This window comes from Pristis pectinata, chromosome 25 (assembly GCF_009764475.1).
Source record: "Pristis pectinata isolate sPriPec2 chromosome 25, sPriPec2.1.pri, whole genome shotgun sequence".
NCBI lineage: Eukaryota > Metazoa > Chordata > Chondrichthyes > Rhinopristiformes > Pristidae > Pristis > Pristis pectinata.
In genome coordinates, this window is record NC_067429.1 from 17,586,873 (window position 1) to 17,647,222 (window position 60,350).

Sequence of the window (60,350 nt, forward strand, 5' to 3'; positions counted from 1 at the left end):
TCTTTCTTGGGTTCAGAAGCAGTTACATGCAGTAGGTAAAATGAATGAGCACTTACCCTCAGACCATACTAAATGAAGCACTTATGTAAAAATATGTTTAATACAAGATAAGATATGTTTAGTTATTAGTCATATGTGCATTGAAACACACAGTGAAATGAGTGTTTTTGCATTACTGAGAATGTGCTGGGGGCAGCCCACAAGTGTCGCCACTCCTCTGGCACAACATAGCATGCCCACAGCTCCTAACCTATATGTCTTTGGAATGTGGGAGGAAACCGGAGCACCCAGAGGAAACCCACACAGACACGGGAAGAACATACAAATTCCTTACAGACAGCGCCGGAGTTGAACCTAGGTCGCTGGCACTGTAATAGTGTTACGCTAACCGCTGCACTACCGTGCCACCGTAATGAGTTTTGAAACATTACTTGATGTTAACATTAATATTTACAAACACTTCATCCTTTCAAGATCCATTGCTTTAATATTGTTAACAATCTCATGCCTTCATTACTTGAACACCAAGCTATGCCAGCACCATTCCTCACACTCAGGAACAACTCTCCACGCTTATCAACACCATCCCAGGCTCCATAACACCCATCAACAACCACCCCCTATTCACTCATCAAACAAAATTTGAACAACAGTGTACAGGCAAAACTAGCAGAAAGTAATTGGGTGACACTCATGGTGTTGGTCCCTAAGGCCAATAAGACTATCCATCTTTGATGAGGTTATAATGTGCCGTAAATGATAAACAATATCACTTACCCATATCTCAACATTTATTTAGAGCCCAGACAGTAGTGCAGTTTGTAGCTCTGCAGCCTCACAGTGCCAGAGACCCAAGTTTGATTCTGACCTCAGGTGCTGACTGTGTGGAGTTTGCAAAATCTCCCTGGGTGGGTTCTTTCTGGGTGCTCCAGTTTCCTCCCACATCCCAAGGATTAACAAAATGTGAGGCTTAAAAAAAAGTAAAATCAGGTTGTTTTCTCTGGAGTGGCAGAGGCTGAGGGGAGACCTGATAGAAGTTTATAAAATTATGAAAGGCAGAGATGGAGAAAGACAGCCGGTATCTTTTACCCAGGGTTGAAATGTCTAATACTAGAGGGCGTCCATTTAAGGTGAGAGGGGAAAGTTCAAAGGAGATGTGCAGGGCAAGTTGTTTTTTTTTTACACAGAGAGTGGTGGGTGCCTGGAATGCGCTGCCTGGGGTGGTGGTGGAGGCAGATATGATCCAGGTGTTTAAGAGGTTCTTAGATAGGCATGAATATGCAGAGAATGGAGGGAGATGGACCATGTGCAGGCAGAAGGGATTAGTTCAATTTGGCATCATTAGTTTAATTAGCTTGCACAACATCTTGGACCAAAAGGCCTGTTGCTGTGCTGTGCAGTTCTATGTTCTGTGCAAGGAAGTATATTATTTACATCTGTATGTTATTTACAGCATAAAAATATGCTGCAGATATTTAACGAGGAAGCTGAGACCACTACCAGAGCCAGAAAACTCCAGTCATTTCTAGAGATGATCCAATACTGAAATCAATGGCCATCAAGGTGTGAACACTCTACACTCAGTGCTGTGTCCTAGACTCAACTAACTTCAGCTGCTTCATCAGTGACCTCCTTTCCATGATTTTCTGATACCATAGCATTCAGTTCCATTTGAATCCCTTAACAAATGAAGCACTCTGTACTGAGTGCTGCTAGGCCTCGACAACATTCAGGCACGGGCTAATGTGTGGCAAGTAACATTTATGCCAAAAATGTCCCAGGCAGTGAGAAGAAGAGAGAGTCTAATGACTTACCCGTGATTAAATGACATTACTGTCTCTGTGTTCCCACCATCAGTATTTTCAAGGTCACAAAAAACTCACCTTGACCAACCACATTAATAGTGTGGCTGCAAGAGCAGGTCAGAGGCTTGGTATCCTGCAATGAGTGACTCAACTCCTGACACCCCAAGGACATTGCACCATGTACAAGGTACAAGCCAAGACAGCAATGGCTGAATAAGAGTAGCTCCAACAACATTCAAGAAGCTTAACACCCATCCAGGCTTCAAAACCTGGGCCTCTGTGCCTCCCTCTGCAGCTGGATCCTTGACTTCCTTATCAGGAGACCACAGTTAGTGCGGATCAGTAGTAACATCTCCTCCATGCTGAAAATCAACACAGGTCCACCTCAAGGATGCGTGCTTAACCCATTGCTCTACTCTCTCTACACTCATGACTGTATGGCTAGGCACAGTAAAACACCATCTATAAATTTGCCAATGACACCGCTGTTGTTGGTAGAATCTCAGATGGTGATGAGGAGGCATACTTGAGTTAGATGGATTGGCTGGTTGAGTGGTGTCGTAACAACAACCTCGCACTCAGTGCCAGCAAGACCAAGAAATTGATTGTGGACCTCAGGAAGGGGAGGTCGAGAGAACACACACCAGTATTCATTGAGGGGTCAAAGGTGGAAAGGGTGAGCAGCTTCACTTCCTGGGCGTCAACATCTCAGAGGATCTATCTTGGGCCCAACACATTGATGCAATCACGAAGAAGGCATGCCAGTGACTCTACTTCATTAAGAATTTGAAGAGATTTGGTATGTCACCAAAGACTCTTGCAAATTTCTACAGATGTACTGTGGAGAGCATTCTGACTGGTTGCATCACCACCAGGTATGGAGGCTGCAATGCGCATAAAGGAGGCTGCAGAGGGTTGTAGACTCAGCCAGCTCCATGCCGGGCACAACCCTCTTCACCAGAGGACAACTTCAAGAGGTGGTGTCTCAAGAAGGTGGCCTATATCATTAAGGACCCTCACCACCTGGGACATGGCCTCTTCATGTTACTACCATTGAGGAAGAGGTATAGGAGCCTGAAGACCCACACTCAATGTTTCAGGAACAGTTCCTTCCCCTCTGCCATCAGATTTCTGAATGGTCCATGAACCCATGAACACCACCTCATTATTCCTCTTTTGTACTATTTATTTATTTGTAACTTACAGTAATTTTTATATCTTTGTCTTGCACTGTACTGCTGCCACAAAACAACAAATTTCATGACATATGTCAGTGATAATAAACTTGATTCTGACTCTGACAAAGCAACCTACTTATTGGTACCCTATCCACCACATTAAACAGTTATTTCCTCCATCATCTATCCAGTGTGTACCACCTACAATAGCCTCGACAGTTACTCCTCAGGTGTCTCCAAAGCACCTTCCAAACAGATAAATTCGGATGCAGATCTGAATAAAGACATGAAACCATTTCATAATAGACACTATAAACTATTTGCCAATAAAGCAGGGACACAGGATGGTGATACTGAAGAAATTGCAAAAGAAAATTATGGAAAAGCTTCCATGCAGAACATTTGGGTATGGTAAGTAGGAGGACATAGCTAGGGGAGTTATCTATTGTCTAAAGTCTTTGAAATTATAGAAGACCTGGCCTGAAGATATACAGCGTATCAGGATTGGGAAGTGCAAACTCCGAAAGAACCATTCAATGCATGGAGATGGCCTTCAAGACTTTTCCTGCAGATCTATGTTAATTTTTACAACAAGAGATTTTTACAACTTTCTGGTATTAATCACAGACATTCCAAATGCCCAGAAATAAAGCATGTGGGATTGTGTGCTACCAGAACACATGATAAAGGGATTAATATCTACTGTTACCACACCTGAACATGCTGAAAAAAGCATATCAGGTAATGGTCCACAGCTTTGATCAATTCCGTTTAAACAATTTATGAAAAACAGTGAAGTCAATTGGGAATGCGGAAAGATTAGTTTGCAATGAGGAAACAGTTACAGAAGGCTGGTTGAAAATCATTATGAAAGATCAACTTATACTATTTCTCCTAAAATGTCAGGCAATGCCTCACTCCACAGTAGGCTTTATTCCTGCTGAAGTGTTAGACAGAGGGAGATAGAAGTAGACAGGGAGCCTAGTGACATGGTGTCATGACTACAACCTTTCTCTCAATGTCAGCAAAACAAAAGAGCTGGTCATTGACGTCAGAAAGGAGGGCAGTGCACGTCAACGGTGCTGAGGTCGAGAGGGTTGAAAGCTTCAAGGTCCTAGGAGTGAACATCACCAATAGCCTGTCCTGGTCCAACTATGTAGACACCACAGCCAAGAAAGCTCATCAGTATCTCTACTTCCTCAGGAGGTTAAAGAAACTTGGCATGTCCCCGGTGACCCTCACCAATTTTTATCAATGCACCACAGAAAGCATCCTATCCAGGTGCATCACGGCTTGGTATGGAAACTGCTCTGCCCATGACTGCAAGAAACTGCAGAAAGTTGTGGATACAGCTCAGCACATCATGGAAACCAGCCTCCTCTCCATGGACCCTGTCTATACTTCTCGCTGCCTGAGTAAAGCAGCCAACATAATCAAAGACCCCACCCACCCCAGACATTCCCTCTTCTCCCCCCTCCCATCAGGCAGAAGATACAAAAGCCTGAAAGCACATAGCACCAGGCTCAGGGACAGCTCCTATCCCGTTGTTGTAAGACTATTGAACTGTCCCCTATTGGTATTGGTTTATTATTGTCATTTGTACCAAGGTGCAGTGAAAAGCTTGTCTTACAAACCGATCATACAGGTCAATTCATTACAGTGCAGTTACATTGAGTCAATACAGAGTGCATTGATGTAGTACAGGTAAAAACAATAACAGTACAGAGTAAAGTGTCACAGCTACAGAGAAAGTGCAGTGCAATAAGGTGCGAGGTCACAACAAGGTAGATCGTGATGTCATAGTCCATCTCACTGTATAAGGGAACTGTTCAATAGTCTTATCACAGTGGGGTAGAAGCTGTCCTTAAGTCTGGTGGTACGTGCCTTCGGGCACCTGTATCTTCTACCTGATGGAAGAGGAGAGAAGAGAGAATGACCTGTATGACTCTTGACCTCACAATCTACTTCTTTATGGCCTTGCACCTTATTGTCTGCCTGCACTGCACATTCTCTGTACCTGTAACACTTTATTCTGCGTTCTGTTATTGTTTTCCCTTGTATTACTTCAATGCACTGTTGTAATGAAATAATATGTATGGATGGCACGCAAAACAAAGTTTTTCACTTTTGCTTGGTACATGTGACAATAATAAACCAATTTACTAATTTAATGAAAGGAAAACACAGAACTTATCCAACCCAGTTGGAAAGGGGAAGTGGAGGAGAAACAATTAAATGGGGAAAGCATCACAGCACAAGATGTAATGGGAAGAGTGTCAGCCTGCATGATGAAGCTCTTGTACTAAGATGGATGATACTCTAACATTGCTGGTTATGTAAAGTAATTTATATGACTCAACACATCAGCACCACTATGCAGGAATTGCAGAAGCCTGGAACTCAGTTACATTTATAGAGTCTATAAATATGTTAAATCAATTTATTTTTAAGATAAAGAAGTGTATTTAATATTGGCTGTGATTAATGATTTTACCTTAGTGCTCTTAGCTTTTTAAAGATTGGATCATGTGTCTCACTGCTCTTTGAGTTGCAATAAAGTATACAGGAATTTCCACAAAGGCTTTGAAGAGTCCTTGAATAAACACACACATTTTATTTGAGCACCTCATGTTTCATAAGGCTGCACTCTTCAATGGACCTGGTAAGAGGTTAAGGATCCATTGAACACTTATATTTTGCAATTATCAACCTGAAACTCCTTTCAATTTATTCTTACTTCCAGGTGTCAGGGATTCCCAATTTCAGACCTCCATTCTACACATACCTATGTTATTATTTCCCACATCAATAATATTGTTCAATCCTGATTCCTGAAAAGCTGGTTAGGGCTTCCAGTCATGCTTGAAGATAATTTCATTAGTCCCTTTATCTTTAATCTTTTCTGTTCCCTGTACCCCTTGCATTATGTCTCAATGTCCTCCGGTCCTTGCTTGCCTGGTCCTTGCTTTCTTGCTCCTTGTTAGCCTCATCAATGGATTTGATCTTCATCTGTTTTCTATATAAATTACTTTATATAAATTTGTTTTTATTTATTCATTGGATGTGGGTAATGAAAGCCAGCATTTATTGACCATTCCTAATTAACCATGAATAGCCTATCTAATAGATAGCTGGCATGATCATTTCAGAGGGTAGTTACAAGTCAATCCCATTACTGTGGATCTGTGGTCTCAAAGGCCAGACAAGGTAATGACGACAGATTTTCTTCCTTTAAGGGCACAATAAGCCAGTTAGATTTTTATAGCAATTTATTGGCATCATCAGCATGACTTTTTTTAATTCCAGATTTATCCGGTTAACTGAATCTGAATGCCACAGGCGCTTTAATGGGAATTGAATTCATGTCTGGATCAATCTATGACTAGATATGAAATACATAGAGTCATAGAGTTTCCAGACTCTGGGTGCTAATTCAATAATTTAAGAATATAATCTGGTAGTTGAAGTAAATAAGATCATTTGCTCCTCACAGACTTAAAAGTATCCCATATAATAACAGAAAATGTTGGAAGCAATCAGTAGGTCAGGTGATATCTGTGGAGGAATAAACAAGTTAATTTTTCAGGTTGGTGACTAATCAGCAACAGGAAAGGTTAGAAGTCAAGCATCTTTTAAGTTATAGAGAAGGGTGAGTGGTAAAGAGAACAAATGCAATATCTGGGATAGAGTGAAAACCAAGACAATATGAATGGCAGTGTCAGCAGTGAGAGGGAGATCAAGGCTTGTTATGTTCTTTCATCTCGAGTCATAGAGTTTCCATACAGCATAGAAACAGGCCCTTCGGCCCAACGTCCATACTGACCAAGTTACTTACCTGAGCTAGTCCCATTTGCCTTCATTTGGCCTTTCCGATCCATGAACCTGTCCAAATGCCTCTTAACTGTTGTAATTGTACCCACCTCTACCACTTCCTCTGGCGGCTCATTCCACACATCCACCACCCTCTGTGTGGAAAAAGTTGCCCCTCAGATCCCCTTTAAATCTTTCCCCTTTCACCTTCAACCTATGCGCTCTAGTTTAGAATCCCCTACCCTGTAAAAAAGACTGTGACCACTCATCTTACCTATGCCCCTCATTACTTTATATACCTATAGAAGGTCACTTCTGGTCTCCTATGGTCCAGGGTAAAAGGCCCGAGCCTATCCAGTCTCTCACCATAACTCAAGCCCTCCAGTCCCGGCAGCATTTTTGCGAATCTCTTCTGCACCCTTTCCGGCTGAACGGCATGCTTCCTATCCAGGTGACCAGAACTGTGCACAGTATTCCAAGTGTGGTCTTGCCAACATCCTGTACAGTTGTAACATGATGTCCCGATTTTTGTATTCAATGCCCCGACCGATGAAGGCAAGTGTGCCAAATGCCTTCTTCACCACTCTTCTACCTGCATTGTCACTTTCAGGGAACTATGTACTTGTACTTGGCCTACTCCTGTTCCTATTTCTTATGTTCTTATGTGCCCCTAGGTCTCTCTGTTCTACGATGCTCTCCAGGGCCCTGCCATTCACTGTGTATGTACTGCCTGGTTTAACTTCCCAACATGTAACACTTTGCACTTGTCCGAGTTAAATTCCATCTGCCATTTCTTGGCCCACTTGTTCTCAATCCTGTGGTAATCTTAAGTAACCTTCACTGTCCACAGCACCACTAATTTTGGTGTCATCCACAAACTTACTAACCATATCAATTACATTCTCATCTAAATCATTGATAGAGATGACAAACATCACTGATTCCTGTAGCTTCCAGTCTGAAGAAACAACCCTCCATTACCACCCTTGGACTCCTAACACCAAGGCAATTTTATACCCAAATGTCTAGCTCACAACTTTCCAGACCAGCCTTCCATGCAAGGTTTAGTCAATGGCCTTGCTAAAGTCCATTTAGACAATATCCTCCACCCTGCGCTCATCAGTCCTCTTGGTCAGCGCTTCAAAAAACTCAATCAAATTCGTGAGACACAATTTCCCATGGTGACTATCCCTAATCAGTCCCTGTCTTTCCAAATGCAGGTAGATCCTGTCTCTCAGAATCCCCACAAGTATCTTTCCCACCAATGACATTAGGCTCACTGGTCCGTAGTTCCCTGGTTTGCTCCTTCAGCCCTTTTTAAATAAAAGTATAATATTAGCCACCTTCCAGTGTACCGGCACCTCACTCATGAGTAATGATGATAAAATTATCTCTGCCAGGGCCCCAGCAATTGCATTGCTACCTTCCCACATATCCTAGGATACACTTAATTTGGCCCTGGGATTTATTCACTGTCATGCTCTTTAAGATCATCAGCACTTCCGCTTTAGTAGTGTGGATATGTTTCAAGATATCAGTATTTTCTTCCCTGAATTCCCTAGCTTCCATGACCTTCTCCGCAGTAAATACAGATGAGAACTACTCATTCAAGACCTCACCCATTTCCTGTAGCTCCACATATAGATGAATACATTGATCCTTCAGGAGCCCTATTCTCTCCCTGGCTACTCTTTTGCTCTTAATATTCATAGAATCTCTTAGGATTTTCCTTTACCTTTTCTGCCAAAGCTCTTCCATGTCCTTTTTTGCCCTCCTAATTTCCTTCCTAGGTGCAATCCCCCATCCCTTATACACCTCAAGGGATTTGCTTGATCCCAGCCGTCCATGCCTGACATAAGACTCCTTTCTTAAGATAAGATATCTTTATTAGTCACATGTACATCAAAACACATAGTGAAATGGATCTTTGCGTAGAATGTTCTGGGGCAGCCTGTAAGTGTTGCAATGCTTCCGGCGCTAACATAGCATGCCCACAGCTCCTAATCTGTAGGTCTTTGGAATGTGGGAGGAAACTGGAGCACCCAGAGGAAACCCACGCAAATATGGGGAGAACATACAAATTCCTTACAAACAGTGGCCGGAATTGAACCCAGGTCACTGGCACTGTAATAGCATTATGCTAACCACTACACTACATGTCTTTTCATCAATATCCCTTGTGAACCAGTCCTGCCAGCCTTCCCTTCACTCTAACAGGAAAACGCTGGCTCTAAGCTCTCCCTAGCTCACTTTTAAAAGCCTCCCAGTTGCCAGACATCCCTTTACCTACAAACAGACTCTCCCAATCTATGACAGAGAAGGAGTTCATTCTCCGGAGCCTCTTGCAGACTGATTGGAGATGTTATGCAAAGCAGTTACCCTTGGTTTCTTCAATGTAGAGGAAATCACACCATGACCCCTGAATGCAGTGGATGAAGTGTCTGGGTGTTCATTTCAGGTTTCCAGCATCTGCTGTTTGCTTTGCCTTTCAACAGATTCCCAGCCTATACCAGACATATTTTCATGGAGATATTAGTCAACATTTAATTCTATTGAAGAGAAAGGATCATTCCTGCAGGCAACAATATTAACAAATGTTCCACTTTTTTATTTGCTGAAAACAGTTGTATGAATATAGTGTCTACTGAATACATGTAGCTTCCCATGTTTTTATTAAGAGCAATCAAGATGAAGGGTATTGGGGACTGAATATTTTTGGACAAAATTAGCATGAAGTTCTACAAATAACAGTAAGTAGCTCTTTGCAGATTAATGAGTGACCCAAACCCTGTTGAGGTTGTATTACCCGGCAAAAATTGGAGAATCCATGGCTTGACATGATATCTGTTCATATAGAGGCTTTATGTGGGTAGGGTCAGGTGGTGTGCAGGGTGAGCCTATGACTCAACAAAATCGGAAAAGTGATCCCATCAATCTTACTGATAGTGTGCTACTGAATTATTTCCAGAAATTCTCCACCACCCAGCCAAGTTGGCAAGCAGAAATGATAGGCTCAAACTGATGGGTGGATGCCGAAGACTTTCTTTAGAGGTCAGGGAATTGCTCCACTGCTTCTGATCCAATGGGAAACACTACATAAAATGTTGAAACTTACCTTCTCGGTGTCTTCTGATCCATTTCCCAAAAGATTTGCCTGTCTGTTTGCCTTTCACTCTAAAGTCTATGCAGCAGCCACACCACACAGTTAAACAGTTCAACTGAAAATACAGGTCAAGTTCTTGATGATGTCTTTGGATCTGAATCACAGTTTTCAAATGATGATCTTCCCTGCTGATTATCTTGTTCACCTGCTTAAAAAAAAATGGTTAACAGAAATTTCCACCAAGTAACAGCTAGTACTTTTTTTACAATAATCTGACTGGTGAAAGGTGGAAAAACCAAGTGAATATTTATGTGAATAAAAATAATTACTGTCATGGTTCTGAGTGCTGGTCCTCGTTTCGGCCCCACTGATGGTGCCTTGTTGTGCAGCACATGATTTCCATGCACTACTAATTGCATAATAACACACACCTGAGTTCCATCAGGAGACTAGTATTAGAACCCTGGTTCCACTAGTACTGGTTGCCAGAGTATTGGTCTATCTTTGGGTATACTTTGTCTCCCAGCTGCTACCTCTTGACGTTTTGCTATTCTCCTTGGAACCCCTGTTTTTTGTGTTGGGACTCTGTTTCAGAGCCCTGAGGCAAGATTCCTTCTGGTCACTGTCTGTGTTTAGTTCTGGAGGAAGGAGGAAGCATCCTGTCTCCATTGTTCTGCATTTGGGTTCTCTGCAATCTTGCTCCTTGTGTGACATTCTGACAACTACTGATTAAGTTTTCTCAGCTGCTTATCCACAGGTTTTCCTTGTCTTGTTCAAAAATTCTTCACTCCTTGTGGTTGAGATGGAGATATAAAAGAAATCAGTGGCAGTTCTTGTGCTGTATGGAAGGTGTGAAGGGATTGGCCCAGCAAGTTGGAAGGTTTAACCAGGCATTTGGGCAAGGGGAAAGGCTTGCACTTCCATTTGAGAAGGTGGAGAATGGGGGGGATTGACCTGCCCTTTGAGAGAAGGGGCAAGATTGGATCAGCAGCTGGAAATGTGGAGGACTGGGCTAGCATTTGGGAAGGTGAGAGGATTGATCTAATATTTGGAACTGGATCTAGATTTGAGGCTGGAATGTTCTGATGGGAATTGGGAGCAGGTTCATGGTGCAGATGTTGGTGGCAGAAGTGGCAGCAAAGGTAGGAGGGAGCATGGCAGCCACTGTGTAGACCCAGCCTGTTGGTGTCCAGTCATGTGAGGATCTTGTACTGTGGTCTCTCACCATAAAGCCTGTGTAGCAACCATGCCAAAATTCAGTGTGTTCCTCAGCATGTAGTCCTGTACCTTGAAATGTTCCAGCCTGCAGCAATCAGTTGCAGACTGGATCACCAGTAAGCTTCAGGCAGATCAAAATTTATCCTTCAGAGTTGTTGATCTTCTACTAACAGTCGAGGTTTATCTCAACTCAGACAACAGTCCTGTGTTATGCAGCTGGTTGGGATGAACTCAACCAATAGCATTGCATACCTTTCCAGAGCTTCAGAAAGAGTTCATTTGCATAACAGCCACTCAAGGACTTTAAGTATCTGGGTGTGCATTTAAGGATCTAATAGGGAGGACCTTTCTCAACATTAGCCAATCACTCTTGGTGCTGTTGTATAAGTGTTGGTGTGTAGGCATTCTACCAACTGACTTTGACTGTCTACCCTGGGAACCATCAAATAGGGTCCCACTCCCAGGGCCTTGGACATTCTGTGCCGGCCACAGCCTGATTGACTGCTGCACAAATTTATCTACAAGGGATGGTGGTGTGGTACAGTTCATTGCAATGTCAGGGACAGTAGAACTTCAGCACTTAATGACACTTGGTGTTTGCATACCCAGGGTCTGTGCACAACTTGATGCAGCCACACACAGGTGGTGAGCAGGATGAGGGCCAGGTTGGATATATTCTCCCCCTTTTTCTCTAGATTTGTGCCACTGTGTCCTTGGGGACACAACCCATTTTGGGTCTCCAGGAGAAATGGAAATTAGCAATGCAAGAGCAGGATAGGGGCCACACCTGCACCAAGTGCAGCAATACCTCCTCTCCCAGTGTAGTCCCTCCCTCCAGAGAGACAAAGGTTCAAGCAGATGCTGCAGGAACACCATCTTCCTGTGCTTGATGAGCTTAGATGGAGTGGCATCATCGGCTGGGGCCTTAATATTAGCAAGAGAGTCTATAGTTATACCCAACTCCTCCAGGGTGTGTTCAGTATCTAGCTCTTCATCAACAGCAGGAATTTCGTAGTGTCGGCAGCTTCCTTGCTGCTGATGATATCTCAGATTTATAATTCAAGGCAATATTTAGCCCATCTCATCATTTGTTTTTTTACAATCAGTGGTGATCCTAATGGAGCAGTTCTCTTTGCCACTGGATCTGCAAGCAAATCACTTCCTGATATCCCGAAGTCTTTCTGCCATCTAGAAGTCAGAAGTATGTTGGAATACTCTCAATTGCCTGGATGAGTGCAATTCCAAAAACTGGAGTTACTCACTTTGGTTACTCTGACAGGATCTCCCAAACATGCCACCTCTTCCACTGAGAAGGGCAAGCCATGTCCTTCAAGTCACATCATGCTGACCTAGAAATATAATGCTGTTCCTTCATCGGCAATGGGTCAAAACCCTGTAACTCCCTCCCCACCAGGACTGTTGGAATATCTTCAAAGGAAGGTTTGCTAGAGTTCAATAAGGCAGCTCATCACTGCCTTCCCAAGGGAAATTTGGATAGGCAATAAATGCTTGCCTTGACAATGATGCCTGATTTCCAAAATATTAATTAATAGAAGAAAGGCAGTGAGTTCCTTACAGTGAAGCTTACATATTGGTTGCAAATTTTCTCTGAACTCCTTCCCTGCAAGAGGAATATGTCATTTTTTTTATTGATCCACTCTCAGCAACTTTTGCCTCTTGTAAGAGGTATGTTGAGGCTCAGCCTATCAGATTCATGCCAATCACAGCTCTCTTGTGGGCACTGTTGATCAGCCATGCACATGGTCCTTGAGTTCCAGTTTGCCTATCAAGAAGCTCACGTCTTTTTTTTCTTTTCATTTGTTCTCATTGTGTCCACTTATTGAATAAAGACTCGAACCTCCAAGCACCCAATGAAACAGATGGACTGTGATGAGTCAGCACCTTACCAGCCAGGAGCTCGCCACTTCATTTGCTGAGACTGTGCCTAATGTATTAAGCATAGCTTTGGTTTCTTGTTAAAGAAAGGATATATTTTGGAAGGAATGCAACAGAGATTCAATAGATTAATTCCTGAAAGTAGAGATTGAATAAATGGTCCTATAATCCATTTGGAGTTTAGAAAGTTGAGAGGTGATCACATGTAAATATAATGGATGAGAATTTACAACTAGCAGTAATGCAGTGATATAAAACGTCCCTGGCAAAATCTTCCCTTTTTCTAGGTATCAGGTGGGAATCCCTGGTATCCAACAGCTGAGCAGCCAATTACATTAAAAATTCACACTGACAATATACAAGGAAATGGAAAGCAAGGTTTAACTAATTTTAAACATTATGTAGCATTCTATATAAAGGTTGGAACATGTACATGTGATTATGGTAGAAGTTGAAATGTTAAAATAGAATTTTAAAATAAACACCTTAGTGTACCACAAAAAATTCAATTAGATCTCACTTAAAAAAGCATAATATTTTCAGGATGTTTTATACCAGATCCACTTCATAAGTAAGTTAGTTTCACAAAGATTCCATTTCTCTTGATTCAGTTGGAGAAGTTGCAAACAGAGGTCAATGGAAGTGTGCTGAATCACTAATAATGGCTGCCAGGTTAAACTATGCATGTGCAAAAAATCCAAAAGCTACTGTCAGTTTCATCGAATAATGACAACAAATGCAGATAGTTTCCCCATCATTACTACCTCAAAATCCAGATTATAAAATTTTTAAGCGGCTTAATAATGCAGAGATGGAGAAGTTTTGTCTCTTGGTAGGACAGTCTTGGACCAGGAGACAAAGAATAAGGAATTGTCCATTTAGGACTGAGATAAGGAGAATTTCTTCACACAGGGGCCTAAGGATGTTCATCAACTGAGTACATGCACACATTAGATTGATAATTTTTTTGCAGCATGAATGGACATGAAGACAAGGCAGGAAAATAGGATTATTATAGAAATCCAGCCAAGATCTTGAATGGTGAAGTGGTTCAAGGGCTGTGTGGCCTCTGCAGGCTCCTATTTATAATGCACTTCCACTGTTAAATGGAGCTGAGCTTCAGAACAACCCTGGTGTAACTGAATAGTGGGACATTGCTGAAGAAGTGGCTTACCCCTGTTCCTACCATTTCCCTTCCTACATTTTAATGAGGAGTTAACCAGCCAAGTCCAACAGAAAGCGGCAGACATTTTATTCACAAATAGGATTGTGATCTGTCAGTCCAACCAACTTTGAAAACAGCCCCCATGGATTTTTCAGGTAAAATGTTGCTGTAAATGCAAATGTGATTCTTTGTGTCACCAACAGATCAACGCATAATCAATGCACCACGCGGGTTATGAAGTTTCTTTTTTCAAAACATTGAGGAAGTTACAGTGTTAGTAACTATTTCTGGCGAATTTTTGTTTTGGAGTTGTACTGAAGAGCTGAGAAGGAGCGACACCTGAAACCATTGTAACCTCCGGCAAGGGACGCGGCCTCTCACTAGCATCTGAATGTGTCAGAGGGCCATGGACCAACCGACCTCCCGGCCAGCTTTGTTGGTCCCCTTTGATGCCCAATAGCATCAGCGCGAAACAAAATAAAATCTTCATTTAATTTGTACTAATCAACCCGGTGTAAGAAAATACACAATTTAAACAACTGATTTTCTTGCCAATCATTCGTGAACGACAAAATGCCAACCCATCTAGTTTGACATTCTTTCCCCATTCTGAAAATCCAAAAAAATTTTAACTAATTCGTCCCATCTGCAGCTGGAAGAGTGTTGATGTAAGCGAGTTTAACGCATCCCAGATGTTGTACTGTCTGCTCGTTATCAGAAACTTCATTCTGCAATTTGATGGAATGGCTACGACGGTCATTTTTGTTTCTTGACAGTAAGATATCTTAAAGCTACAAAGAAAAAGTCTACAGTTTTTTTCGCTATATTTATGGGTGCATGACTAGGATTTAAACTAATTATGGAAGTTTCCCTTGCAATCAGTGTTTTTTTCCCTGTTTTTCTTTCTCCCCTAATTACTTTGAACAAAATTTCGACCAAAAACATACACACTTGAGTAGATCAAACCTTCCTCGCGTCGGTTCGAATGAATAAAATGCTCAGCCTGGTACTAATAATTCTTCAGTATTCCGTAAGGGGAGCTGGCAGGATCGGAGCACTTGAGGTCGAGATCAGAGGCACTGGGGAGTCGAGGACTGTGTGGGTTATCTGTTTTAACTGTCCGGGCGGAGGGAGAGAGAGAGAGAGAGAAGGGCTAGGAGAGAAGCGACCCTGGGCTCTGAATGTGGAGTCTGGCGTTCTGTTTTAATGACCAAGTGCGTGTGAATCAGAAGCATCGTCAAGGGGCAAGGGGCTTTAAAAAGTTTCAACCCGCAAAACTTACAGATCAATGCTGGGGACTGACGTAGAAAGATTAACGAGATATTCGTGTGTTTCAAAGTTTTGCCTTCGAATCATTTTCAAATATTACACCATAATCTAGTTAAACTTCTCTCATGCTCCTTCACGGCCCCACAGACCTCTGTGATTCTGTTTCCATTCTGGGGGTTATGACAGCTTGCAGCCCGCAAGTCTCCGTCTCTCCAAAGACTGATATACCTCTTCGAGGTCTGCACTGAGTCGCATTGCATCCACTGAAGGATTTGAATTACTTTCAGACGCAGGATCATATACTGTCTCGGTTAAATGACCAAACTGCCAACTCAAGAGCGCCGAAGCCAACACCTTAAGAAACCCACTCTGGACTTGTTTTGTAATGTTGTTGGACAGGCACTTAACTACCAGTTCATCGCCTGGCAGAAAATTAAGGCAGTCTGTGAGAAGTAATAATGTTCTTTGAGATTTTGTGCAGACCGTCTAATCAAGCAATTGGAGTTTTCCCCGTTGACCACCTCATTTGGGGAAGTGACACAGACATTTAATATTGAAAGGATTATTAGGAACTGCTATTATTCTGGTAACTTCCCCTCTGACATTTGCCTACATCAGGGAGATTGCGGGTCTTTTTTTCAGATATTATTTTAAAATGAAGAACTCCTTCCCCACCACAGCCCCTCCCCTCCCAACAGATCATCTTCGTGGAGTTTTGAGTGTTGACCACCAGGGAAAGCGATAATTATTCTAGCAGGTGTACTCAACTCAGGTTGTTGCAAACAATATGTGCAATGCAACCTCACCGGGTGCAGGTCTGGTGGTATCCGATTGCACGCCAGTAAATTAAATTCAAAACGATTTCCGATTGCAGTATTATTTTTCCACCGACCTCTATGCATTGTTTGACCCTTCGGTGTCTGTCCGAAATTTGCTTTGTCGAATGGAGAGGGAACAACTATCTCCGCTTCAGTAATTACAGTCACACCAACTGCGACCCATTGGTACCAATTCCGCCACTCTGGGATATTAACAGCTTGTAAATTAATATTCGATAATGGGACATAACATCCATACAATGGTCACTAAAAAACCTGGAATGGGTGATTTCTTTATGAGAAATTTAGCAGGAAGCTATTCAACTGTTAGTTTATAATTCAACGAATAATTTATTTTATTTAGTTTCTTGGGGGATTTTTTCGATCAGTTTTTTCAGTGAAGTGCTTCATCTTTATATTAAAGTTGCTGCTGCTAAGCTTTATAAAAAAACTGATGAGTTGGCATATCAATAAAATGATTACGTGTGTGCCGGGTTAGTTAAATCGAATCCATTCCCACACTTGAACACTTTCCAGCCTCTCTTCCCCCCTCTGTGACCCAGTCAGGCTTCGACGTGTCTCACTGCTCCTCGGTACCCCGCTGAAATGAAGCCAAAAAAATCGCTGCGATGAGCCTTTCCTTCAGTAAGAATAGGTTTCAACTTTTTTTTAATGTATGTAATTATGGTCCATCAAATTGGATTCATGGGGAGGGTGTGGGGTGTGGGGAGACCATGTGCTGGTCCAATAGCCACATGGCGGCTGAGTACGACCATCCAGAATTCCCTCTTCACCCCCTGATTGGAGGAAGGCTTCCATGTAAATTTCAGTGGATGGGATCGAACCCCTGGACCCTCCCGCGGGCGGGGACTCCGCTTGTTTTCAGCCGGTGAAATAGACCAGGCTGTCTGCAGGTGGGCGGCACCCGTTGACACCTCCGAAGCCAAGACACACATAAAAGGACCGTCGATCTGCGAACGGAACAGTAGGAAGTTTCTGCTGGGGCACGGTGCTGAAGCTTGGAATTACACAACATCAGAAATTGCATGTCCGGCCGCTAAAGACAGAACCCCTTTTACCCCAAAGAGTCTACATGTCTGATTATTAGACATGTTCAGCTTTGTGGATACTCGGACTTTGCTGTTGCTTGCAGCAACGTTAGTAGTGGGAAGATGTCAAGCCGAAGATGATGGTGAGTGTTGCTTTCGGTCTGTTTTCTGTTGTTGTTGCTTCCCGAGAATTGTCTGCCTTCGCGTGCTGAGAATTCACTGAGAGTTTGAAACATTTGGATAAAGTTTCGTGGCGTTATTTGCGATTGATTCTGACTGGGGGTAAGGGTTAGAGAGTGAAGTTGACCTATGGTTGGAAGCGAAGTTTCAGTATCTTCTGACACCAGTGTCAGATGGTAAGACGTTGTTAGTTACCGATAATAATTCCAAGAGCACTCGTGATACTGGTTTGGAAATTGCTTACTATAACGCATTTCCTTTTATGGAATCGTTTTATGGTCCCCAGGGAATAGTTTTGTAAAACAAAATTTGTGTCAGTTCGTGATTATCAGGTTTTCCAAATCATTGCCGTCAACACACTGATGTTGGGCATTTGCCCTAACATCCGCGCTGAGACGGGCGAAGGACTGAGGGACGTTCTAGACAATTGGCCGAGACAGTTGCCCGTTCGGAGTGGGTGTGTCGCTACAGAGCATGGAGGACAAATCCTTTGTGGCGAAGCTGGCACAAGTTGGGTTCTTCTAAACGTATAGAAAATAGCAACTTCAGGGCAAGGAAGTAGATCATAACGTGATTGAGAAGATGTTTACATGCAAAGCTCAAAGGGAAAACAGAACTGATTTTAAAAGGCAGAACATCCGGATTTGATCGTTAAGTTGTTCTAAATTCAACCATAAATGCCCGATATAACCTGTTTGAAATAACAATGTTTAAAATATACGTATCAAACATTCAAGCCAATAAAGTAAGTGTGTAAGGGAAAAGATTACAATCTCCGGTCCAGAAGTAATCCAGATGTTCGCGTGCAATGTCCAGGATTCCTCAGCTGGGAGGTTGGTTCTGTACCGCGGTTCAACACCGCCCCCTGCAGTCAATGTAAACCTGTGCTCGTTCGAAACCACTGCAGCCTCTCCCCCACCCAACCCATGAAACCAACGTCTAATAATTCCCAAAGCATCTGACAATTTAAGATGAAAAAGTTCTAAACTAAATCACATTTCATTGGTTGGGACACTTCGAGATTTGGGTCACACTGTTGTGTGCCATTTACTGCTGGGAGGGATGCAATTTGGTACGAATGGCAAAACATGAATGGAGCTAAAGCGCCATCTGACGAATCTCAATAGCCTTGACTTGAATGCTTCATTAACGAGCGTATCGAACGTTTACGTCAGAAGGAAAAAGGACTATCTAAAACTACAAATACCAGAATTTTGTTATAACCTGCATCTGAAAACAGTAAACATTGAGACGTGTTGCTTGAAAAACTTGATTCACAAATATCCCTGAGACACATTGTCAAATGGAAGCTTCATTGCCGTTTTTTGTTGCATTATTTCCTCTTTGAATCGGGGACGTATTTATTATGCACAAAATGTCATCCCTTTATTAAATGGTTTGGCTGTTAGGAGATATGCAACTGCAGGTGATGAGGTCCAGGTTTGTGTTCTTGCATTTTCTGTGCATCAGAGGGCGCACGGTGCAGTGTTAGTTAGATTCCCTGTTTATTTCGCAGCTGATACAGGGGGCTGCATGAAGGATGGACAAACGTACCAAAATAACGATATCTGGAAACCCGAGCCTTGCCAGATCTGCGTCTGCGACAGTGGCCAGGTCCTGTGCGATGACATAATCTGCGAGGAAAAGACCAACTGCCCCAATGCTGAAATCCCCTTCGGAGAGTGCTGTCCTATCTGTCCCGATCAAGGACGTAAGTGACCTCTTTGCCTTTGGTTGTTTGACAAGTGTAAGAAGCTCCGGTCAATTGGTTTAAGGCACTTAGTGCCAACTATTTGCCGACTCTTTTCGACCAACGCATACACTTACAAGATTTAATGTTATCATTAGAGGGGTAAAACAGATTAGAGGTGACCGGTAATGGTGGGAAATGAAGCAAATAAACGAAAATTAATCCATCAAAGTTGGCATCTTTCGAAGTCCACAATTTTCGACTTCGTAAATAATGAGCGAAGAATTAACACAATGCTAGCGTAGCGAACCATCACAACCAATGATCATTTACGGTTTTTTGGGAAACATTTACAAGTAGTATTGAATGTTTTCTGATTAATTCAGAAATGTAGCACTTTAACTCGCATGCAAAAGGACAGCAAACAAGAAGCTTAATTTTGCTAAATTTGCATCTTTTTCGCAACAAATCGTAAGAACGTCAAGTTTCTTTTTTCGACCATGATTTAGAAGGAGTATTTGTTTCAATCAGGTTAGGGGTGTTGATATTTTAATTTGCATGTATAAAATTACATCACTGAATGATTCAATGATGATGTCAGGCTAAACAAACCAGGAAGGAATTTCAAAACCAATCAAGTTCCAATTCTCCTTACAAGCCCATCCATCCTCTTTCTTTTACTGCAAAACAAATAATCTGTTAATCCTTATGTAATTGAAATGTTATCAATAATCAATGAAGAGTTTATTAATTAAATTCTTCTTTCTTTTATAGCAGAAGATGGAGTAACAGTAAGTACACTACAATTCCTTTCTAGATTATATGAAAATAATTTACTTAAATTCACTTTTACTACATTTCCACACACTGACTAACTCATTGTTATTTTTCAGTATCCTTCCGGCCCAAGGGTTCAGGTGAAGATAAACTTTGTTTATTTTTGCACAGGCCTCAAAATAAAAATTAATTAAGAAAGTAGAATGTAATCACTTAATATTTATTAAATTATTTGCAAATTTTAATGATTATTGCACTTTTTTTTCTAGGGACCTCCTGGCCCCAAGGGAGAGCCTGGTCCAAAGGGTGAGAGAGTAAGTAGGCTGTTATTAATGTTTTTTCAGAAATGTGTCATTTTTGCTGCATTTGGATGTTTAAAGGCACTGATGCTATACTTGGAGGGAAGATTCTAGTGGAGGGAGTCAAGGAAAAGAAAGCAGAATTTTAAAATTAGAGCCAAAATATTTGGGGTGTGATCAGGAAGCACTTCTTCACACAAATATTAGTGGTGACAGGTAAAATGCTGTCGAGGTTAGGAGAATAAAATGATTAAAAACTGCACATGATAGATATTTGCTATGCATGGCATAGAGGGATACAGAACCAATGCAGGTAGATAGATTTAAGATATCAATCATCAATGATCTAATTGAATTGTAGCACAGGCTTGAATGGCCTCTCCCTGTTCCTACATTCCTCCTTCCTAAGTCGTGAAGTCTTTAATTATATCTATCATGTAGACAATGCTACAAATATGGCCACCTAACAGACTGGAAACTTGTTGATAATGGGCAGCTATACTAGACACCAGATGTTAAAATAGGTGGAAACCTTATGTACCATATTCCATCCATCCACAGTCAAGGAATTATGGATTTAGCCTCTTAATGTTTCAATAAAATTAATAAAAATCCATTGAAAAGGATGGCATGGATTTAAAAGCTGGGAATACACAAAAAGTAAAATGAACAGCAAGTGACAAACAGTGTTGCTTAACCAATAAATGCACCAAAGATGAATTAATGTACATGACATTTTGATCTTTAACAATAAGCATAATATTTACCTTTGTATTTTTAGGGACTTCCAGGATTACCAGGAAGAGATGGAATTCCAGGAACTCCCGGCAGAGATGGTCCTCCTGGTCCCCCTGGCCCACCTGGAACATCTGGCCTTGGCGGAGTAAGTGACCCTCACTTTGGTGATTTTCTGTTTAAAAAGAGTGCAACACTTTGAATTATTCTCAATGCATTTTACAGGTGTCAAGCAGCTAAACTAGCTTTGCTCTCTTACAGAACTTCCTCCCTCAAATGGTTAGTAGCTATGATGTTGGCTACAGTGAGAAAACATCTGGTGGTATTCCAATGCCTGGACCTATGGTATGAGACTTTGCTACTTATTCCATCCAATGTAGTTAAGACTAAATGCAATATTCCATTTATTAAGTAAATGGGGAAGATATTTCCATACATGTTTGCTACAGTTTAACTAGTGGTTAACAGTTATACACACTTGCATTCACTTCTATTGACTTCATTGGACTTGAATGGAGGAAGCTGACTAGAATTGGTGACTGATATTCACGTGTGTATTTAGTGTAAGAGATCAAACTCAACATTCTCCCACATAATGCTGTATGTGGTAAGATACATAGAACTATCTTTGAAATGGAAGAAAGAAAATATAAAATAATAGTAATAGAGCCAATAGCAAGATCTGTTGATACTCAAATGCTTTGACTCTTGATTAAACTAAAGGGGATTATTGAATTATTTCTTCAGTAAATGTGATTCTGGTTACAATAGAATGTAAAATATGTGATTGTCATGCATGACGCCATGTCTCTTTTATTGCCATAGGGTCCCATGGGTCCCAGAGGAGCTCCTGGCCCACCTGGTGCACCTGTAAGTACACAAAATAGTAATCTTTTTAAAATATTGATTGGTATGTAGCTGCCAAGATGCCTTTAACACTTAGGTGAATGGATGTTTATCCAAAGTATAAAACATTAAAAACGTTGCTATCTACATATATGCTATATTAAAAGAAACTACCATTTATCCTTGGTGGTAGCATTAGGCTTCTTGCATTGTGGCAACCTGCATTGCGGTCTTCTTATGAAGTTCAGTTGCATGGATGTCTATACAACTGAATTTTGGAAATGGAGTGTAAAACTCGGCCACGACTAAATTAAGCATTACCAACTGAGGGAACATATTGGGTGTAGAACATTATTGAAAATAGCACTGATTTGGGGTACATCAAAAGGGAAATAATTAATAATGTATTTCTTCTATGGTTACTCTTTAGGGCCCTCAAGGTTTCCAGGGACACCAAGGCGAGCCTGGTGAACCAGGTGCACCTGTAAGTAGTCAATAAAATAGTTCTCTGTATGAACTTAATTTTCATTCACATTCGTGCTGCAATTGTTTAGAAACATAGTTACTATTTTACCTCATGTTTAATCATTATCAATGCTACCTAACAAATGTATGCATAGTGACAGCATTACCTGATGCAGGGTCTTGACCCGAAACTTCAGCTTATGTCTTTTGCCCCCACAGATGCTGCTTGACCTGCTGAGTTTTTCCAGTGTTCTGTTTTTGTTCTAGATTCCAGCATCTGAAGTCTTTTTTTCTCTTTATTACCTAATAAATTATTCAAGGTGTTGCGATTTCCTCTGGCTAACACACAACTTCACTTTAATTTCTGTGTTTCATTATTCTTAATTAAATATTTTTAACCTTTTAGGGTCCAATGGGTCCACGTGGTCCTCCTGGCCCCCCTGGCAAGAATGGTGATGATGTAAGTAGCCCAAGATGTCTGCGAAAGTACATGTGCACATGGACTGCTCTTCCTGTGTTAGACAAATCACATAAATAAGCAATATTTTTAGTAACAATATGTTTCAGTAATATGTTTTGAACATTGAATAAAATCTAAAAATCTTTTGTTGCTAAGCTATATTTTTGAATTGATTCATTATTAATTACACAAAAGAATTTAACTCCAATGATTGTACATACTAGATAACACTAAAGCTACATCCATATCTATCAAATGCTTGTCTTTGGATCATTCAGAATATTCAGCTTTAATCTCTACTGCCTTTTAACATTGGCTGTACTGGTTTCTTTCCTATATAGGGTGAACATGGCAAAGCTGGTCGCCCCGGTGAACGTGGTCCTCCTGGTCCTCAGGTAATGCATTTTCTCTTGATAGTCATTGAACATAATGCAACCTCTTTGTAATGCAATTCCACTTACTGTCTCATGGTTAGTTTTATGCACAAGTAATGCATAATTTGCAAGCTTTATTTTCATTGTAAACACTTGCATTGAAAAGTATTACCTGAACATTAAAATGCATTAGCTGATACTTTTTTTAAAAATAAAAGGTTTAGCAGATTCTTCCCTGACTTTACCAAATGTTTGTTATGTCCTTAGGGTGCTCGTGGTTTCCCCGGAACTCCTGGACTGCCAGGAATCAAAGGACACAGAGTAAGTCCATCTTTACAGCTTGATCATTTTTGGTATTTAACAAACAATACAGAGGAGTGTGCTTGTTTTAGTAAAGCATGCAAAATGCATCTATATAAGAATTTGAATTCAGAATGATGAGACATTAAGAGCATTGTTTCTCATTACTTTTCCCTTTGTCCACAGGGTTTCAATGGTTTGGATGGTGCTAAGGGTGACACTGGTCCAGCTGGTCCTAAGGTAATGTTTCCACTTAAAGGAAGAAGGACTGATCATTTCAGTGCTCTCTTTTCCCTTTCTAATTCTATACACAATACTTACTATTGCATTGTAATGATTCAGTCCACTAACTGATTTTCATCCCATTCACAATAGGGTGAAACTGGTTCTCCTGGTGAAAATGGAATTCCTGGTGCAATGGTAAGCAAGTTGTGTATCTTCCTGACTTCACATAATTTTTTGGGACATCAGAATATGAGTTAAATTTAATATTTATTTGAATAGAACATCACCTACGAGGGGGGAGGGGTCTAATACTGTGCTGCAAAAATAATTAGGTACCTTGAGTCCAATATCACAGTGTGACATTATTTTGCATAATATTATTTGAGATGATAGTCTAGATTCTTCCTACTAAGTAATCTGGATTTGATTATTAAAGGAGAGACTGTCACTGTATTATGACACCTTTGTCTGATTTTTTTTTCCATGGGATTCTTTATCAATTGAGTTAAGTGCTGCAAATGGCTAAAACTAGCCATCATGCAATTGTTGATTAAAGTTTTGTCGATCAGCTAAAGCTAAGCCGATGTTTAAGAGAATCCAATGGAAATTCAAGACGGTACAAGAGCTGTAATCTATCTTGTGTCAGATTATTAACAGAAGTGGTATTGCATTTATAATATGTATTAAATGGAATAGAAATAACATCATGTTTTACTATGAACAGGGTCCACGTGGTATTCCTGGAGAGCGAGGTCGTCCTGGTCCTCCTGGTCCTGCTGTAAGTGTACAACATCCCTGTAGATGAATCACACAACCCATAAGATTTGTCATAATATTCTAGCTAATATAAATTTTATGTATATCTAACCTGAACAGCTTGAAGGAAGTATAACAATGAGTCTTCCTTTAATTATTCTAGGGTGCTCGTGGTAACGATGGTGCCGCTGGTGCTGCTGGCCCACCTGTAAGTACTTTTAATCAGTCTGACTGCTGTTCTTATGTTCACCATAACTTTTTACCAGAATGGAACATAATCTAAATACTTGTCTTTCAGGGTTCTGTTGGTCCCGCTGGTCCCCCTGGTTTCCCTGGTGCTCCTGGTGCTAAGGTAGGTTTACATTGCCACAACTTCAGACTTTAAAAGTTGTGTTTACCTTTTGCTAATATAATTGATGCCATTCAAATTTTCAACTTTAGAATTTATGATTCAGAACTGAGGGAAGTTAAGAAAAAGGAACTACACATTTAGCACAAAGATCAGGTTGAGGCAAATTTAGTTTGAACTTGAGACACTGGTATTGCAAGTCATTTGCCCTTCACACTAATGGTGCAAAACTAATCTTGGTAGCTTTAGTGTTTCATGGCACCATGAGAACATTGTCATGAACGACTCATTCTTCTTGTCAAAGGAGAGTGGGAAATGCCAAAAGTTGCTTCATCGTTTACAGTATCATCAGTTTTGATAGGCTTCAAGTCCAAGAATATCTAGTTGTTTTTACGTGACAAGACTTCTATTGACTCCAAGGATTTCCTCTCCATTGTACTCATTAGTGCATTGAAGTCTGCTGGAAGAAACTCATCTTTGGTTACATAGGCTCAACATTAAGTGTATGTTGGACTAAGTAGCCAAACTTCAGTTTCATGGACTTCAATCATACATTTGGCACATCCAGCTGAGAAGACATTCTAGATGTCAGGAACTAGCAACATGGAACAATGAAAACAAATGTCAACTTACTCTATTGTTGGAATAAAGGAGTGAAGTTCTTCCTAGAATACAGGAAGCTAGTTTTGGGAATTTGTTCTCTGAATAAAATCAGTGTGCATATGGAGATGGGAAATAAGGTTCATATGTACATAAAGATTTAGTCAATAGCTTTTATAGTAAGGACATCTTAGAATTGTATGGCAGTGCATCAATTCATAATTTACCAAGAATATTTCTATAAGAAAACAGTTCCATTTCTTTTCACTGGGACTGGTTTAAGAATAAACCACTGTAGTGAACACCACAATTTGACAGCAACCTTTTCTATTTTTGTGACTCAAACCACAGGGCCATCAATGGATACCGAAACAAATGTTTGAAAATGATCTCCCTGCACCCTCACTCTCTTGTAACACATGCTCCTAACTACTTAATTTTGGACAGCTCTAATTATTAGAGATATTTACTTCTGAGAAATGTATTGGTATGCTTCATAGTTTAAAGGACAAAATCAAATGCCAATAGTTAGTTTAGAATATCTAATCCTGCCAGTGCTGCTTTGCCATTGTAACACTGATAATCAAAGAAGCCTAATGTTTAGTTAAAATCCCGTCATTGTTTCTGGTTTAGGGTGAAGCTGGCCCTGCTGGTGCTCGTGGTGCTGATGGTCCTGCTGGTGCTCGTGGTGAACCTGGTAGTCCTGGACCTGCTGGCCCAACTGGTGCCCCTGTAAGTATATGGACTAAAGATCAAATTACTTAACAGTGAAAAAGACAGTCTTTAGTGCTTACTTTTCTAAAATACTCCTACATGTAATCTTTGTTTTTACCTTTAGGGCAACCCTGGTACTGATGGCGCTCCTGGTCCCAAAGGTGGAGTTGTGAGTATAAAATTCATTATATAATTTACCCCTTAAACCAAGTGCTTGTCCAACAATTAATGCTGATCATTAGTCCCTGCCAGAAACTCAATTCAATAGCCATTCTACTCCCAGGCATTTGTCTGAAACTGAACTAGGTTGCCACCTTGGCATCATACTTGACTTTAGAGGAGGTCAAATCAGTGCTATATGCTATTTCCACATCTGTAGCACAATCTAATTGTCCTTTCCTCAGCTCATCTTCTGCTGATACTCACCATTCCATTTTTATCTATAGGTTTGACAGTTCTGATGTACTCCTGGGCAGTATCCAATGTTCTATCATCCATAAAGTGAAGGATATCAAAAACTTTGGTGCCCGAGTCCTAACTCGCATCCGGTACCATTTTATCCATTGGCCTGTATTGGCTCTGTGAAACTTTCATCCTTGTTCTCCAATCCCTTCATGACCTCATCCTTTCCTATCACGTCCAACCCTATCGTCCTGCTATCTGCAATTCTACCTCTTCCTCATTTCCAATGTTAGCTAGTCTACTGTTAGCAACCAGGCCTTTAGCTACTGAGATCCCAAGCTCTGGAATCCCTACCCCTTTTTTTTAAAATTTCTCTTTCCTTCTCTAAAGGACTTATCTACCCCTTTGGCCAATATTCCCTGATCACTCCTTACACAGATTAGTAGCAAGATTTGTATAATAATGCACAGTTTAGAGTTCCCTGGCATATTTTATTACATTAATGTTTTGGTAAAGTGAATTTATTTCCAGTAACCTCCAAAGGCATTGACTGATATTTTATCTTGTTTGTGTATTAGGGTGCTCCTGGCATTGCTGGTGCTCCTGGTTTCCCTGGCCCAAGAGGACCAAGTGGCCCACAAGGTGCAGTTGGACCTACTGGCCCTAAGGGTAACAATGTAAGTAACTTCTGGATTCGTAGAAAATAATATTTGCACCATTGTAAATACTAAGTTATCCAGAATAGTGTGAGGGAATTCAGATTCACCTTTCCAGTGTTTATGGTTCTGGGCATCCCTGGGATAGCATTTTTCGCAAGGTTTCCAATCATACACTTTGATACTAAAATCTTCTAATATTACTCTTGTATTAGTATCAAAAGTAGTTTTACAAACCTAGTATAGTTCTGATTCATCCCTTGTTAATAGAAGAGGAATATGAACAACATTCTTCCTATCAATTATTTTATCAATAAGATAACATGCAGTGGTACAGTATCAAAAATATTTTTGATAATACTGAAAAATAATGACAGGTGTTACTTAATTTTTCATGCTATTGATTCCATGCACATTGCTGCATGCACATTCTAATAGCTAATGAGAACCTGAATTTTTTATATTGGTCACCTATTCTGACACCAGCAAGTGAATTTTGTACAAATAACTATACCACTACCCCAGAAGTTCTGCTAATTTCCTACAGAATAAAGAGCAAGACAAAAGCAAGCTTCTGCAGAATGTCAGGGATATAAAGTCAGAACCTAATCATTATCATAAAATGAAGGTGCCTTCATTTTTGACCTCCTGATATTTACCATCATTTCTTTGTACTTTAGGGTGAAGCTGGTGCCCCTGGTCCCAAGGGTGAATCTGGTGCAAAAGGCGAACCTGTAAGTATACATCTTGTGTTTTATGAGCATATTATATTTAAGTTTTAAGTAGGAATGTGATCAAATTTTACAATGCATAGATATGGATTGCTCCAGTAGACTGACCACTGATTACTTATCTTATTCTCTAGGGCATTGCTGGTCCCCAAGGTGCACCTGGCCCAGCTGGAGAGGAGGGCAAGAGAGGTGCTCGTGGCGAGCCTGGCATTCAGGGTCTTCCTGGTACCCCTGGTGAACGTGTAAGTTGAATATTATTTTCATTGATAAAATTAGCATCAGATGTTTCCCCACTGTGCATGATCTTGCTTCATTATCTTTCATTCCATTGCAGGGACCACCTGGAAGCCGTGGTTTCCCTGGTCCTGAGGGTCTTGTTGGTCCCAAGGTATGTAAATTTTGCTAAAGCTCTTCTGCTTTGATCTTTGTTACAGGTGCACTGCAATTTTAAGTTCCTTTAAACTCTTCTTCCAATGCCTGCTTTCTATTACAGGGTCCCCCTGGTGAGCGTGGCAATGTTGGCCCTGCTGGTCCCAAAGGTGCCACTGGTGAAGCTGGAAGACCTGGTGAGCCTGGTCTGCCCGGTACAAGGGTGAGTTTTTCCATAAAGCTAAGTTACAGAGCTGATGTATAAGCAGTGTAAAAGAAGCCATCACTCTAGGGACAACCCAACAGTGTGAAACAAATCTATGTAAAACATACTAAGAAAATGATATAGATTATTTTGCTGCTTATTGTAAAATATGCATCATAAATAATTTCCTTCATAAATTGTAAGTAAAGCACAGATGCAATTAAAAAGTGATGTCCCTTGCTAACACTGGAGGAAGATCTGGTTCTACATAGTTTTGCAAATAGAAACATTTTACTTTTATCAAATTAGCTTAATATACCTGGCCTAAGCCATTGAATATACTGCAAGGAAATGAAAGCAAAATTCAACTTATTTTTAAAACATTTAATGATTGATCAAAGATTACAAGTCAAAATTGGTCCTTGAGATTGTTTAATATAGAAAGTCACAATGCATTTGCCTCTTTTTTGGAAGCTTACAAGTGATGGGGTGATTGAAGTTTATCCCTATTTAATGTATTGTTAAGCAGGTGGGGGTTAGGAGTAACTTAAATGTAAAGGTGGTATTCTACCAATTCCATTTTTATTTTTTTCTCCGTTCAGGTTGATATACAGTATAAGACTATAGATACTACTTGCCTTAAAAACAGATATATTAGCAAATATCTTATTGGTCATAGTAGCTGCAATTCATTGTCTGAAAAGTTAGGGATATTTTTAAAAGTTCTTTAAGCATACCTTATTAATTATCTATTGTGTTTTAGGGTCTGACGGGTAGCCCTGGCAGTCCTGGTGCTGATGGCAAGCCTGGTCCTCCCGTAAGTATTTATTTCCCTTGAATAGCATTTTCAGATTCTTGTTTTAAGCTGATTACCTTATGTAGGGTAATTTGTCTTTAAGTAGAGTGAGCTGAAATAAAATCCAAAAAAACTATGTATTTTAACTTTAAATTGCATTACGTAAGTACTAAATAAATGTAGCAAGTACTTCCACAAAAGAAATCTAGGTTTGGTGCATCACTTTCACAGCAATTATGAATTACCACCAATTTATATTCTATATTAACCATACAGGGTCCAGCTGGTCAAGATGGTCGCCCTGGTCCACCTGGTGCTGCTGGTCAAAGAGGTCAACCTGGTGTGATGGGTTTCCCTGGTCCTAAGGGTGCCGCTGTAAGTATGAAAAGTGAAAGACAACATAATATCTGGTATTCATTTTGGAGTATGTATTGGAATCAAATGCTGAAAGCATGGCAAGTTTGGCAAAAAGCAAATTACAGCTGATAAATGCTGTTGCAAAGACATGCCCAGTATCTGCTTTCATCTAGTCACAGCAGCCCCAACTCTAACAGGATTTGGGTGCTGAAGCAAGTGCCAAACCTTTGACTTCAGCAGACTATGACCTGTAAGTTCTTAATGGCTTATCCCTTCTGTTAAAATGGAGGTGATTTAATGAGGATTAGGTGCACCACTAGTTACTTACACCTGTATACCATTATCAGAAAATGTGATTTCTAGGCTCATGAATTGTGGTAGTTTATTCAATGAAACAGTAGCAAAGTCAAAAGTACAGACTGTTTAGTGGAAGCAGTGAAATATAAACCTAGGAAGCATGAGTCAATTTGTTAATAAAATGTTATGTTAAAAAGATTAAACATTTTCAATAATCTTATGAGCCTTTATTTAATCCTATTCTATGTCTCATAGGGTGAACCTGGAAAACCTGGTGAGAGGGGAATTGCTGGTCCTGCTGGTTTGGTGGTAAGTATTAGCTGCATGTACATTGGGAATTCAACATTCCTATATTGAAACATTAGTGAGTCACATTTGCAACCATTGGTTGTTAAGGACAGGTGTAATCAAAGAATCAATTAATTTTTATTTTAGGGTCTTCCTGGCAAAGATGGTGAAGTTGGTGCTCCTGGCCCTGCTGGCCCTGCTGTAAGTAAAATATGAAAAATCTAATCAATTAAGGACAAAATATTTAACACGATAAATGAGGCAACACCAACATGTAGGGGATTGGCTTAAAGTACTACAAAGAAAATATTGCCCCTATTTTCTTTGCTTTACAAATATTTGGGTTAAAGTAAAAGTTTGTAAACAAATTATACAGTACCTGTTTATGTTTAGATTATAATTATTTATATTATTATAGTAGATAACATTGCAGTTGTAATGCATATGAAATTGGATATCCAGTTACATTTCTCTATAGTTAATAATGCATGGAATAAATAAACTAATATATATATAGACACAATCATTATTTGAATCTGTAACTTTTTACACAGGGCCCCAGTGGTGAGAGAGGTGAACAAGGACCCCCAGGACCACCTGGCTTCCAGGTATAAACATTATTATCCCACAAATTTACAAGGATGTAAGATAATTTGCTTTAAATGTTTTGGATCAATACATTGCTTTATGTAATTATTAATACACAATATCCTGATTTCATTTCTCTAGGGTCTCCCTGGTCCTCCTGGTGCTGCTGGTGAACCTGGAAAACCCGGTGAACAGGTTTGTACTATCACGTAAATATGCATTAGAGTAACATTGTAAGAATTATTGGTGGTCACTGTTTGCATTGTCCACATAAATGATTAATTTAAAACTTTTTGAAACATTGACAACTGAGAATTAGGAATCTTAAATTTTATTTAGCTTTATCCTATATATAGAAACTATTAAATTAACTAGGATTACATTGAATCTATTAGATTAATTTGACAGAAATTACATTAAATTAATAGCATCCTTTGTAGAGAGCATATCTACAACCTTTTCTTTTTAACTTACTAAAATAGTTTGGTTGCCAGAGAATGTACATATTTATGGAAAACTATTAACAGTTTTCCTCTGTAGGGTAAATTGCAGGAAAATTATAAATACAAATTTTTAAGAATGTAAATTTCTATGCAAATATCACAGTTTGTTGAGATCTTTACAGTTTTGTAATGGTGCAATAATACAATGGCTGTGTTATTTGCAATAAAAGGATTTGATGTAATAGAAAGCACAAACTGTTCTGTAAACATACTGTTGTTTTATGACATTAAGATTTTTTTATTTTAATTACTATTTCTTTACTTTTGTACAATAGGGTTTGCCCGGTGATGTTGGTCTTCCTGGCATTGCTGGTCCAAGAGTAAGTTTTTTAAATTATACTTTTTTTTACAAAAAAAAGCTTGCATTGGATGATTTTACCTCTGTTTTTCTCTAACATTCCAATCTCTTTTTCTTTAGGGTGAGAGAGGCTTCACTGGTGAACGTGGTGCTCCTGGTCCCATGGGTCCATCAGGTGCTCGTGGTTCTCCTGGCTCTCCCGGTAGTGATGGTCCTAAGGTAATTCTTGACACATGTATAAAAAGAAAGTGAATTCCGCCAGAAATAAGTGGTAGCATTTCCAGATAAATAATGTTGCATTTGTAATATTTGCCATTCCAGAACCGAACTTACTTGATTTCCCATCTATGTTCTCATCTAATTTCCCTGTAAAAATGTCTTTTTACTCTCAGAACAGATGATTATAAAAAAAAAGAACCAGGTTTGGGATTAAACTATATGGGGAAGGAGTTCATCTGCAGGTCATACTGAGCAAAATAATGGGAGGAAAACAATTGGACTGGGGATAAAAAATAATACAGGAAGTTAAAAATGAACAAGCTGGTGTCTCCCAGCAGCTGAATGGGACATAGTCTGCAGTGTCCAGGTAATAGCTAGAAGGTTTGGTTTGCACTTTTGGGTGGTGGATGTAGGATGTGGGTCAGGGGGAGATGCAGCCAGGATATAGAATGTTGGATTGGGAGAGATGCGGCAGGGATTGGTGATGATTGTACCTTGGAAACAAAAGAAACAGGAACAGTTGACTCTATATTTGTAGATACAAGTAAAATATAACCCTATAAAAAATTTAAATCACCTTAAAGATAATAAGATGGAAGTGGCTTAATATGAGATTCCTACAACTTGAGGATGTATGTGCTATGTATGGCACCTTTTAAAAAATGAAACAGAAATACACCTCTCAACATAAATGGAATATTTGAGGCATTGGAATTTTCTTTAAATATAGCTTTTGAATATCCTCCAGTTTTGAACATGAATTCAAAATATGCATAGCATCATAACTGCTAATTCAATATATATATAAAATATTCATTTTAACTTTAAAAATTTTGAGTTAAGTTTAGACATCTTTTCATTTTGTCATATCCAGCCAGTGATGTTAGTAACACTTTATGGTTCCTTTTAGGGTGATGCTGGTCCACCGGGTGCTCCTGGCGGCCAAGGTCCACCTGGTCTGCAGGGTATGCCTGGTGAACGTGGTGCTAGTGGTCTTCCTGGTCTCAAAGGTGCAAGGGTGAGTATTCTTACCTTGATTACTCTTCAACATTTTGTTAAATTTTCACCAAGTTGCAAATATAATATGTTATTATTTGTAAATAATGCTCCTGTGCTTAAAAGTAACAACATTTTGTGCTTTCCTTTGCCTTTGTCTCTCTAATAGGGTGATGCAGGTCCAAAGGGAGCTGATGGTGCTCCAGGCAAAGATGGAGCTAGAGTAAGTAGTCATATATTCCTTGAATTTATTTTTTCACTAATGCTGATCATGTGCACTTACAACAAGTTTTAAGTAAAGCTTTCAGGATGGAGAATTAATGTTATAGCTCTGTCTCCATGCTGCACTAACTGAGCATATTTTCCTGCCTAGAACATGAGATCACTTAATTTAACTTGTTCCTATATCTAAGTAAGTTTCATTATATTCGCATTCTGTCATGTATTTTACAATGTCAAAACAGTCCAAAGTTACTGACAACTGGGATAATAATTTTAAAACGTTATTATTCTTAGGGTATGACTGGAGCAATTGGACCACCTGGTCATGCTGGTGCCCCTGGTGAGAAGGTAAGATATTTCAAAGCTACTTATCCTTAATGAAATACCTCTTACAACATTACAAAGTTAATATCATTTACCATGTATCCTCAGTATGGCATTACTACTTCAAGAACGATCAGAAACTTGACTTTTCACCGACAGAGAATATATTTCTTTCCAAAATCATTAACAATCAGCACAACAATTTTTCATTCTAACCAAATGACATTATATAAATATATATTGTTAGTTGTTGATACTTAAGAAATGTCAAAGTCACTGTATTATTAATATTTCCAAGTTATGTTCCATTGTGTTTTAACCATCTCTTGCCATATTCATTGATTACAGGGTGAAGCTGGTCCTCCTGGTCCTTCTGGTCCTGCTGGTGTCCGTGGTCTGCCTGTAAGTAGAATTTCATTTATATGTCCGTGAATGAGAAATTCATCCTTTGTTGCTTGCACTAAGCGCACAATATGGTAGTGGTTGCACATTATACTTCACTTCCAAAACTCGGTTTCATTGAAATCAACAGAACGAAATTTCAGAACCTGAGTATAATGGGCAGCTTCTACTATACTACAGTCTTGGCACAACAGCTAAGTACATACTTTTGTGCCATTAAGTGTGTGGCTAATTTGCTTCAAGACTCCCATCCTGTTGATGGGTCTCATATGCAACTGGTGGAAATTGCAAAATCAAACACAGAACATGCATAATTTGTAACCACTCCAAACTACATAGAGTTATACAGCATGGAAACAGGCCCTTCAGCCCAACGCACCCATGCTAACCAAGGTGCCTACCTGAGCTAGTCCCATTTACCTGCGTTTGGCCCATATCCCCCTCAACCTTTCCTATCTATATACCTATCGAAATGTCTTTTAAACATTGTAATTCTAAAGCCCATTCAAAATGCACCACTTTTCTATCCTCATATTTTTAAATGTAGTATCTGTTAAGTGTTGAAGCTACATTGATGTATACATATAGCTGACCTTTTACTTCTCTCTTTTTAGGGTGAACGTGGTGAACCTGGTGCTCCTGGCCCTGCTGGTTTTGCTGGTCCTCCTGTAAGTATTCTCATCCTATTATATATTAAAGCTACCAATACTTGGTACTTATGGTCTGCACATTAATAAAAGGAACGTAATACATAAAATGACTTTGACATATACCTTGTAAGAAAAATCATTGTAGCATAGAAATTCATAATGCACCATTGTTTCATCTTTAAAATAGAATGAGGAATCTCTCTAATACTGTCCCAGAAAGGTCTAAACAACATCATGAAATTCATTAGCACCAATTCTACAACAGTACTAGTGGGTTCCCTCATTTAACAGTACTTTGTTCAGGAGCAACAGGCCTTCTAGGTTTCATTGCATTACCACCACCTTTTCTCACAACTCTTGACCTCAAAATAGCCACTGAAGGATAATACAACCAGAACTCTTTCAGCTACTGGGTAAAATTGGCATGGAATAAGTGTTTGCTTGAATGATGGGAGACTGTTGGAGGAGGAGGGGCAGAGAAACATACATAGGCTTCTGCAGGACAGTGCTCATGTGAGGCAACTTCCTTGTATATGGGGCACTTAGGGCAGGAGGTTGCCAGGGAGGTGTTTGTAAGGTCACAAATACTTTGTATAAAGGCCTTCACTTCTGGGGTCCTACACTTGCAGTCAAATCTCCCTTCCAGGAGTGAATACAGAAGAAACATTGAGCAAAAATCAAATTTGCCAATAGAGATTTTTCTGATTTTTGCAATGAGCATTAAGATGTCACATGTAGAATGTATCAGCAGAGGCCACCTTGCAAGGATCCTGAGGCAGGGTTTTTTAGAATAATGTGACCCTAATATTGATTTTGACAGTTCCACATGTGAGCTTGTACTTGAGGTTTCCATAAGTCGCAAATGTGAAAAGAAGGGTAGTCTATTTACACACGGTTCCTCCTGGAAGTGTTCATTAGAGGGTGGATCCCTGTGAAGCCTTGGTGGAGAAAGTATTTTGTGCTACCTCTTTCGTCAGATGTCTTGTATTTTTAATTCAATTCTCACCTGAAACCTTCCTGAAAGTGTGGTGATTGAGTTCCAAACTTGGTTCAGTCTACTTGTGGTTTGTTTTGCAGAGAGATGTGCAGCAACCAATCTGTGACTGCAAGAGAAATGTGTCTGCCCCTTTTAAATAACATTCAGATTGAGCCTTGAGTCATTAAAAGCAAGTAATTATGGAAGTAAGCAGACCAACGTGGTGCAAAAATCTCACCAGAAACTAATTTTGAGCATGATACTATTGAAGTCTTATGGGCAAAGTGAATTTCAGACCAGACAAGTCCATAGCCTACTAGTTACCAGCATTAATTCACTCAGAAATATGTATTAAATTGGTGCTGATATTCCTGGTATAATGCAGGTGAATTTCTAGGTGCTTATGCTTAAATAAATGCCAGACTATATGAAAGTAGTATTGGTATTATAGCATCTATTTAGTGTAGCAGATGTTACATATTTTCTTAAATATGACCTTGGACCCCTGAGAGCTTGGTGACTAAAATAGTAGAATTTACTCATAATTACTCTTTAAATAAAAATAATTGTAAGTAATCAGTTATAAAGTAATCATTGCTTTCATTACAGGGTGCTGATGGTCAACCTGGTGCTAAAGGTGAAGCTGGTGACACTGGTGCAAAGGGTGACCCTGGTCCTCCAGGTCCTACTGGTGCAGTCGGAATTGCTGGCCCACCTGTAAGTAAACGTCCCAGAAACACAGGGGTGTTCAAATTAAAAACTCAATGTTTTCCTTCAGTCTTGATGCATGTCTTTATCTAATACAAATCCATCTCTTCCTTTCCACTTCCTCAGGGCCCTACTGGTCCTACTGGTGCTAAAGGTGCTCGTGGTGCTCCAGGACCACCTGTAAGTTTATACTTTGAACTATTTAACTTTACTTACTGGAATCCTGACCAGTGCCACAGAATCAAGGCTCCGCTGATGTTGATGCATGTTTAATTTTCAAATTGCAGTAGTCTAACTTGAACCAGGTCCCTGCACATGTAGTACTAATTTCAGTTCCTTTACCTTGGCCACAGAGAAAAAAAGGCGGATAAATTCATTCCAGAAATTTATACCTGGTCATTTCTGTAAAACATACTATTTAGTAGCAACAATGTGTTCTTTTCCACACTGTAATTTAGTTCAAATGACATCAAATAGAATATCTGATGCTATGGAACAGGAAGAAGTTATTGGTCAAATGGTCACTGGCGCTAAATACAGATGATAGTCCATATTCAGTTATGTCAAATTTAATGGAACCAAAATGTGGAGTCCTGAGTTCAACTGGCAGCAATACTTGCTTATAGGTTTAGTACTTCCAAACCAAGACCATTTCCTCCCCCCACCAGCACTACTCTCCTACCCCCTCCATCCCCATTTCTCATGCTCTTTGAGGTAAGCTATTTGAGTTTGATTTAACAATGTAAACTTAGGATAAGTATGCCTAAATTTGAATTAAAGTGCTAACATAAATACAGTTTTATTGGTGAACTTAAATACATCAGTGTTAATTGCATTTAATAAATATCTATTAAAACACAAAACTATGTAAAATTCTGGGACTGTTGATAAAATCATTTGTTCAGTTTAATGTAGTTTTTACTAAAAATCAAAGAACCTGGAGTAGGCCATTCAAACTCCTGTGCCTGCTCTGCCTTTCAATAAGATCATGGCTGATCTTTTATCTCAATGTTACTTTCCTATCCTCACCCCATATCCCTTTTATTCCCTTAATATCTAAAAATCTAAACATGTTTTCACAAATGAGGATAAGTTCTACATGATACAGTAATGATAGTTGTAAATAAAAATGCAGTCAGATGAATTGTCATGTTAAATACGCCAATGCAAAATAATCATGTGAACCATGCTAATTATTACTTGCTTTGTTTTAGGGTGCTACTGGTTTCCCTGGCGCTGCTGGCAGAGTTGGTCCACCTGGTCCTAGTGTAAGTACAGATATTATATATGACTTTTAGGATAGTATTCTTTTTTTATATTCAAATCAACTTGATATTTATCAAGCAAAATGTAATTGTGGTATTTATCTCGTAATGCAATATTATACCAAATGTAATCTTTGTAAAATATTAACAATATTAGTTGGCATGCAATGACATTTTCTAAACTGTTTATTTGCTTTCATTACAGTTAAGTTACATACGGAGACACAAGTATTTATCTGTTTGCTTCATCTGTAGGGAAATGCTGGTCCTCCTGGTCCACCTGGCCCTCCTGGAAAAGAAGGTCCTAAAGGTATCCGTGGTGAAACTGGTCCTGCTGGCCGTCCTGGCGAGCCTGGTATTGCTGGCCCTGCTGGCCCCACTGGCGAGAAGGGTGCTCCTGGTGCTGATGGTCCTGCTGTAAGTGGCTTAAATCACTCAGATCCTAATGAAGGCTTTCTGTACACTGAATTATTTTTTTTGCTTTGTTGACCAGTCACTTGAAAAATTCCTGCCATAATTAACATTTGACAAGAAAAAAATTTAATATAAGGGTTCAAAGTAGCAAGTAGTAAAGGAGAAAATTATCTTGTCCAGTGGTACAAAGCAGAATGCAGCAGGATGCTACTCTTATATACAGCCTTCCAATCTTCCTTTTCCATGGTAATCAAGGAACCATTTACAAAGGGAAGCCAATCTGCTGCCATCTGTTAAATTTCATTGTGTTGTCTAAAGCCAAAGCTTTTTAATCCCTAAAAACTACTGTAACTTATTTTACACAATACATGAGAAGGAAGAATTATAGAGTGTACATATCCTTCATCATGTGCTATTTAATGCAAAATGAAGAAGTGCTATCGCTATTCAGATGTTTAAATGATTGGCTTGAATTTAATGACATCAAAGCAAATTATTCAGGCAAATAATTTATTAAAAATGAAGCTAGTATGTTCCAATTATTACTTACCTTCTCCGATGAATTGTTTTCTTCCTAGGGTGCACCTGGTCTCCCTGGACCTCAGGGTATTGCCGGTGTCCGTGGTGTTGTTGGTATATCAGGACCGAAAGGTGAACGTGGTCCCATGGGTCTCCAAGGTCAAACTGTGAGTTGCAGATCAATATTTTTTTTTGTTTTGTGAAGTTCTTCATGTAGCATGCACTCTTTACAATAAGCTCCATTCATATAAACTTTTGAACAACCAAAACATTTTGCTTTATGATGGAATCAGCAGAAGATACATAAACATTCATATTGTCTTTGTAGACATTTACTGATGATTATACTTTTAAGTCAAGATTTTCTCCTGATAATGAATGCACTTGATATTAACTTTCTTCTTTGCAATATGATCTGTCATATTTCAACATTACATTACATCTTCTCTTAACCAATGTCTTTATGTGCATTAAGCAGAAATATTTTCTCTATTATATGTAGGGTGAACCTGGCAAACAAGGTCCAGTTGGTGCACCTGGTGAACGTGGTCCTCCTGGCCCAATGGGTCCTCCTGGTCTAGCTGGCCCACCTGGTGAAGCTGGTCGTGAGGTATGAATGTCACCAAATTAAAACACCTGAAAAATAGATTTAAATTGGTTCCCAAGTGTATTGTTCTAACACTTATTAGCATTTTTGCAGTTTTTTCAGAAACATTTTTGTGTTTGCACCCTACCCTTTGAAAACAAAACAGATTAAAATTTGAATTTAAAATGCTCAAAGATAAAATAGGATTATGCTCCATTTTTTCTTTATATTAAATTGAGTGTATTGTGTGCCTGCCAAAAGGAATTATTTGGATAATTGCATAATTAAATATTAAATCAAGACATTTTCAACAAATCAATCATGAAGTCAGTTATTTGACTACTTCTAGGAATGCAACTCCTCAAAAATTTTAGTTGGAGTACATGCTGAAGTTGCATTACATTTTTCGCTGCATTTTCCACAAGAGGGTTGAGAGAGTGAAGGATGTAATCTTTAGAAGTGCAACTGTTATCCCAGAAAAATATGACTGCACACCACTACCATAACTCGTTCATCTTTATAAGTGGGAAGCACCTTTCTCTGGATGCTAAACATGTGCAGTGTCTATCAGATATTGAGACAATCTCATTCTGAATCATGGAGTAAGACCTCTCTCTCCAGGGATTCTCACTCCATTTTCAGTCTGGCATTCTGATGCAGTTTTTAAAGTAAATGCACCTTAAGAGGGTTGGTGAAAAGAATAAAGGTGAAATGTTTTAATATCAAAATATTAGGTTATTTATATTTCTATTTTTATCTCCAACAGGGTGCTCCTGGAGCTGAAGGTGCCCCTGGTCGTGATGGTGCTACTGGTCCCAAGGTTAGTAGTTCTTCTCCATTTCAGGCTCCCAATATTGTTAATATGAGCAGTTAAACAATCATTTAAAAATAATTAAAAACTAATATTATATTCACTTTTAGGGTGATCGTGGTGAATCTGGTGTGTCTGGTGCTCCTGGTGCTCCTGGTGCTCCTGGTGCTCCTGGCCCAGTTGGTCCATCTGGGAAGAATGGCGATCGTGGTGAACCTGTAATTATAATTTTTTTTCTACATTCTATAATTTTAACTTTAAAATGATAAGCCTTTCCACTTAACACAATTAATCAAAAGTCTACCATATGAAACTTACTGATTTTAAAATTATATATTGATTTTAAAATTATATTTACATTTTGTTTTGCTGTTCAGGGTGCTGCTGGTCCTCCTGGTCCTGCTGGTCCAATGGGTCCCCGTGGTCCAACTGTAAGTAGCATTTGCTTTTTTACATTATTTTACAAAACGTTCAACTTTATCCACTAGAGCTAAACTTCTTCAGCATCACCAATGTTAATTCTTAGCAAACAATTTTGCAGGTGTACTTATAATAATTTATATATATGCAAAAGTTAAGCTGACACTCACTTAATTGTCTTCTTAGTCAATCAGTGAAAATACAAAAATAACTTAGCTAAACCAAATGCATAATTTTCATTATATGAAAAAGTTTAAGCTTAATGTAAAAAGAGTGTAGAATCTATTAACCAACTAAAGCAGGATTTTCCTTTCTTCGTAAATAATGACATACCAGATATCCGTAACTAAAATGGAGCTTCTTTTCAAACAGGGTGCAGTCGGTCCACGTGGTGATAGAGGTGAAGCTGGTGAGACTGGTGCAAGAGGTATTAAGGGTCACAGAGGTTTCCCAGGTGTTCAAGGTCTGCCTGGCCCTCCTGTAAGTTATCCATTTTCATGATAAAATTCTTATTTCTAATTCTACAATTATTTCTGTATAATATCATTAACATGTTTAAATATTTTACTTTACCAAATAGGGTCCCCCTGGTGAACAAGGTCCTGCTGGCCCCTCTGGTGCTGCTGGTCCACGTGTAAGTATCTCCTTCCTTACAAAAGGAGATGTCTATTTTTAGCTACAATAATCTTCTCATAACAAAAGGCAGTGTTTAAATAAAGTTCATTTTAGATACTTGTTTTTATTAAATGTAAAACATTACATTTTGAGTTGCAGAACCTTCCTAATTTTAATATTAGGGAGAATCTGACAAAATGGTCACTGATTTAATTAATAATTACCTTTTCCTTTCTTGTAGGGTCCTGCTGGCCCAGCTGGTTCTCCCGGTAAAGATGGTACTAGTGGCTTGCCTGGTCCAATTGGTCCACCTGGTCCTCGTGGTCGTACTGGTGAAATTGGCCCTGTTGTAAGTAATAACTCAACTGATGCCATTACAATTGATAACGAACTTGATCTTCTTCAAGGCATGTTCTCTTAACTAAATTTTTAACCACCTTGCAGGGTCCACCTGGACCTCCTGGTATTCCTGGGCCTCCTGGTCCATCCCATGGAGGATTTGACTTCCAATTCGCTGCACCATCAGTAGAGAAAGGTCCAGATCCACTCCGTTACTTCAGGGCAGATGATGCTGGTGCTGTTGCAGACCGTGATATTCAAGTTGACACCACTCTGAAATCCCTTACCCAGCAAATTGAGAGCATCCGCAGCCCTGAGGGTACCAGGAAGAACCCAGCCCGTACTTGCCGCGACCTGAAGATGTGCCACCCAGAATGGAAGAGCGGTAAGCCAAGCTATGAACCTCATCCATACTCTTCACAACTAACATTGAAATTATCCACAGAGTAAATAGAGATTATCACATTCACCAGCCAAATGCACAACCCTATAATCTATTTTCAAGAGGAAGAATTGCTGCAAATAGGATTCAAATTTAGGTTTGAGTTAACTTTCAGTTTTGTCAGGGTTTTATAAAGCTCCACAATATATCTGAAACTAATTGAGGTAAATCATGAGTGGAACATTAAACACATTCACCATTATTCACACAGGTGATTACTGGATTGATCCAAACCAAGGCTGCCCTCTGGATGCTATCCGCGTATACTGTAACATGGAAACTGGTGAGACATGCGTCTATTCAAGCCCACAGTCCATCCCACAGAAGAACTGGTACACAACCAAGAATCCAAAAGAGAAGAAACACGTCTGGTTTGGCGAGAACATGGAAGGTGGCTTCCAGGTATGAACAAATGGTCCTCTTTTTTTTAATTCATACAAATTATTATTCATTAAACGTAATTGTGTCTGGTTTTGTTAATAATGAAATGGTAAATTAAAATGGATGTATTTAGCAAAAGGGGTAATTCAAAGCCTATTAAGTGACTTTAATGCATCTTAAAGAAGTATGCTTCAATATCACGCAAGTTTTTTAAATTAATAACTTTAATTTTTATTAAAAGAAATAACAACTTTATTCTTTCTGATTTTTAGTTTGGCTATGGTGGTGAAGATGGTGTTCTTGCTAGCGATGTTGCAATCCAGATTACCTTCCTGCGCTTAATGTCATCTGAGGCAACACAGAACATCACATACCACTGTAAGAACAGCATTGCCTACATGGATGAGGAAGCTGGTAATCTGAAGAAGGCCGTATTGCTCCAAGGTTCCAATGAAATTGAAATCAGAGCAGAAGGCAACAGTCGATTCACATACAGCGTTACTGAGGATGGTTGCACGGTGAGTTATGTCTACATCATTAACAGGACTTTAAGGCTGTAGATTATTAACTATTGTACCTCTAGCATCAATGGGAACTAGTTTAGTTATCAGGAAACTTGCATCACAATGTTTTAATAATCTTAATGAAATTATCTTTAAATTATTGAAGTAATACCTATGGTAAGGTGCTAGCTAGAAAATGAATCATAATATTTCATGGGGCAAAGTTTTGACCTTCACCATCTGGGCATTAATCTAGTGGAATGGAAAGCATGCAAGTTAAGTAGAATGAAACCCCCCATGTCTTCCACAGGCTCCCTAGGTAGAAAATACACTGACCAAGGTATTGTAGTTTTGTTTCATTCCAGGAATTATTAATGATTCTTGATTTTCCTTTAACTCAACAGAGACATACTGGCGAATGGGGCAGAACAGTCATCGAATACAAAACAACGAAAACATCACGACTGCCTATTATTGACATTGCACCTATGGACGTTGGTGGCGCTGATCAAGAATTTGGTGTTGACATTGGCCCAGTCTGCTTCTTGTAAAACGGACTTGAAATTTACTTGCAGTCATCTCTAAACTTTCTATGCATTGAATTCTAATTCATTCGACAGCCACGGTCCACTTGCTTAAACTTCGGGCCTGAAGACGGGTGGGACAACTACAAGGACACTTTTTTATGTTCTCTGTTTCTATGGCAACAGGAAAAAAGTACTTGTCAGGTGTAAACTTCCCCTTGGAGTTCAGAGATCACTGCAGGTGACATTTTGCCATATACCACTGCAGAGAAAAAACTGAAAGATTGTATGTACCATTTTCAGGTGGCAAAATAAATTTGAAAAAAATGTCAAAAGTTTGTTATTGTCCTTCTACATGTGGCAAGAAACCATCAAAATCCGTTATTTCCTATTTTGTAGTGCAGAAGATAAAAATCCTCACCTCTTCTAATACAAAACTTATAGGGCTACCTCACACAAATGTTACCTAAAGTATCAACCAGCCAGTGAATCAAAAAGAAATGCCGGGATAGGTTACACGGCTTAAAGAAAAAATATATTAAAAAGAAAGGTGCTATTTAAGCTTAGGTTCTTTCAGCCCTTCAGCACATCAAGGAAAGCTTGAAGAACCTTTGACTGGTGCTAAGATACATTCCTCACTGTCAAGGAATACAGTGAATGTCTTTTCCAAATGAGGTGCTATTTAGAAGTGTCTGTCTATACACTAGGAGAAAGCTTTTATGTGCAAACAAAACATCTTAAACTGCCTGTCTTTTTCAAAGTTAAGCATGTGGATCCCTCTCTCCCTTGCCATTCCTGTTTCATCATCTCAATGCCCTTTTCATGCTTTTTTTTTAGCAATACACCTTTTTTTCTACTTTAGAGGGGAAAAAAGAGGCAGACATTTCTGGGGCGAGTACATGGATATGTACCTATTTTGTATATGTATAATAATTTGAGATGTTTTTAATTATTTTGAATGCTGAAATAAAGCATGTTAAATGATCTAAGAAATACTGGTGAATATGTATTCTTCACACATTAGTTGATTCACATAAATCCATTACTAGTTTCAAAATCAGTCATTCAGTTCATCCAGAAAAGGCTTTTTTACATTGCTTAAATTAAACAATGATAAAATATTACCATAAGCTCTGGCACTTTTTAGAACATTGAAACAGGAACTTTTGAAAAGCTTCACTTCAGGAATGGCATCAATTTAAATTGTTTAAAATTTTACTTAATGAGTCCTAAATAATAAAGTAAGAAAATGGCAGTGCAGGGAAGCTTGCTTACTGTGAAATCAGTGGATGCTGACATTCAAAAAAAAACAATGTGAATGGAATAGATAAATATTCATAAAATAAACTTAATCATAATCATTTTTGTGGAAGAAGGACATCACAAATGTTTTAAATATTTTTGCCTTTTTTTTCCCCGCAGATGTAAAAATACCTAAAATGAGGCTGTCCTACTGCTGCATTGACTGGCATTGCTTCTATGCAAGATGTATTAAAACGATAACAGCCTTTCCATACCCTCCCAAAACTAAAAGCTTTATTTTCACTTGGTGCTTATTTTTAAATGGATTGTGGTTTGCAAAATTCAACATTATGTCTGCATAACCTATGCAATAGCCATTTTTTTATTGACCACAATCTATTTTCCCTTTCACGTCTTCAGTATTTGAACTGTCCCAACATAGCAAAATATAGGAGATGACAACAACCCTTTGTTAATTACTTGCTACAATTTTACATTATGTAAAACCATAGATTCTAAAAGGTTTCAGACTGAAAGATACTGTAGAAAATTAATGCTCAGTCCATCAACTTGAACTCTTAACTATTGCTCAGCTGTTCAGAATGCAGCCACTTCTTCCCGTCAGCTAAAAAAACCAAATGTTATCTCTTCCCATTAATGTTTTTATCTTTCTTCCTTGGCAACTCAGACTCCTTTCCTATTAATACCTCCTCCATTCCTACAGCCATGGATGTTGTATTTCATCTTTTGCCACAATACCTCTGCACATTAAATTAGTAAAATCTTTGAATGATAACTTATGGAGTATTTGGATTTTTCTTGGAATGGTGTAGTTTTTTTTCTTTAATTTGAATTATTGCAACCTATTATTTCAGAGACAGAAACGAATATCTGTTCTGACACTGGGAGAATGATCTTTCACGACAGATTAACAAATACAGAAGGGCATGCTACGAATGCAGTGGTCAATGCCACTGGATTTACAGGAAAACTTTGCAATCATTTCACAAATCAATGTTTGTTTTGGATACGGTGTGTACTTCTGACAATGACAGACAATCTTTATTTCACTTTTTCTTACTGTTGACTGTCTTCAACTAACCCTGCCTGTTACTGGTATTGGTAAAAGGATAAATTTTGGTCACTCAGTAACTCTTCATTTCTGAATGATATCACACCACAATATGTTTTAAGCAACATGTTAACTGGGAACAAATGCAGTAAAACAAAAGCTATATCTATCAACATTTCAGTTAACCTCTGACTGCCTAATTGAGCTGTTTTGATCACCAACATATTTAGTCGTCTATCATATTCATCCTTGATTGATCAAATTCTATCAATATCATGATCCATTTCAACGGTAACAAAGGAGGTTCTGTTACAGGTAACCAAAAGCTTAATTAAAATGGAAGGCTGCACTGGGTTTCCTAAAGGACTAGAGGTAGGAGTCATTTATGGTGGGAGTTCCTGATCTTGGAGCCTAAGCAGCTGAAGACACATCTGTCAACAGTGGAGCAAAGAAAATAGAGGACATGGGGTTCTACTGGAGGTTGAAGTGAATGGCATGAGACTGGCGAGTGAGTGCATGGCAAGTGTGATCTTTAGGAAGGAAGGAAAGGGTGGAGTTGTAGAGCTGGGGAAAGGTACAGAGGTGGGGAATAGTGAATACACCCCAGACAAAAGTCATCCCTTCATACCTGGTTCTATCAGGCAGCAGTGATCCTTGTTCTTTGTTCTTCTGTAGACTTCTGACACCTGAACTACCTGCAGCAGATACATCAAAATGCTGGAAAAATACCACTAACTGTGTCTCCACAAAATGCTCCAAATCCAAGTAAACCAATGTCAGCATCCTCTCCTAGACCAGCTTCCCAGCACTGAGCCCTAATTGCATTCAGCTCTGTTGGGCAGGACCCAACACAGACTCCCAAAACAGACACTCTATTCCAAGCTCTAAGAATGCGATTAAAGCCGTCTTGAAAAATTGTAACATCTCCACTGACTCATGGGCATCCCCCTGGCCCATGATCTCTCCAGTGGAGAAAGAGTTCAGGACAGCATTGGGAACCTTGAATCCATTTGTCAGGAGTGCACAGCTCAGCATATACAGTAGCAGATCACCTCCCAAACCACCTGACTGCCCTGTCAGGTACACCCTGCCCTATCAGTGGAAGAGTCTGCAGTCTGCACATTGGCCTGATTTGTCACAGAACTGGAGAGGAAACAAGTCATCCATCATTCCATCCATGACCCCAGTGCCTAAGAAGAAGGAGCAGAATGAGAGGAGTTAGAGAGAGAGTAAAAACTGACAAAAGAACATGCTGAAACTGTGAAATGCAGAACAAAGCAGTTGCTGGAAACGTGAAACGAAAGAGAATGATGAAAATATCCTGGATCTATTGAGAGAGAAAACCTGAGTTAATATTACCGGTGGATGACCTCACACCAAAATTGGCCAGTTCTGTCACAAACAGGAACAGCAGGTTAACGGAATTTGTTGAATTCATTATTGAGTCCCATGAGCTACAATGTGCTTGGATGGATGCTGATGCGCAGTTTCATTATGTTGTGCATCATTTTAATAGAGTAGGGGATCAAAGGCAGGAAGGACAGAGTGGTGAATGGGATGGAGACATGCTGTAGCCCTCAGTCTTTTCTGATTGTGTTAGACCTGGCCATAAGTATTAGTAACAAAGGACATTGAAGCAGCATCAGGAGAAAGCATTTTGGGAATGGCAAACAAAGCACAGGGACACATAATTAATGGTAGGATACTGCAAAGTGAAGCTAAATAAAGGGAGTTAGAGACCATATTCACAACTCAATGAATAAAGCAGGCTGTTCATAAGTTGCTTCAGGAAGGATATAAAAAAGCACTGTGGTGCATCAGGTAGCGCTTCTGCCTCACAGCTCCAGGGACCTGTTCAACACTGACCTCCAGTGCTGTTTGTTCAGAGTTTGCACTATAGTATTGTTCACATTTTGGTCCACAACATTACAATGAGGATGGGATAGCACTAGAGAATGTACAGGGGAGATTTCTGAGGACATTTCCAGGATGGAGAAACTGAGTTATGATTAAGGATTGCTTAGGTAGGATCTGTTTTGAGGAGGGCAACAGGAGAATTAATTGGGGAATGTTAAATTATGGGATGCCTGGATAAGCTAAATAGGAAGGATCAATCAGTTAGCAGAGAAATTTGCAACTGGGGGAGTAATCTTAAAGTGGTCAGTAGAAAGAATACAGGGGATTTGAGGAGTTATTTTATCCAAAGAATGGTTGGGGTCTGAAAATCAACCTCTTAAAAGGTGACGGAGGCAAAAGTATCTGGATCTACTTAAACGACCATGGTCCAGGAGTTAGAAAGTAGAATTATTTGGCAGAGATTTTTTTTGATGTTATGGATATGGTTCACTGAATGGTTTTCAATGTGATACAGATTCACGATAATGCTAATTATGGTTGTCATCCTGAAGATGGGAAGTAAACAGGCAGAGACCTATACAGACCCATTTGCTTTCACAAATATTCCAGGTCTTCATCCTGAAATATTAACCATATTTCTCCTTCCTCACCTGACCTGTGAGTTTTTTTTTGTTTTTATTTCAGATTTGCAGCATCTGGAGTTTTATTTATTTTCATTTATATTTCAGTGGAGTATTATCAAGATTTGAAGATCATTGCTGCATCAAATGCCAAATTAACAGCAATAAAAAGTTTAAAAGGGAATATTACTTTAAATATAAGTAAAATCAGGAAACAGATATTGAAGCCATTAATGGGTGCTTTCAGAACTGATATCAGGAAATTCTTACTCACACAGAGTATGTAACTTCCAATGGAATGCTGAGTGTATTTTGTAAGTTGGCTGTTACATAGGTGTGGGTGCTTGTTATGGTCTCTCCGGGTCACTCGTCAAACGACCCTGCACAATCGCGAGCTTATATCTTCTCCACCATTCAGGGGACGAGAAACAGAGACATTAGCGATATCAAGAAAGGCGAGTGCCCAGGTGAAATTAACCCTTGCTGTAAAAGAAATAGTATTTTCAGAGACATTGGCGCCAACATGACCAGTTTAGAAGAAATTATGATCTATAAAACTAAACCCATGAAGCTAATTCCTGGTTTTCCTCACATCGGGGGTTTCCACTTTTGATAAGAACATCTATGTTTTACTTTGAAAACAATGACTTTTGAACTAATTGTTTATTATGTTTTGTAGAGCTGCTATTGATTCTTAGAACAACATTTTCCAACTCAGTAATGTCAGTTATTCTGTGAATAAAACTCCCGCTTTTAAATAGAAATGTAGAAACTGTTTACCGCTTTTAAAAATGAACGAAATGTTAACTTCGCTAATTTAATGTCCGCCACCCATTAATTTTGTAACGTTCAGGGGGATGGAAGCTGAAGATTTAAGGCTGAAACAGCGATTTTCAGTAAGTTTCCGTGGGTGACAACAGATCTCTGTGATCATTTTTGTACTGCGTGTGATTCTGGTCACACATCTGCACGTCACTGTGACTCGGGAAGACTGCCCACGGGCGTTAAGTATAAGATTACAAAAAGTACAGGAGTACAGAGTCGTTTCGTGCCATTTCTACAGTCCTCCAGCTTTTAATTCGGCGCTTATGTTCCTTTGCCAGAACTCGGCGAACACGGGGAAGGAGCTCTGCTAGATGTCTTCGGCTGGCTTAAATTGAATTGGTTCAGATTTCTTTCAGTTTGGACTTTTTAAGTGACTTTTTTGTGCCGCACTGCTTAACAGCACCGTTGTGCTAACTGCATGTTTTATTCTATGACGGATCTCGTTTTTAGTTTTATATCTTCAATCCAACATTGCGGTACTTTTAAAATCGTCTTGGAAATACTCTTCCAAGTTCATTTTCTTGGTAACATGTAGTAGAATATTTATTACAAATGTCTTGTTCTAATCGTGGTCTCGATCTTAGGGCGTGAGTGAAAGTATTTTGTGATAGTCGTGCGTTTTAGTTTATTAGTTTAAGAACCGAGACATTGAGTTTTTAATCTATCGCATATTCTAAAACTTGATGGGTAAATTAGAAGCTACCGAAAACCAGTTCAAGTTGTATTGCATTTACCCGACTCATGCTGCATTTCTGAAATGTCTGGCGTGTGTTGATTTGTGCTAACAGCTATTTTTTTGTCAGTTTTATTCCACTGTTGGCAATTAAAAGATCTGAGTTTTATTGAAATATAAACATTATAAGCAGATCTATGCCACTGGACATAAAATTGTTCAACTCCCAGGTTGTGTGTGTGTGTGTGTGGTCTTTTTTTAAAAAAACGAATGAGTTATTAAGACGGGAAACGCCGGAATCGTTTGTGTTCCGTTTAGAAGACCAAATTCTAGTCAACCAGTTAATATTGCCTCAGATTTGCAGTTCTGGCGACAGCATTGTCAGCATTATTGCAAATTGAAAGCAACTTCTGGAATTCTCATACCCAGTGTTAAACGTAGAAATCCAGATGTTCCTGTCAAGGTTACGCCGATTCTCTATCGGATTGCCCATGACAGTCTTCCTGGGTTCAATAAAACATATAACCACTGAATTATTATTACCGGAAAAGACACGGGAAATGTTAAATCTTGTTGAATGAGGTGTAGTAATTCATATGGTCGTACGATCTCCTTGACTCTGAAAGCCCTTAATTTTGTAAGTGTTGCAATTGTTATTTCATAATTTGTTAAAATACTATCTTCTTAAAATTTCATTTTTAGTATTTCAACTATTTTAATTTTTTTTAAATTTTCTGTAGAAAGATTAAAACACCAATTACACTCAGTGTTTCTTCTATTATTTTCCGATTTACTGTCTATGAGAATACTTCACCTGAATGTCGGCGCAGCTTGTTTGATGATCTGGACTCCGCAGATCCCGTTGTAAGATGTTAAACTGAAAATCATGCCGGAATAGAGGAAATCAAAGTCAGGGAGCCCAGTAGTTATTGTTTACGGCTTTCTCCGAGATCAGCAGCAATCATATATATGTCCCTTTGCTGCTGAATGCAAAATCCAGGTTGCACAAAATACAGAACGGAAATAGATTAGCAAATTGGTAATATTCTATCTTCATGATGCTTCTGTGAAGTTCCTTGGAATATTTTGCCGTGTTGAAGGAAATGCAATAAATATTTGTTGCATTTGTGGTTCAAAGCAACCATCATAGGAATATTTTTTTGAGCTCAGTAACAATTAACTTTGGATAATTTTAGGTGGAGTTGGCATATTTCCGAGAGGAACAGAGTAAAAATTCACTTGATTTTACCAACTGGAATCAAGGTAATACATTGGAAGGATGAAGGCGAACATTGGGTTAAAACTAGTTGCGATCACCAGTTTCTTGGTATTGGTTTATTATTGTCACTTGTACCAAGGTACATTGAAAAACGTCTTGTATACCGATCGTACAGGTCAATTCATTACACAGTGCAGTTACATTGAGTTAGTACAGAGTGCATTGATGTAGTACAGGTAAAAACAGTAACAGTAAAGTGTCACAGCTACAGAGAAAGTGCAGCGCAATAAGGTGCAGGACCACAAGGTAGATCGTGAGATCAGAGTCCATCTCATCGTAATGATGCGTTAAGTACTTGCTGCTTACTTAAACCTGCCCTCTCACAGTAAGGATGTGGACAGGGGACAAGAGACCGCAGATGCTGGAATCTGGAGCAACACACAATCTGCTGGAGGAACTCGGCGGGACGAGCAGCCTCCGTGGATGCGAAGGACTGACGCAGGGTCTCGGCCCGAAACATCGACCTCTCCCTCCACAGATGCTGAGTTCCTGCAGCAGTGTGTTCTTTGTTACTCTACTGGACGCCCAGCACGGCGGCGGCCGCCAATTTCCACACAGCACATCGCAGCGAGAGACGCCGCCCGCCGCGGTTCACCCGACGGCCCGAACGCAATCCCCCTCCCGGGTTTCGGTTGTGGGGCGCGAGTGTGATTGGCTGTCCACGGAGACCATTCGATGGGTGATTGGGCAGTGCCGGTCGGGTTTGTGTTCTGTGACTGGCGGAGGTGATGATTGGGCGGTGAGTCCACTACCTGGTCTGTGATTGAAGGAAAGAATTCCGCAGTTTGGCCTGCGATTGGCTGCTTGCGGGCACTCTATTGGCTGTGGATGCGGCTGTGCTTGATTGGTCATTTGCTAAGTTTGCGGGCAGTGATTGGCTGTGCGCCGTAGCGATGGACAGGTCTGCGTTTGAGCGCGCATTTTTCTTGTCAGCCTTCCGAGAGGGAGCTTGGTCGGGTTGTGGCGAAAGGCAGTGTGGTGATGGTCAGCAATGGATTAACATTTGCTGTCGAAACAAGGACGAGGCAGTTAAAACTGGCATCGGCGGCTGAGGCAGCAGCCGCGGGTATCAGTGATTTCCCCGCTCCCTTTAGCGGCTGCAGGTTTCACGGTCAATGGCGAAGCAACGGCAGCCACCCGCTGACCGTGGAGCTGCGGCCAGGGCGCTGACAACCTCTCCTCCTCTGGGACTAGCTGTGTACACCACACTCCCATCCGAGAATCCACACAGGCACCAAGCCAGGAAGGGGAAAAAACACAGCCCTAACTCATGTCCTAAGCACTTTACAGAGCACTAAATAAAGATTGGAACATAAGATTAAGGTAAAAGCTGAAATCTGATAGCTAAGCAGTTTATTTAAAATTGACATTAAATTTGCTACTTTGAAATATTTAAACCCTTATTTTTTCGTGTTTAAGAGTTGTCTAGTTGTGGTCTAATGTTTCACTTGACTCGTTTGATAAGAGTATAGTTATAGGATATTGCAGAAAGGCTGGTTCTCAGGACCTGAGATTTTGGTCAATTCAGATGATTTTCTTGTGATAATGATGGAGAAGGCACAAAGCAGGGCTGCCTGCAAAACAGGTGGAGCACTGCTAGCTGGTCTAAGTTTCCACATTAAACTATAAGTGGAGAAATTCTGAAATTGGATTCAGTTTAACAAAATCATGAACTGTAAAATCTAGGCTAACAAAATAATAATTAAAAATAAAGAAAACCTGCAGATGCAGAAAATATGAAATAACAGAAGATGCTGGAAACACAGCAGATCAGGCAGCATCTGTGGAGAGAGTAGGTGTTTCAGGTCTGAGACCCTTTGTCAGAACTGAGAAAGAGAAAACAAAGACAATGCTGGAAATACTCAGCAGGTCAGACAGTGTCAGTGGAAAGTGAAGCCCAGTTAATTTTTCAGGTAAAAGACCCTTCATCAGAACTGGGAAAGAGAGAAAACAAATTAGTTTTCAGTTGCAAAGAAGACTGCAGAGGGATAGGTAGAAATAAGGGCTCACCTCTGAAAGGGTGAGAACAAATGAGTTAAGGTAGCAGTTAGAATCAGTTTGTCTGTTAGGTGTTGGTAATAGCAATACTATGGGACATGCCCAGTAGGCAAGACTAGACCAACAGAGAAAAACTGAATCAATACGACAGAAGGCAGTTGTTTCTCAAGCTCGTGTTGGGCCTTGTTTTAACACTGCAGAAAACTACAGATAGCTATGTGGGAGTGGGATGTGAAATTAAAGTGGCAGGCAACTGGAAGGTCAGGGTCACTTTTGCAGACAGATTGCAGTGCTCCACAAAACCATCACCCAACCTGTGTTTGGTTTTTCCAATGTACAGGAAGCCATGTTGTGAATATTAAATGCAGTACACTAAATGAGAATAAGTGCAAATGAATTGCAGCTTGACATTTAAAGGCTATTTGGGTCCCTGGATAGGGCTGAGGTGAAAGGAATAGTGCTGCATCTCCTGCAGTTGGATGGAAAAGTACCATTAGACAGGGAATGGTTGGAAGGGACAAAGAGCAGAACCTGGAGTCATGAAGGAAGCATTCCCTTTGAATGTTGGAAAGGTAGGGAATCTTGCTGGAGGTGGCAGAAATTTTGAAAGATGATCCATTGAATGTGAAGGCTGCAGATAGACGGTGAGGACCAGGGGAACTCTGTTCAGGAGGAGAGGCTGAAAGCAGAAGAAGTGAAAATAGATGAGGTGCAGGATTATCTTGGCCTTTTAAATACTGCATTACTGAAGTCATCATGGAAAAACAAGTATTGTTTGCATGCAATCTTATTTCCACAGAAAAATATTCATAAATTTCATGATTTTTAAATGGGTAAAAATTAGTTAGTTTAAAGGTTATGGTATTGTAGCATCTATCATGCTGACAATGTTTGTTTTACTTGTAAAATGTTTTAAAAAATTTAGCACTTCTAGTTTGCGTATTTCTTCAATCTGAACAGTCAGCTTGATACATCATTATTGATGGACACCAGAGACTCTTTGAAACTGATGCCAAGTTTGGGAAGAGAAATGCACTCCACAGTACCACTGCAGAGGCTGCCTGATTGCAAGTTTCATTGAAAAAGGAAAAATTCATGCTACAGGGGGTCTGTGCTACAGACTGTAAAATTTAAGTCAATATTTACATTTATCATACAATAGACTATCGCAATATGCAAAAATTTGAATTGGCCAAAGTTTTGCAAGGTGAGAGGGATCTGTCTCTCAATGAGTGGTTTCAATGCAGTATTCCCCTTTGCATTTCAAATGATTGTGAATTACAGTTTTTCATAATTATAGAATCATAGGATTGTACCGCACAGAAATGGGGCATTTTGGCCCACCTTATCTATACCGACCGTGATACCCATCTACACTCATCACATTTGCCCATATTAAACCCACGTCCCACTATGTCTTTCCTATCCAAGTACCTGCCTAAATGCCTTTTAAACATTGTTATGCAATCTGCCTCCACCTCCTCCTCTGGCAGTTCGATCCAGTTATTTACCACCTTCTGTGTGAAAAAACTTACCCCTCACATCTCGCTTAAGGTTCTCCCTTGTCATCGTAAACCGGTGCCCTCTAGTTCTACACTCCTCTGCCCTGTGAAAAAGACTGTAACTATCTGCCACTATCTCTCCCCCTCATAATTTTATAAACCTCAATAAGATCACTCCTCAGCCTCCTACATTTCCATGAGAATAAACCAGTAATACTTTAAACAAGATCATTATACAAATGGAGCCCCAAATGCACAGGAAGCTTCAAAAACAGTGCTGAGTATATATGTTTTAAAATATTAAAATACAATGTATATAGTCTCAGATTATACACACAAACATACTTGTTTTCCTCACATTGCAGATGTTTTATGCATTAATCTTAAAACACTGAGACATTTTTGATTTATGCTTCTTCCAATATGCTGAAAAGATGTGGTTACATGAAGTAGTTTTCTGTAAATACCTTTACCAAAAATGTTTAATCTATTCAACAAGTTTTTCCTAAATATATCTTTTAAAAAACTCAACAGAAGTTAACTAAAATAATTTAAAAACTACAGATACTGGAAATGACAAAGGTCTTCCACCTGAAATGTTAACTCTGTTTCTCTTTTCTCAGGTGTTGAGTGTTTCCAGCATTTTCTGTTTTTTGTATGTTACCTAAATTTATTTTAATTGAGCAATACTTCAATCTAGTTCTTTTTTTATAATAATATAATTTTCTAGTGGCGCAAGATTAAGGAAAACACTTTCAAATTAAAAAGGATGGTTCAAGAAACATTTCAAAACTGGAAGATACTTGGCCCATAGGAATTTTTGTTTTGGTTTACAAAATTTTCTATGTGATTAGACAGATTGAGACCTTCAGCAGTTCTAAAGTAAATGTCATATACCAAAAAATTGCGTTATTGCAGAAAATGTATAGAGCAACAAATAGTGTGCTTATTAAGTCAATATGTATAGTTAAGTGTGGACGTAGGAAGTTTAAACCCTCTGATCTGAGAACTCAAATTTGGAAACCAATGGACTACACAAATAAGCAATTGATTATATTTAGGAATTGAGGAAGGCCACCCACTATTTTAAGCGCATAAAGTAAATTGAGACAGAAGCAGATCATAAACTAAATCTTGCTACAGCTGTATATAGATTAAATCTCATGGCATGTTGCAAATGTTTGATTAAAGGATGCCTTGCATTAGGGTTAATTTTACAAAGCAGTAGATCAAATATCATAAATTTGAATGTGGGCAATCTTTGCAGGAATGCATAAGTTAGAAATTTACTGCTATGTAAGCTCTTAAGTCAACATCAAAAATGTAACCCACAGTGATTTAACAGCCTTGTCTTTTAGTGATTAATCTGAATTTTATGCAGTTGTGCTAAAATGCTATATAATATTTATGAAACTGTTTGAATTTTGCAGGTAAACTTGGAGACTGGCACTTCTCACAATTTTAATTGTAAAATTTTCTACCAGAAATGGTATAATTTGTTTTAATATTTAAAGATTCATTTTTTACCAGAAACATTTTAGAATATCTCTGTTACAATGTAAGAGTTGATTGATCATTGTGACTACTAGCTACTGGACAAAATGCAGAGAATGACTGTTCAAAGCCCACCATGTCTGATTTAGAGTTTTGATTTCAGTTTTGAAGGTCTGAAATAAAAAGTTGGCTTCAGCCAAAGTAAGCATGATGTTGTCAAATTGTAATTTTTTTCAAATAACTGATTCATTAAATTCATTTTCAGGGAAGGAAACCTGTCATCCCTACCAATTCTGGCCTTTATGTTATTTCTATCTTACACCAGGGTTGGCCAAATCTTAGCTGTGAAGTCACCTGACAAGATACTCATTGTAATAAGTTGGTCATTGATTGCAAAACTTCAAACAATCCCTTGCTTTTGCAGGGTATCTTGTGATGGACAATAAATGCCAACCTTGCTAGCGTAATCACATTCCTCAAATGAATTAAAATGCTGGACATACAGCTATTTGGGTAAGTATAAATTTACATATATTTTGAGCTGCCCCTATTAACCCATTAAGTCAAATTTGAGAAGCATAGGTTTGCTTTGTTGTATTCTATCACAAAAGCAAACTCTCTTCATTTAAACAAAGCTGCATATCAGATTTTATATTTCCTATACCTTTAGATTTTCTGTAAAGGTATTGTATTGATCCTGGGCCTAGAAATTCTATCATAGCATTACATATGTAAATAATTTCAATTAGGAAGCTGTTAAAGAAAAGTGGGTTCAAATCACATGCATCCCACTATCTACCTGGGTGTTGTACTCTGTACTTTATAAATAAAACCTATGTCCTAACCTCATTCTCTAGCTGTTTTGCCAAATTCAGTGAACTATGCGCATATACTCCACATCACTCTGTTGAACCTCATTTAGAAGTATGCCTCTTCGACCCTTCTTATTCTTTCACTTTGCATTTCTCAGCATGAAATTTCATTTGCTTATTTCACTAGCCTATGCATTTCTGTTATTATTCCTGATAGTTCACTACATCTCCAAAATTTATGTCATCTGCAAAGTTGGAAGTTTTTAAACAAGTACTCTGGAATGAAGACTAGAAACTCCCATAAAGTTTCATTTGCTTAAAAAGTCTGATAACTGGTTCATATTTTCTTACAAATTTCTATAAACTAAAGCTGAGGCATGGCTGGACAGCTCAGCTAAGTGGAATGTGCATTCCATGCAGTGTGAGAAGTTGTGAACACTTCCACTGACCTAGACGACTACACATGTATTTAGTAACAGCTATAGGAAATTGAACACTGGGTTTTGGAGCTGGAGTCACTGATGCATTTCCAAGGTGGAGTTCTTAATTGATAGTGTGTTAGGGGTGTAGTCACATCGCAGATTTATCATGTGCAGACAGAGGGAATGGGTGATCACCAGGCAGACTAGGAGGAGCAGGCAGGACTTCACTGAATCCATCTTATTCATTGGCAGTGTTACGAGCCAGGTTGCTACTTGGTGAATGTCCCTTTAAGGCACCTGGACAGTAGAGTAGTAGTGTGTGTGGTATCTACAAGTCAGCAAGACTATAATTGGAGCGTACTGGCTGTTTGCACAGAGTCGAAGAGGGAGAGAGAGAGAGACTGACTGCTGGTCTCTGTATTTATGGATGAAGAACAATAGCTGTGTCTGTCACTATGCAATCCATGTATGGATTATGCGGAGCAATCAAGTGGAGTCCACTTTGTCGTTAACCTGTAATGGGAAGCAGGTATTTCTGTGGGCAGCCACGTATTGAATGCCCTCGCTGTGGCAGATACTTTGGAACAAAGCAATGGAGATCTTCAGTGATTGAGGTGTCGTATGCGTTCCATTGTGGAACATGTGGATTTCGTAAATTCTCTCTCTACATTTTCTCTATGTTTTCTCTCCAGTCAACTGTGGTTTTGCAAAAGCCTTTGCTCACGTTCTACCTTATGACCTGCTGAACTGAACTTTGAGAACTATTCCTAGACTTGGGGTTTGGGAATTTGCCACACATACACTTAGAGTTTATATTTGTGGGGTTAATGTTTAATATCTAATGTTTTTACTTTTATTATTAGAAGTAGTTACGAATAAAATAGTTTCTAACACTTATACATGGCTTGTGGTGTTTCCATTGTTGCTGGTATGTAACAGCAGATTTTCTCTTTTGGATGCTGGTGATGGGAAGTGGAGCCAGATTTGCAAGCGTGGAACCTCAAGTGGCTCAGCTGCATATGAGGGAGGTAGAACAGTGAGAAAGCAACAGTGATTGGGGATTCATTAGTTAGGGGCATCGACAGGCATGGATGTGACTTCAGAATAATGTGTTGCGACACTGGTGCCAGGATCAAGGATGTCACTGAAAGGTTGCAGAACACCCTGAAGGAGGAAGATAAAGATACAGAAGCTATGGTTCATATTGGTACCACCCAGATGGATAGGAGGGATGAGGTGCTGCACTCAGTTTTTAAGGAACTAGGAAATAGGTCAAAAAGCTAGACTGAAAAAGTAGTAATCTCAGGATTAGTCTGTGTCCCCCTATGTTAACAAATTTAGTAATATGAGCATAGATAAAATAAATGCATAGCTGGAGAGATGATACAGGAGGGAGAGATTTAGATTTCTGAGACTTTAGGACTGTCAGGGATAGTAGGGACCTATACAAGTTAGAAGAGTTCCACCTTCACAGGAATAGGTCTAATATTCTTGCAGAGGAAGTTGCATGTGCTTAAAGGGAGCGATTAAACAGTCTTGACAAGGGAATGGGAACCAGATATGACAGTCAAGAGGGAAAGAAACAGCTGGCAATGGAAGTTAGAGATGTAAACAAAATTAAAATGTAATGGAAATGAAGGTAAGCAAATAGGATCAGGGTACAAGAATTGTTGAATGGGCATCTTTAAAGACATTGTATCTAAATACATGCTATATTCACAACAAGATGGAAGAATTAGTAGCACAAGTAGGCGTTAATGCTCATGATCTGATTACCATTACAGAAACATAGCTGCTAGGTGACCAAATCTGGAAACTAAATATAGCAGGGTATTCACTTTTGAGGCAGACCAGACAAAAAAAAAAGGAAAAGGAGGTAGAATAGTGCTGTTAGTAAGGGATGGCATCAATAGGTTGAAAGAATCATGACTTGGCAGATCATGGTATAGATTTAGAGTCAGTTTTGGTAGAGGTAAAAAGTAGCAGGGACAGAAAACTGGTGGGAGTTGCTTTTAGGTCACTGAACAGCAGCAAAGTAATCCAATGACTAAATAAGGAAATTAGAGGTGAATATAATCAGTAATACAATAATCATGGGAGATTTTATTCTTTGTGTACACTGAGCAAATTTACTATAAATGAGGATGAATTCCCAGAATGTATGAGATAGACATCTAGATCAGTGTATGGAGAAACCAATGAGGGAACAGGCTATATTAGATCTAGTACTGTGCAGTGTGAAAGAGATTATTCTTAATCTTGTTGTAAAGGGCCTTTATGAAAGTGACCTTAACAAGTTAGAATTTTACATTAAGTTTGAGAGTGATGTAGTTTAATCTGAAACCAGGATCTTCTATTTCAATAAAGGAAGCTGAAGGTTTGAGGGGCAGCTTGGCTGTCGTAGATTGGGAAACTACAATAAAATATATGAGTGAACATGTAAAGGCTTGAATTTAAGGAAATAAAACATGATGTGCAACAAATACACATTATATTAAGGCATAAAACCAGCAGGAAATATGTTCAAACCATGAATTCCAGGAGAAATTTAAGATGGCATTAGAAAATGTTTGTACAGTTGGCAGAGAAACCAGTAAGACTGAGGATTCAAAGCAATTTAAAACTGAGCAAAAGACAGGCCTTTTTGCACTGAAATAAAATGTTACTTCACTCGGAAATTTCTACCCCAGAGTGCTGTGGAGCCTTAGTCATTGGTTGAATTCAAAACAATTGATTTCTGGATAGTGAAGACATTTGGGGGTATGGGTAGAGCAATAAAATAGTGTTCTGAAGTAGCTCAATCATGATCTTGATGGGTGATGGAGCAGGATCAAAGGGTCAAATGGCTAACTCTTGCTCCTTTTCTTGTGTTCTTATGTAATGTTACTAATTTCTAAGAGTCTCGCAGTTTTAAAACATGCATCTTCAAATTCTCTTCTACGCATTTTAGTTTTTTTTAGACTTCTGAGAGATGTGTTTGAGTTTAAACAATCCATTTGGTTTGTGGTGTCTTAGTAACCTTTAATCAAATTATACACGATGAGGGTGTCTAAGATTCCATAGAATGACTTTTTATGTAGATTATTGAGATAGTTATCTTGTTACAGCAGAAACTCTTTGGTGAATTGTGAAATATACAATAGTACAAATGGTTGGCATGGTTTGGCCCATGTTTAAAATGGTATGATGAGATATTGTCATGTGCATATTCACATGCCACCATTAAGTGCATGGTCTATGTTTTAGCCCTACATTTATCAAAAAGGGTACTTCTTTCCAACTTATGGAGACATTATGCCTTTTGAAAAAGCAACATGTTTCAAATTAATCAACTTCTTTTTAACACTTAAAGAATTGTCATTTTGTCTTTCCAAACAATGTAACATTGAACCTCTGATATTACAACGAACATGACCGAGCTCTTTTACCTTCTTTAATCATATGACATTCTTAAAAATCCATGACTATGGCAAGTTGTAGAATTTTATTTTCATCAGAAACATAGACAGTGAGAAAAAAAGGAAACAATCTGAAAAACAATTGGAACCTGTTCTCCTATACTGTGGTAGGATATGGCTTTGGATCTCATACACAGATTTCCCAATCTCAACACAGCATCTAGAGTAGCACTGAGTGAAGTCTAGTTAATTCTTGAAAGGAAAGAAGA

The 60,350-nt window shown here is 39.2% G+C and overlaps 1 protein-coding gene across 1 annotated transcript; it reads left to right on the forward strand.

Annotated features, from left to right (window-relative positions):
* Positions 1-17,186: 17,186 nt before the first annotated feature.
* Positions 17,187-43,880, forward strand: col1a1b (collagen, type I, alpha 1b). Its single transcript, XM_052038438.1, has 53 exons — positions 17,187-17,454; positions 19,008-19,202; positions 19,956-19,972; positions 20,075-20,098; positions 20,228-20,272; positions 21,039-21,140; positions 21,254-21,337; positions 21,818-21,862; positions 22,269-22,322; positions 22,710-22,763; positions 23,105-23,158; positions 23,405-23,458; positions 23,624-23,677; positions 23,813-23,857; positions 24,387-24,440; positions 24,582-24,626; positions 24,717-24,770; positions 26,001-26,099; positions 26,206-26,250; positions 27,062-27,160; positions 27,820-27,873; positions 28,005-28,112; positions 28,205-28,258; positions 28,364-28,462; positions 29,208-29,261; positions 29,517-29,615; positions 30,150-30,203; positions 30,330-30,383; positions 30,737-30,790; positions 30,912-30,965; positions 31,549-31,593; positions 31,692-31,790; positions 32,701-32,808; positions 32,956-33,009; positions 33,303-33,356; positions 33,681-33,734; positions 34,349-34,402; positions 35,970-36,077; positions 36,195-36,248; positions 37,283-37,336; positions 37,589-37,750; positions 38,326-38,433; positions 38,769-38,876; positions 39,619-39,672; positions 39,774-39,881; positions 40,041-40,094; positions 40,456-40,563; positions 40,664-40,717; positions 40,940-41,047; positions 41,143-41,422; positions 41,691-41,881; positions 42,133-42,378; positions 42,768-43,880. Exons 1-53 carry the CDS (start codon positions 17,373-17,375, stop codon positions 42,912-42,914), a joined length of 4,401 nt encoding a protein of 1,466 aa, XP_051894398.1. The 5' UTR covers positions 17,187-17,372; the 3' UTR covers positions 42,915-43,880.
* The last annotated feature ends 16,470 nt before the right edge of the window (positions 43,881-60,350 follow it).

Excerpts from the sequence above, each read along its gene's own strand:
- col1a1b (XM_052038438.1), top strand. The coding sequence starts at position 17,373 with ATGTTCAGCTTTGTGGATACTCGGACTTTGCTGTTGCTTGCAGCAACG. Across the intron at positions 21,863-22,268 it reads CTGGCCCACCTGGTGCACCT|GGCCCTCAAGGTTTCCAGGG; the intron begins GTAAGTACACAA and ends GTTACTCTTTAG. Across the intron at positions 40,718-40,939 it reads CTGGTGCTGCTGGTCCACGT|GGTCCTGCTGGCCCAGCTGG; the intron begins GTAAGTATCTCC and ends CCTTTCTTGTAG.